The sequence below is a fragment of the Gavia stellata genome, chromosome 5, assembly GCF_030936135.1.
Source record: "Gavia stellata isolate bGavSte3 chromosome 5, bGavSte3.hap2, whole genome shotgun sequence".
Taxonomy (NCBI): Eukaryota; Metazoa; Chordata; class Aves; order Gaviiformes; family Gaviidae; genus Gavia; species Gavia stellata.
The window spans coordinates 36,696,004-36,766,966 of NC_082598.1; the positions used below are offsets into that span (position 1 = coordinate 36,696,004).

Here is a 70,963-nt window from a genome sequence, read left to right on the forward strand (position 1 = left end):
GGCAAATAGTAACCACAAGCATCTGAGTTGTGTTTTTCAAAATGGTCCCACTAATTTAATGTACTACTGAAGTCCCTTCAGGTTCAGGGGTCCAGGTGTCATGTCATGACTTACAGAGCTAAGGAAGCAAGCCTTTTCCTACCTTTAAATCACCTAAATAGCTGCTTCTGGTGGTTGTTGTTGTTTATTTCTTTGAGATTACTGAAAAAACAACTCCAAATAAAATGTACTACTGGAGAACCCCTGTACAGAGCAATATTCTTTCCTCTAGCACCGTACAAGAGCAGGGTTCCTGAGAAAGCGAGACATGTTTGCACCAGGCACTGTAAAACCGAGTAAGACGAGACAGCTGTTATCTCCAGGAGCTTGTCGTCCACGTGGACATAAAAGACAAAGTCTGAGAAAAGTAAGAGTAATGGGGAAACCTGACAGTAGGCAGGTAAGGCTGGGAAGGTAACTTAAATTTCCTGAGTCTGAGCTGGCACTGACTCCACTAGCCTACATTCAGAGACCATCTCTCTGAAGATCAAGGTTGATTGATCTTCTGGCTGTTTTTTAATTTGGGCATTTTAGCTCGGCCTATTTAAAACTCCCCTGCATGGCAATGGGTTTTTATCTGTCTGCCTCTCTCTGATCTGCGCTTGGGAAGTCAGCAGGTAGAGTGTATCATGAGCCTTGCTTCTGCATTGCATGTCACTAATTAAAGAAGCCATTCAAAATAAAGCTCCTACTCATATTCTCTATTAATAGCCAACAGCTTTCCTCCTCCCTCCCCTCCCACGACTTCTTTCTTTTAAAGTGATAAAGCAACCCTGCCCAGGGTTTTGAGATCCCTTGCACTCAAATACCGACTCATCACCTTCTCAGCTGCATTACAGCAGCATTCCCCAAGGCAGTTTCCCCATAAATATGCCTCACCAATACCCCAGTAGCCCCATCAACACCCCAGTAACGATGGCAGATTCTGGGAACAGATGACTTAAAATTGATGTCGGCTTTTACTGTGCCATGAAAGGTTTCTTGTTCAGCCTCTGACACTAATTGTCTGCTTGCCTCTGAAAGAATGTCTCCTCAGTTATGTGGGCTTAGCAAACCTGAGAGCGGGGCAACAGTCAGAGCGACAGAAATGACTTGTCAAAAGAGTCGTGCAGCGAGATGGGCTGCAGGAGAGTTGACTCATGGGTGAGCTGTGGTCCAGAAACAGCTCAGCAGGGCCAGCTGCTGCCTTTCGGAAAATGAACTTGCTGGACTTGATGGGCTAGCACCAAAGGTGCAACAGAGGAGCTCAGCCTCAGCTAGTTTAGTGCATTCAGAAGAAGCTGCATCTGCTCTTGCTTTGGGAGGATGGTCAGTTGGGTGTACAGAGGCCATGGAGAAGCTCTCTGGAGATCGGTGTGGCCAGGCCAAATACATGCAGGCAGTCAGCAGGCAGGACTTGTTATCCAAAAATTGCTCTTCTGTTAATAATTAAACAGTGATTAGGAAAGGCAAAAGAGCCAAAGCTTTAAAGAGGGTGCTGACTTGGAAATGGATTTGTAACTTGCAGTCACCATTTTAACTTAAGGTAGAAGAGTCTTAAATTAAATGTTTATAATTGGCACCTCTTTTTTTTTTTTTTTTTGGAGTCACATTGGGCTGTCACCCAGGCTGTGTTGCAGTATGAGCTGGGGAGTGCACCAAAGAGGAAAGGCTCAAGCTGTATTTAAGTAGCCCCCCAGACACATAGCGTCAGAGGCTGCTGCAGAGTCAGACGAGCTGGGGGACACACAGAGCACAGAATCACAGAATCACAGAATCACTAAGGTTGGAAAAGACCTGTAAGATCATCAAGTCCAACCTAAAAAAAAAAAACCAAAAAACCAAACCACCAACACCCAACCCACCCAACACCACACAGCACCATGCCCATCAAGCCACATCCCACAATGCCACATACACGCGCTCCTTGAATACCTCCAGGGAGGGTGACTCCACCACCTCCCTGGGCAGCCTGTTCCAATGTTTCACTACTCTTTCAGTAAAGAACTTTTTCTTAATACCCAGCCTGAACCTCCCCTGGCACAACTGGAGGCCATTTCCTCTTGTCCTGTCGCTCGTCACTTGGGAGAAGAGGCCAACACCCATCTCTCTGCAACCTCCTTTCAGGTAGTTGTAGAGAGCCATGAGGTCTCCCCTCAGCCTCCTCTTCTCCAGACTGAACAACCCCAGTTCCCTCAGCCGCTCCCCATCAGACTTGTGCTCCAGACCCCTCACCAGCTTCGTCGCCCTTCTCTGGACACGCTCCAGCACCTCAATGTCCTTCTTGTAGTGAGGGGCCCAAAACTGAACACAGGATTCGAGGTGCGGCCTCACCAGCACCGAGTACAGGGGCACGATCACCTCCCTGCTCCTGCTGGCCACACCATTTCTGATACAGGCCAGGATGCCGTTGGCCTTCTTGGCCACCTGGGCACACTGCTGGCTCATATTCAGCCGGCTGTTGGTCAACACCCCCAGGTCCTTTTCTGCCAGGCAGCTTTCCAGACACTCGTCCCCAAGCCTGTAGCGTTGCATGGGGTTGTTGTGGCCAAAGTGTAGAACCCGGCACTTGGCCTTATTGAACTTCATCCGGTTGGCCTCAGCCCATCGATCCAGCCTGTCCAGATCCCTCTGCAGAGCCTTCCTACCCTCAAGCAGATCAACACTCCCACCCAACTTGGTGTCATCTGCGAACTTGCTGAGGGAGCACTCAATCCCCTCATCCCGATCATCGATAAATACATTAAACAAGACCGGCCCCAAAACTGAGCCCTGGGGGACTCCGCTTGTGACCGGCTGCCAGCTGGATTTCACCCCATTCACCACAACTCTCTGGGCTCGGCCGTCCAGCCAGTTTTTAACCCAGCGAAGAGTGTACCTGTCTAAGCCATGAGTCGCCAGCTTCTCCAGGAGAATACTGTGGGGGACAGTATCGAAGGCTTTGCTGAAGTCCAGGTAGACAACACCCACAGCCTTCCCCTCATCCATTAGGCAGGTCACCCGGTCATAGAAGGAGATCAGGTTGGTCAAGCAGGACCTGCCTTTCATGAACCCGTGCTGGCTGGGCCTGATCCCTTGGTTATCCTGCACGTGTCCCGTGAGCGCCCTCACTGCCTGGTTTGACAGCAGGAGATCCCCGGAGCAGGAACCCCCCTTATTGGCACCTCTCTGCCTCTGCCACCCTCGAAGGGGTTGGTGAGGTGGCCACATCCCAGCACGTCCTGCCTCTCCTCCTGAGCTGGGCAACAGTCCCTGCCGACTGCCATTGCCCAGCACAGGGGAGCGCTGCCTTGGACCACGGGAGGCGGGGATGGGAGGTGGGATTGCTGGTTCACCCATGCGGGCGCATCCGCCGGGTGATGCCCAGAGCAGCCTGGGGAAGGTCCTATGGGTGGGTCGGCTCCCTCTGTCCTCCCATCCTCCAGCTCCAGAGGGGAGGAAAACAGCCCTAGCACAGGGTGGGACTTTTCTCCCCACCTAGGCCATGGGACCTTGGCAGGATTTGCAGAAGAGCATCGTCTGCTTCAGATGCTGATTGATGGGGGAATGTGCCTAGTGAGTATTTCTGCAACGAGTGTCCCTGGAAAGGATTCTTTATATGTGAAAATCCACTACAAACAGAAAGTGAAAAGAGAAAAAAGTCCCTTCTCCCTCAACAAAGAGAATTGACCTTATTTAAATAATAAATAAGTTTTGAATTAATAAATCAAAGCCTGTGTTTACACATGATGTGAAGCAAAGCTCTTAATACCTCATTATTATCCAGAAGAAAAAGTATTTGTTCTGCATTGTCAAGCCAATAGGTGATAAATCACTTATCTTTTTATTCCACCTCAGTTTCACTGGGAAAATTGCCATAAAAGCTTCCACTTCAGCGAAACACTCTATTAAAGCAGGACTAAGCAGGATCACTTTCAGGTAGGATCTGCTGAAGCAGCCTGGCTCCTGTCCAGGTTTTCTCTGCCAAGCTCCACTCCAGCCCTGAAATGTCAAGATGCTGTACATGTTTTTAAAGGACTGCTTTCCTCCCTAAAATTTGCTGTGAAGGCCAAGAGATGTGAGTAACTATAACCGTCTCACAATGCTGGTGTTAGGCAAATTTCTTGTTCCCTCTCTTTTCTCCTGCTAAAGAAAATGAACTGTGTACAGCAGCTGAACTGGCAGAGCGATGGGCTGAAGTACCGCAGCCAAATAAAAGCAGTGACAAGTAAAATGAATAGGCACTTTAGCCCTTAGTGGTGTTATGCTCTGTTGTACGTATGTTGTTGGCTCAGAAGACAGGCTCTCCCTACCTACCTGTCGTCCTGAAGCACCTGGGTGCAGCCAGACCAATACGATTGGGAAGGTATAAAATTCCTTAGTAGAAAAGATGTCTGTTGTGGGTTATTATTTTCTCTCTCAGCTCTTTCTGACCGAATTCGCTAAGGGCTGGATAAAGCAGCACCTTAATGAGGACACTTGCCTTTACTGAAAGTGTAAGAGGCTTTGAGTTGCGATGGAAAAGTTTTATTTTGCTGGCTGGAGAAGTTGCTGTTCAGAGATCTGGTCTGAGCAAATAGATTTTTCCATCCTGGAAGAGTTTTCTGTAATTATTACTTTAATTATTACCAATAAAAACAAAGCAACACTCCCACCATCTAAATTCTTAGCAATCAGAAGACCAGCACAGCTGGAGTATGAGAGCTTAGAAGTACTCGCTAATTTAGACACCCTGTTAAGCCTCTCAAGGGTAGGTCTCCCCGCTGGCATAACCCACGCGAAGACAAAGACATTATCCCAGGGACGGATTTGCTCTGAAATGCGTTGAGGAAATTCCCTCTTTGTGCTGTGAATAGCGTTGGGGTGGTGCTGCTGGCGTAGTATTGCTGTGGGTCCCTGTCGGGGCCGGACGGGAGTCCCTCGGGCCATGCTTCTGTCCCCTGAGATGATATGGCCGAACCCCACCAGGAACGGGCAGGGGTCCACATCCCATGGAAGCAGCCTGAGCAAGCTACACGCCACCCTGCAGGCATCAGAGCGGGAAAGAAAAGGAGGAAAGACCACAAAATGTTGAATTAAAGAACCTGGGCAAAACGAAGGCAAAGAGGGTGAGCCAGGAGGCTCTCCCCATCCGCGCTCCTGCGTGCACGTGTAACTTCAGGCGTGTGAAGACTCTGAACTCGAGAGGAATTGCTCATGTCCTTGCGTTTAAGAGCATATTTGCTCAATTGGGACTTAAGTGAGTTATTTTTTTCCCCTGGATGTTGGGTAAAGAAGAAGAGACCCAGCTGTATCTCCAGAGCTCCACCTGCGACGGCTTGCAGACGCTTCCTCATGGCCACTGCTCTGCCCGTCCCCTTTCCCATGCCAAGGCTGGGGTCACAGCAAAAGCAACAAAGGAGCAACAAGCTTTAGTTTCTATTCATTTTAACAGGACCATAAATACTTTTAGAACACTGCAGAAACACCAAAGACCAGACAGTCCTTTTATTTACAACACTATAAACACAAAATAAATCAAACAAAAAACCCCCTCCAACGAATAAAACTGATTTAAGAGGAGAAGCGAATTACGAGTTGTTAAAGTGTTAGCCAACATTTTTTCCATTATACTTAGGGTGATTATTTGTGTTACAGTAATATGCAAATACTTTAAGTTCTTAACTATAATCAGAAATCTCGTGTTTTGTTTGGGTTTTTTTTTGTAAGAAAGGTGCCGTTACTATGTAGTATCTAAAAACATCAGTGCTACAGATCACATCAGCATTAGAATGTTTTTTGCAGGACAAATGAAAATTGAAAATAAATTTCACCGTGCATCCTGATTACAAATGCGTGTAGGTACTCAGGAAGATGTGGGTAATACTGTTAAAGTAAGAATCACAGTACTCTTGCAACTGATTTATTTTCTTGATAAGCACTGGCCTGTAATGCAAATTACCAACATGGTTTCTGCTGGAGACCTTTCCTACTTTTAGCGTACCAGAAAAGTAAACAAGTCAGCTGTGTGTGAGTACGTAAGCTTGGGGCCCAAATCCGTGACAGAATTCAAGTACTCCAATTCTACAGATAAAAAGGCATGATGCCTGTAACAGTGGTTTTAAGAACCAAAATGATGGTATAGTCAAATCCACTTAAAGACAGTGTGAAGCCCCACAACAACAACGAAAAGAGAAAATTTCATAAATATTATTAAACTTTTCAAAAATATTATTAAACTTTAAAAATAAGCTGGATGGCTTATTTACCTTCTGGAACTTAAAGGGTTCCCATTTTCAAGTTTTTTCTCACAGAAATGAAGGCCAGGCCAGAATAGTGACTCTTTTGTGAAGGGAAGGTGGGATGCTAATGGAAACAACAGATTCCAGTAGCCGGATCTCTAAGGAAGGTGATTAAAAGAGTAAGTTGCAAACTTTGGCAATTTTGCAGAGAAAAGGCTGTGCATATTTGATGCTTCTGGGTTAAATTTTCTGATTTTAAAGCTGCCAGGTCTTACTGAAACAGCAAAGTCATGCAAGGTAAAAGTCTCTCGTTGGAGGGAATGAGTCACCACCGAAAGTTAAGTTTAGAAAACAAAAGCTGCTCATTCCCATTACCTTTCAACATCAGAAAAAGAATCACAACAGAAGATTTAACTTCTGGTATGTCCTGTGAACTTGTGATGCTAGCAGACCTGGAAGGAAATACCTTTATTAATGCCTTGAATGCTCCCCATCAAGATCCTCCAACGGCCCATTGAGATCAGCTGCAGGTGGTGGGAAGGAATGGCAAGAGCGAGTTGCAAATTCCGGTCAATGGTTTGGCTAGTGTTCCTCAAGGAAGCCAACTGTGTTTTATTTGACCAAAACCAATTAATGTCATTCACGGCATTGCCACTTTGTGAATAAGCAGTCCTCTGAGTGTGATATTAAATTATTGATGTGATGGTAAGCATTTTTTCCCCACAATATCTGCTGGTACATAAACTACAGTCTTTTTCACGGCTGGCTCATTCTGTAAACAAATTAAAAGCACATACTAGAAACGACAACAGCCACGGACCATTGCAAAAGCCAGCCCCAGATGCTCTTCCCTTTGCTCTCCAGGAGGTGTTGGCGTCTTTACATTTAATAGCACCTCATGGGGTTTTTTTCTTCTGTGAACGTGTATGGATGCTTTTTTGGATCTCCTGTGAACTTTCTCTACTCATGACTGTGTATTCTCTCTCCTCTGACTGTTTTCTGTTGGTTATCACTTCTCCACCCTAAATAATCCTGATCACTTGAATCCTCGAATCACTCTAACATCGAGGTCGCTCCATATTTTTAGTTATCTTTGTTGCTCTTCTCTGGATCTTTGCCATTTGTTACGCACGGGCCAGAGCGGCCAGCGGCAGGCATGCTGCAGCCCTCCCCGTGCTCTCCACTGTGCTCTGTCGTGGCACGTCCCACCAGCTTTGCGACAGTTTCCGAGGGCTGAACCGATCCTTCCATGGAGTTATTACGACTGCAAGATCTTATTTCTGAGTGGGAACAAGTCAGTTAGAAATTTCTCGCTTTCAATCACTTTACTGCTCTCTAATCACACCTGGCATAGTAACCGCCTCCATCCTGGTCAGACAGTCAGTAATACCATCTTAATACTACCGTTTTCCTAGTTAGACCCTAAGTCTATAAAAATTTGGCTTTAGTTGCTGGAGTTAGCTGATTTGACTCATTCTTTCGGCACGGAGTGTGTAGCCCCTGTCCCTCCAGCCACAGCCTAGTCTGACCCTCCTGTACAAGCTGTGTCCTGTCACTACCGTGTCCTGCTGATCATCTCGTCTCCCTGCACATCTACTCAGTCAACATGCCAGTTCAAAGCCAGGCGTCCCAGGTCCTTCATGCCGCTTCGGCTTCGTGGAAATCAGTCCCTCTGGTGTTTTCTCTTCTGGAAGTATCTGCCATGTGAACATGACCCTTCCTCGCTGCTTTCGCAGCTGCTCCGGGGACCTGTGTCCCTCCCCATCAGTGTGGACCTGTCCATCCTGCTGCGAGTGTTTCTGGAGAAGTTTTGCAGGAGATGCTTGATTTTGCCATCCTGCCTGCCACCCTAGATCTTGCTTCCAAAACCTCTCCCTTGCCCTTTCCTACTTCACCAGCGCACACATGGAACACAGCCGGCTAGGCCCCAGTGTTTTTTGGGAGGCAGTGGATTCCTGACATCCATGGGTCCCTTCCAACCTGAGTTACTCTGTGGTTATGTTCTCCCCAGCGCAAGGAGAGCACTTTCCAAAACAGGAGGACTTGCCACCCAGAGGGGCGGCCTCCCCACCCCGTCGCTAGGTCGGTGTCCTCTGCATGTCCAGGGCTGCCACCGCAGAGGGTCCTTGCAGCACCCGGCACTTGGGGATCGCCTCCCTCTTCATTTGCCGTCCTGCAGGAGAGCAGACCGCTCCTTAACCATCCCCCTGTGACACCCCCTGCACAACCCCTCGTGTCCCAGCATTCCTCCCACCGCCGGTGGCTGTGCACCACGTATCCACGCGTGTAGCTATACTGCTTGCTTACCTGAATGTATGTATGTATGTGCATACAGAGAACATACCTATGGATATGCGTGCACGTGAGAGAGATGTGTACACCTCTCTCTCTATATATATACAACCTTTTGTAATGACTACATTTCATATCTCCCCCAGTCCCCCGGCGCCTGGGGCCTTTCCTTCATCACCTACGGGTAAGGCTAGGAATGACACAGCGCAACCTCTCCTCAGTCAATTTTATACGCTGTGGTTTGCATAGGGATTATCTGAATTCTGCAGAACACCCTTGGTCTCCACAGGGACTCCACGGCCAACGGCAGGTTCCAAAAACTGTTGGAATCCAAGAGCTTTCTCTTGAAGTAACCCAGCTGCTTGAGACTCGTTGGGTTCAAAGGGCCTGGTCTGAAATTGTCCTCCTTGTAGGACTGTGACATAGTCCTTTTTCAAAGGCAGTGACAGTGCCAGCACGCGCATGTACCGGGCCGGGACCGCTACTCCCACCTCAGCAGAGGGGAAGATAAGCAGGGAGCGGTGCCGCTGGTGCTGGAGGAGCCGAGCTGCAGGGATGCCCCCAAGGTCTGGGGAGAGCCTGCTCTGAGCCATGGGCTTGCGCACCCCCGGAGTGGGGCTGACCTCCCCCCCACCTTATTTAGGGCCGGGCGTGGGAGTTATTTCAGTATCAAGTCAAGGTATAGAAGAAACTGTAAGATTTGCCCATGCGACTCAGACCTTGAATTAAAAATATTTAGAGATGCTGTAGGAGCCGACGGCCCTATAGCAGCACCCGAGAACCTTTCGTCCTGAAATCCCCCCCCCCGAAACGTTCGACCGGTTCCCCGGGATGAACGGGGCGCGGGGGTTCGGGGAGGAAGGGTCTAACCGGGACAACGGGCTGCGGGGGTCGGGGCGGGGGGAAGCGCCGTGCCGTGCCGTGCCGCGCCGTGCCGCGGCGGTGACGGGCGCAGCGCGCTTCCGCGCCCGCCGCCGCAGCCCTGCCCCCGCCGCCTGCGCGGCCGGCCCGGCCCGGCGGAGAGGCGGGGGGATTTCCAAGCGCCGGCGGCCTCGCCGCTTCCTCTCCTTGTTTTGCTTTCGGTCTGGACCTTTCCGCGCCCGGGCGGCGGCAGTTAACTTTTAGTTTTGCTCCCGCGATTATTCAGCGCCTGTTTTCATTTCCATTTCGCGTCCCCTGGCAACGGCGGTAACCTTCAGGAATTATATAAGGGCCGCGGAAACGGGCCGGCAAGGTAATTTTCTAATTCTTTCGATTTTTAAAAATGTTTGAAGTAATTTTCCCTTTTCAGCGATTTTTCGCACTGCCGCTGTTTTCGCGTGCGGGGCGGCGGGGCTGCCGGGGAGATGCGCAGCGGTTTAAAAACAAAAGGTCGGTCTGCAGCCGCCGGGGCCGAGCCCGGTTCCGCCGCTGCACTGGGAGGGGGCATGGCGGGGGGGAGGGCGGCGGGTTGCGGCGGAGATGGGGGGGGGGGACCCGCCGCCTCCCGGTGGGGAGCTCCGGCGCGCAGACAAAGGCGGGGGCGTTGGATCTGGAGGGCCAGGGCGCGGCGCGCGCCGGGCCGGGGGGCCCCCCGCACTTGTTGCGGGCTTGGTGGCTGCCGGTGGCCCCGGTGGGGAAGGGCGGGGAGTGGCGGTGGCGCGGGCGGGCGGAGGGGCTGCGGGCGGGGGTCGCGCTGGGGGGGGCCGGGGGGGGGGGCGCTGCCCCCGCGGGTGCCCGGGGCCGCGCGGGGCGGGGGAGGGGCGGGCGCGGGGGGGGGGGGCGGGGCCTCTCTCCGCGCCCGCCCCGCGCCGCGGACGGTCCGTTACACAAGCGGCGGGGCGGTGCCTTCGCGCCTCGCCCGCCGCGGCCTCCGCCCCTACCCGTCGCCGACCGATCGCGTTAAGGCCTCCGGTGGCGGCTGAGGCGCCCCGGGGGGGTCCTGCCCCTGTGAGGGGACGGCAGCAGCGGTGAGGAGGGGTTGGCGCGAGAAGATGGAGCGGGGCCTGCGGGGCCGTGGGGCCGCCGCGGGTGGGTTCTGTGGGACCAGCGGAAGGAGGAAGTCCTGTGAAGTGCTGCACAGGGCGGGCCGCTGGTGGGCGGCGGTGTCTCCTCGCTCCTGTGCAGCAGGCCCTTCCGCCTCTGTACCTTAAAGTAAACACACCTCTAGAAAGCAAGGCATGTCTGCTCCCCCCCCAATATGGTCTGCATGAATCCAGCGTTAACAGGTGCATCGCTGGACACTTAACAGCCCCGTTCCGGTTTTCTCAGGAGTAGCCTCTTCACTGTGGGCGCGGGCAGCGTTGCCGCGTCGCGGCGTCTCGTTGCATGGCGGTTTGCGGAGCGCTGTCCTGCTCCACGCCAGCGAGCGGAGGGCCAAGCCCTGGACCTCTTCCCCCGGAGGAAATTTGTGAACAGGGGTTTTGTTTGTGTGTAGCGCGGAGGGTCAAATTCCAAGCGTCCCGCAACGTCTGGGGTCCAAGCTGCAAGCGCTTGAACTGGATCCCTCAGCCCGGGTTCCCAGAGATTTTAGGTCTTCAATTCCCATTTTGATTAGCATGAGCACCTAAACAGCAGGGTATTTGAGGCTTATTTATTTAGACACGGGGCACAGGTAAAGGAATTTCAGAGCGCAGAACTTCGCTCCCAGTTAGTGTATGGTTATAGTTTATAGCCCAGCTTACCATGCTAAGATCTTGTAGACGGCACTTTCTTGAATGTAGGAGCAGTTGTAAACTACAGCCTCAGTTTTGGGAGATGAAGTGCTGCATGTTTATAGTTACTTTATTTAAGTCTTAATGGGTTTGCACATAATACCTTCGCAGAATGCCTGTGTTAGTACCATAAAAAGGGAGTTGAGCGGAGCAGCAACATTTAAATTCACCCTAATACGGAAACAGTGACATAATTATAAAAGTAGCAGAACTGATTTGTGAGGCGGGTGATTTCCATCTGAATCGCAATCTTTCCATGCCACCAGCCCCTTCAGAGACATCACTGTCCTTCTCTGGCCCCTGTTGGTAATGTCCCACAGGGGAATTACTTCATATGCCCCTTGTATGCAGCGATTCCTTTTCACTGATAAATGGTGGTGGAAGGTCTGAGAGCACGCATTCCTTTGACATGGTATTGCTTTGTCACAGTCACGTGCAGCCACGCTGCAGTTCTTCAGCTAGGTACAGGCATGGCGAGGTGGCGGTCCACAGGCACCGGTGGTATCCCTCTGAGGCTGGGGGTCCCAGCTAGTCGGCAGATGTAGTTAGAGCCATCAGCCATTATATTTGACATACGTGTCGTTGCAGTGCCACAGGGTTACTTGCTGACTACAAAAGTGGCACATCTCAGAAGATGTCAAATCAGTCTCTTGAGTTGTTCGTCACAGACCATGTTACATGGAAAGGGGTAGCTAAGAGGTTTGAGAAGTAACGTACAGGCTGTTAGGAGGGGGGTTAAAACCCCAGTCTTCACTGCGTGGACATCTTTACTCTGACATGTGGGACCAGGTGGAGTTAAAGAGCGGCAGAGTCTTAATGCACAGTTCAGAAAATGATGCGGAAGAAAAGGAGCTAAGATTCAAGAAGAAATGCAAATATTTTTGGAGTAGAAAGAACCTACATTAGAAGAATGGGCTTTATGTAAATAAATTTGCAGCCAGGCTATGTATGCCTTAAATGAAAACGTGTATTTATTTATATATACTCTATATATATTAATATAAGTTTAAAAACCAAACAGTGGGGAAAAGCTGACAGGTGAAGAACATAAAGTTTGCCATGACACATCCTCTCTTGAAGAGGAGCATCATCCCCATGGTATTAAAACATCTCCGTTATAAAATACTTGGAATATCAGAAACTTCGTGGAAGCTCAGATATTGTAGAGACAGACTACAGATGGCATAGAGGGGACACAGTGGCTTGCATGTGCATGAAGTGGAATACTTTTTGTTAAAGAGGAAATAACTGTTTTGGGAAGTCACACAGGATCTCATGAATGGATGTTCTAAGCCGATATAGGAAGGGTAGAGATTAGGGCTATATGACTGCCCAACCAAGATGTTGACAATGACTGTCCTATGTTAGGGGAGAGTAGAGGAGCTACGGAAGTAGGAAATACAATGATAATGGGAGGCTTCAGTTCCTTCTACATAGATTATGTCATGCTCGAACATGAAATTTGGCCAGGTACTAACTTTTTAGATGCCAAAAAACCCTGCTTCCTAGGTGTAGCTTGTAAGGGTGCTCTGTGGGTAGCAACTCTGGACAAGGTCCTGGCCAGCAAGAATTAAGTTCAGAATTTCACGTTAAAAATGCCAGCCAGCTATGATGTGACAGTGATCGTAATATACTTAGACTCAATGTTGCTTCAGGAGCAGTAAAGCCAAGGGTTGTTGTGGCAGTGTTTCATTTTCCAAAGTAAATCTTCATAAAGCAAGGAGAAAAATGAATAAAATGGTGAGAGACAACCAAAAGTGTAAAATACTTGCAGGTGGCCTGTAATTCTTCAAAGACACTATAGTAAAGGCTCAGAGCTATTGCATGGCACCTGTCAGAAATACCAAAAAAGCTGAGCAGGCTGACAAGCAAAGTGAAGATGCTCAGTAGAAGTAAAAAGACATCTTTCAAAAAACTAAAGCTCTGTCTCCAAATGGGAAAGGTGGAAAAGAACATAAAATCTGTGTTAAACACAGTAAGGTAGGCCAAAAAGAGTAATGGAAAAAGTTGCTAAAGGCATGAAAACAATAAATCCTCTTTGCAATGCATCAAAAGCAGGAAGCCTGCTGATAAGTGTTCCATGCATAGAAGGAGTTCCCAAGGAAGATAAGTCATAGCAGAAGAGTGAAACAAATTCTTTGAGCCTTGCTTCACCAAGGAAGAGTTTAAGGAGATTCCCTTGCTAGAAGCTTCTTTTTTTAAGGGGTGAGCACGGAGGATTTCTCCCAAATTGAAGTGTCTGTAAGAGGGTATCAGAACAAACTGTTGAGGAGAAGGATGAAGTAGATGGCAGAGGTGATACTCGTTCATGAGTTTTGAAGGAACTTAAAATATGAAATGGCTGACACATTGCCTGTTGTGTGTAACTTGTTGTGTAGTCCTGCCTTGATCCTCCAGGAACAGAAGGTGACAAATAAGCTGTCAGTTTTACAAGGTTTTCTGGGGATACTGAGAACTCCAGGGTGGTGGTTTTTATTTGCTTGTTTGCTAGGGTTTAGTGAATGGGATTAGTGAACATGGGTATAAATGCGACACATTGACAAAGACTAGGCTTGACTTTTGTTGAGGAGGAGTTGTACGTCACAAGTCTTCTGGAGTTCTCTAAAGGCATTGCTGAGCTGTTAGTGAGGTCTGTTTGATACAGCCCTTCTTAAAGCAGGGCCAGTTTCAAAGTAGGATCAGATTGCTCCGGGTCATATGGTGATGCTCAATGAAAGGAGGTTGCCAGTTGTGTGTGTCCCCCCCCTGCCCTCGCCGGAGTCTGTCCAGGGTCTATGCTGCTCAACGGGTGGAGGAAGGGATAGGTGGTGATGTGACAAGTTTGCTGGTTGTCTTAACTCATTCAAAGCAGTAAAATCCCGAAGGCTGAACCGCAAAGGCTGCAGAAGGATCTCATATTGAAAGTCCAGATGTAAGTTTGCAAATGAAATTCAGTACAGACCAATGCACGTGGAAGGGAATGCAATCTTAACTTTCTGTACACAAGGATGAAGTTTTAACTGACTTTTCACTCGGGAAAAGATCATACAACACAGATAATCCTATGAAAAAATAAGCTCTGTGCCCAGAAGCGGCTAAGAAAGGAGAGGGCAGGTTAGGAATTATTAGGAAGGAGTAAAAAAAGAAACAGAAAACACTGTCATGCCACTATAAATCCATATTGCTCCCCTATCCTGGATAGTGTTAACAATTTCTGTTCCCCCATCTCAAAAACCATGAAAGTTGATGAGCTACAGAGAAGGGAATCGAAGACACTCAACGGTATGAAACAGCTTTTGTGAAAGAGTTGAGTAGCTTGGAAAAGAAGTGACTGAAGAGGCTGTGGGGATGTTCTTTAAAATCATTAGTGTCATGAAGAAAGTGAATAGGTAAGGGTACAGATAAGATAAACGTGACCCAAATAAAACAATTGGGAGGCAGCTTCGAAACAACAGGAGCTGTTTGTTTTGCGATACATAAATTGTGATGCTCATGGCCACTGCGCGTATGTCAGGAGTTTACGTGGGTTCACGGTGAATAGGCAGTCTGTGGGAGAGAAACTTGCTGTGCAGCTTAGCAGTCAGAACAGTTCAATATCAAATTTTGGGCACTGACTGCCCACAAAGAATTACTGCAGATGCTGATGAAGAATTATTTCTGAAAACTGCAAATAGAAACCTTCTCCACTGAGAAGCATAAGCTACGGTCCATTTGTAGATAACATAGAGAAGCAAGATAGTGTATTGCCCCTTGTTAATGTGAATCTTGTGGCATAAGAACTTACAAAATGTCCAGCAAAAAATGTTTCCATGATGATCCCGTTTAATCTGTGCTTGTAACCCTTGGACTTGTTAACTTGACGCGAGTTACAGTCAGGTTCAGTGCATCCTGTATGCATTTAGCATTGCATAGGAGTGGTACCCCAACAAAATTCCTCTGGTGTTTGCAGGATTGGAACCTCAACTTACATTTTGTGGATCTTATATTGAAAGTCACGGTCCATTTGTAGGTGAAGAAGTAAAACTATTCACGTGTTACTCTTTTTGTGGGACTCTTACTTATCTCTGTGACTCGTTCGTAAAGATTGCCCTTTTGAAATTCGATTCTTCAAAGGCCTACAATGATTGTGATATTGAGGGCATAGACCATAAGGTAGTGTTTACAGAAGTTTTATTATAGCTTATGCTGCTATAAACTGTGATTAGTATAAAACATTTTCTGGTTTGTCCTTTGAGATAACAAGTTCAAAATCAGAACAAAAAATAAGCAAGCCAAAAAGATTCTGGGTACAGTGAATGAGAACACCACATTTATTAAGTTGCATATTCCTCCTGTATGAATAATATTATGGAAAAAATCATTCAGTGTAATTAAGTAATTTCCCCTTCTTTTTTCAGAAGTTTTGTTGGAAATGTATTAAGGTTCTTCCTTGTATTGACTATGTGTGAACTCTTGGGTTAAGTTTAAAATAGATTAAAATAGCCAGTAAGAAAAACTGGAATCAACAATTAACAGTTATTAACAGTTAGTGGAAGGGAATGCATGTTAACAGTTAAGAGTTTAATGTCTGCAAATATATATGCACACATACATATCTACATATATATAAAAATATAAAATTAGATGTTCTGTATGTAGCATAAATAATATATCATACAGCACACATTTCTTATTGGTAGACTGTAAAACAGTTTTAAAACTTGCTCTTCCACTTAGTGCTGGGTATGTTTTCAATTTCTTGGAAGTTGATGAAAAATTACTGGTTTGTTGAATGAGCTAGGGAGAAAAGAAAGAAATGGTAAGCAGTAAAGTAATGTTTCGTTTCTTAATGTGTAATATACTGCAAGCCCGGCTTTGTGTACATTGAAATCTTCTGACCCCTTTGTTTGCTTGGGGGCAGATTGCAACAAATGTACAGCAGTCTTTAGTACAAGGCAGACATTTTATCTTGTTGCAGCTTGGACATAGGCATCCAGGAGCAAATCCGCCTGCATGTGGCATGTGGTTTCATCCAAGGTGCAGAATTACATTCTAACTTTAAATTATTTTAACATTCAATGGTTGCTCGCTTTCAAGATGAGCTTGGAAGTAATAATTTCCATATTCTTGGCCCTTGAAGAGTAGAGCAGGTTATGGTTTGGTAGTTTTTCAGCTAACCTTTACAGGTTTGGTTTGTAGCTCCCAGCATATCTGGTGTTAGGAATGGAGTTAAGGTGCGCAAAAGCAAAAGTGTTTCAATTTGTCCTTTAGTTTGAACTGCATGTGACAGTGGATGTTGTCTAACCATTTCCCTTTTGCTGTAAAATTATTTTAAGTACTTTTTGAAGACTTACATATAGCACAAAAGAAGGAAGGATTGCTTACAGGTTTTGTTTTAAAAAGTCTGAAGTGTGGTTAAGTTCTGCTTTTTGATGTGTATGGAGGGATAAATGTGACTTGAAGGGCTTGATGTGTGCACGGAAGACAAAGTCTGCACTGTAATATTCCTATTGATATTGGACATTGCTTGACAGCATTACAGGCAAACCTCTTACAGCTTCAGCTAAGCAAGATAATGCCTTAATTCTTTAATAAATTAAGGTAGCAGAAAGTTTAGGTCTTTATGTGCATTTCATGCATATGTATAACATGCATTTGGTGCATGATGTGGGCTTTTGTGCATTTGGTGCACTGGCTGCTCTTTTAAGGTGTTTTGTTGAATCGTGTAAATGTACTTTATAGGCAACTGAGAGATGAATCCAGTGGGAAATACTGAACTACTGAATTTAATTGGATGTGGCGTATAAATTTGTAAAATCAAAATCAAACAATCCCTCCACCAAAAGCATTCCAAAATTGTGACAGCTTCTTATGAAGCTTACCTAAAATAAAAATAATTCCACAGTAGGAAAAAAGGTGGGCTAGGAGACAAATAATTTTAAAACCACTGAAAGCTTTCCTGCAGGATCTCAAATCCCAACAGTGTTACATAAAAAAGATGAAAGCAAAACTTGAGGATAAAATTGAAACCAAATATAAACAAAAGCGAAACCGACTCCATTTGTTTTCATTTCCCAGTTGGCAAAAATGAAAGAATAAACACAGAGCAAAGAAGCATGAGAGCTGAACTTGAAAAAATATTTCAGTTTAATTATTTATATCATCTGTTGGTGAATTTGACTTCTTTATGACATCACTCCTTTAGCAGACTACACAGTAGGGAGCAGGAGTTGCTCTCCCTGGTTTATCCAGGTACCACTTTTCCCACCCAGTGGTCTGGGCGACAGCCCCGCAGTATGGGAAGCGGCATCTTCTTCAGTCACGGAAGTAACGTTTTGAAATGCTGTGGCAAACGCGTACAGAAAGTATAGTGGTGGTGATGACATCCAGTATGATGAAAACGAGTCATTCGGCTGGTAGGTGCGCATGAAACTTATTCATGTTGAGATGTGAATTGCTAATCGGATCAGGTATAAAATATGCAGTGGGGTTTTTTTGCCCCCCACCTTTGGGATCGTCCACTTAGATCTGGGTCAGATCAACAGTACCCAAAGATGTTATCTGATACCAGCTTTGCTGATGACATGAAATGACTGCAAATGGTTGCATTCCATTTCCACAGATCAGTCAGCAGCTAGAAGGTCATTTTTGACCTTGAGAACAAGCTGGTGAATTAGTCAAAAGATGGCCAAACACTGGGTGGCCGCAGAAGCTCAAATGAGTATCCTTCTGACACATAGAGACGCATGCTCCTGGGCTATATGGACAAAAAGGTTGGGTGCTGAGGAGAAGCTTGGACAATCATTGCTCTGGTGAAGCTGTACTAGGGTGAAATGAAATACTTTAATTCCAGAGGTCTCATTCTCACACCTTTGCAAACATTTGAGCATATCAAAACTAAATTCTTTGGATGCCGAAACCATTCTGGAGATTTGAGATTGGTGAGGAAAGCTGATGAAGACTAGCTCTGTTTAGTTTAATAATATTTATCCGGCTTAGATGAAAGATGAAGATGAGTTCAGCGGTCTCACTGTAGCTCAGTAGTATTTTAGGAAACTTCCAAGATAGAAATAGCTGCTGCAGGTCAGAAAATGAGTCTGTCTTATTGCTGTTGGTCTGTGGTCAACACAAAAACTTAAAACCGATCCTATTAACTATTCATATCTCAACATGAAAATGAGTTAAGAAGTCTGTGTATGTCCTGTGGCAGTGGAAAGAGTAGCATTTTTATAAAAAGGAGAATTACATCATACCATTTCAACAAGAGTCAGTATTAAGCATTTAATACTTAGCATTCTTTAAGTGCAAGTATTTAATGTGTATGTACAAAAGAAAGAGAATTCTCACTTAAATTCTCCAGTGTCAAGCAATATCTCTGTAACAACTAATTCAATTTATTTTTTGTGTTCAACACATCTGCTTCTTTCATGGTGCTATTTTTGTAACCGTAAATAAGTTCATGTGACAGACATGTTTCCAGCTTGCAGTGTGGATGATTCAGAGGATCCCAGCCCCCAAGTCTGTGCCTGCTGTGGTCTGTCTGTAAAGCAAGCATCTAAGTAAGCGGGAGAGTGTTTTTTACAAATCCGAAACAGCGTATACTTTTCTTTAATACCTTCTCTTGGAAATAAAGGAGAAACTGCTTTCTTGAAAGGGCTGGTTTTGGTGCTCGCTGTGAGGTTAAGCAGAGGTAGTTTATGTCTTTTGCTCTCGGTTCTGGGTGCTGTGCTAGCGATAAGAAGTTCGGGTAGCAAAAGTGTAGGTGTGGGTTAGCTATTAACTTCAGTGGTAGAAACTGCCCTTGCCCAGACAATAAAATGAAAGCTTTAAGCAAATATTAAATCGCACATTAGTGTAGTGTGCAAATAGTTTTTGCTGTGTGTTGCAGAACAGTATGTTATACAAACAAAGGTAGCTGTGAGAAACAAGCCCAATCTGAGCAAGGTGGATTACATCAGGTGCAGGTCATGGCCGGTGAGTGTGAAAACTCTTCCTTGAACACATTTCTCAGTGTTAGCTATCTGGAATAATTTTTCTGCCTCTCTGAGTGCCTTTAAAATGTCATTGTTTTCTGTGCAATCCTGCCTGAGCCTCAAGCCACCAGTGTGGGAGCATTGAGATTAAGGACTTTTGTTTTACAATGGCTGCTTTTCTTATATATAGCAGCCTATAAAGGACTGACCCTGTACTTAGGCAGAAGAATGCTAGACAAGACACGGAGATGAAGTCTGCCCAGGCTTTAAAAAGTATTTTTACAATTTAAGATCCTGATCTTGCAGATACTTGCATGTGTGATTTTCCACTGCTTTCTGAGGCACACGTGTAGGAAACATGTTGTGCTTTTTGAAAGTTTTAGGGATGTCTCCTGTAAACCTAGTCACAGAGCACGTAAGAGTGTGTCGGTCTAACAGAGCCATGGAGAGACTTAGAAAAATACTGCTGAATTGCATCAGTGTGATAAAAGAAATGATTCTTGATAATTGGTTGAGCCTTAATAGCCTTCTAGTTTTCACCAGGCTGTAAAATTCTTCATGAATCAGATGCCAAATGCTGAGTTTTCCTGACAGCTTTCAAGAACGCACAGGGTTTGGCTTCCGTGGATACCGACTGACACAGCAGCAGCTATTACGTGTGGATATTCAGGATTGGATTCATGTGTGAGCACTTAATTCCAGAATAAAATTGATTTATTAGGGGATAACTGCTCCCCAATGCAAGGAATTAATTATTCCCTGACAACCATGCTAGCAATTTTCTTGTTGTAAACCAGCCCTCCCCAAACTTGTCTGAGTGAAGTACATCTCTACTACTGAAAAGTCACCACCTCTCTTCTAGGCAGCTTTTGGGGGAAAAACAGTTAGACATCCCAGATACTGAAGACAAATCTTGATCAATCATCAGATGTAACACAAAGCTTAAGAAGGATATAAATCAGGTAAAAGTTATGGCTGCTTTTGAGACTCTGGGAGAGGTGGCAGGGGGAGAGTTGTCTGTAATCACATGCTGTTGACTATCACTTGCATAGACCCCTTGTCATCCTGATGCCACCAGAATCTGGCATCTCCATCTTTCCTCCAGGCAAGGCCTGGGAAACAAATGAAAGAAACCCCAGGAAACAAAGTATCCTTTAAAGCTGAAAGTAAAGCAATTATTTTGTATTGTCACCAGACTTGCAGACATTGATGTGTGTGTGCAGATGATTGCAGCGGCAAGGATACTGCGGAGATGATCTTTAACAATCTGTTTGTTAGAAGCCTGGGTCAAGTTCCCAGCTGATACAAGTCACTGCAATGCCAGAGAAGTGAATGAGCTCAGCCACAGACATGTTGTTCAAGTGTCATCATAATGTTCAACATAGGAGCCAGTGCAAGGGAAATTTTATTGTAGGTATTGAGAGGTTGAAGGGTTGTTTCATTATGGCTAAGTCCAGAAGCAAAAAACCAGCCTTCTGGTTCTGTTGTATTAAAATAAGAGGGCTTTTCTTTGTTGTGCTTCTAGTCTGCAAATCCAAAGGCTACCTTTAATGATGCCTGACATCACTGCAAAATAACAACTCACGTCTTTGCTGCTGAGGGAGAATGAGCTTTGCGTGGAAACCAAAGGAAAGACTCTGTTTTGATGTGTAACGTCTGAATCCCAGCCAGGGCATGTTAACACCCTTTGGGTGGAACAGAAATGCTATAGGGCTGATGAAACACACTCTATATACAGAATGAGTTCCCATTGTACGTTTTCCTGGGCATGTTTATTATGCAGTCTGTAATGCTGATTTCAATATATGTTTGAGGTATTTGCTGCCTTTGTTTTGTTTGGGTTTTTATTTTGTTTTTTCAGGGAATGTTGGGTTGGTTGGGGTGCTTTTTGCCCTCTGTGCCTTGAGGATGCAAGGGCTTTTCTTCCTTCTACCTTTATGTATCTTTCTTGGGTACAGCAGCACGAGAGGAAGGCATGCTGAATGCTTCCCTCCTCCTCCGTCTACCTTGCACCTCCCTACAGCCCGAGATGGGCACAACCTGGCCCCTGTGAAGCAGGGGCTTGGGAAGTTGGGTAGCTGTTGCTAGCCTGAATCCATCGTGCAGCAGCCTGGGTTCCCAGGTCTTTCACCACCCCACAGAGCTTGCCCCTCACCAGCCATCATCCTGTTATAGCCCTGCCACATTTGGTTTGGGAGCCTAGGGAAGCAGGTGAAATATTGCTTATTGGTTGCCCATGCAGATTCTTCCTAATGGCCAAGTCGTGCCTTACACCGGTCTGCCCAGGATCTGTGCCCTCCCACTGTGCCTACTCTCCAGTTCTTGGCTTTCCAACCTGTTTTGATGGAGTCTCCTCCTTCCTGCAGGCACCTGAGCAAACAAGATACCACCTTTCCTGCCCATGGTGAGTTATTTTTCTTGGTGATGGACCGGAAGGATGTAGCATGCTTATGGTTTCTTTGCTGCTGCCACCAAAGTGTTAGGAAAGAGCAGGAAAAATACTGCCATAGCTACAGTGTGGATCAGGGGTAGAGCCAACAGGGGAGCTGGATCTGTGAAGCAGTCGGCCATGGGGTATGCTTTAAGGGAGCGCAAGGCAAGGGGTGCTTAGTGATAAGCACATCTGTCAGCAGAGCCGTGATGTTTCTTTCCCCCATCTTTCCCTGTTCAACAGGGCATCACTGACAGAGTATTCCTAGGGAACGAAAGAGGCACCATAAATACCTGTAGTTAAAAGACCAGAGAGGGTAGGTTTTGCTGTCTAGCTGTCCATGAATAGAAAAAGTATTTTATGGGGTTTTATGTGTTTTCTTGCTTCATATATGTTTTTCAACGCCAAGAGCTTCAGGATTGTATTTTGAGCCCTTAACCCTTGCACCTCTGAGAAGGGCGATGCCTACTTTTCCTTGTTTACTGATGCTACTTTAATTACGTGTTTTGCTGTTTCCAAAAAAGATACGGATATCTGCATAATCTGGGGTTATCAGAAAGAAGGCATGTTAAGTCTGCTTCTGCAGCATCAATGGCGAGATTCTCCTTCTCCTCGTGGCAGATGGGACATGCACCAGGCAGAGGACTGTCTCCCTGCGGGCTGCAGGCAGTAGGATTTCAGGTGTCAGCAGTCAGAGCAGCTGAGTAAAGTGCAGTTCAGTTGTCTGTGTTTCAGTGTCAATCTCACATTTCTGAAGTATTTCTGAGCAGGTGAGGCTAGGAGGTTTTCTTAGCCAGGAACGGTCTGTATCGCTCTGACTAGCTTGACTTCCAAGCAGGGCTTTGCTCAGAGTCCATGTGGTTAAACAGGTACTTTGACATGGGCATCCACAGTGGAATAGTTGGAAAAGGTGGTCCTGTATGCAAAATCCTGTATGAAAAAAGAGCCTGAGCTGTGACCAAGGGACAGAATTTTGCTCCAAGTACTGTTCCTTAAAATAAGATCATGTTTCCTTGTATCCTGGAACAGTCTTGGCACAGGCACAAATGCAGAACCCAGTTCTCTGAATCCTAAAATTAGCATATGGTCTCATTTCAGCATATCTGTTTGGTCACACAGGGTGATTGATGCTTTTCTGAACTGCATCAGCATTAACAAACAAAGGAAATACTTTAAAAGATTATCAGCAAAGCATAAGTACAAGATAATTTTTTTTTAAAAAATACTGTCAGTTCTGTATTTACAGAGAAAAGAGAAATAGATACAATGCAATACTCTGCACAAGTCCTCTGGGGAGCAGATGCTTTTTCACAGCTCTGGAGAAGGCTGTGACCTACTTCACAAATGCACCTCGAAGTATCTTATCCCACCTTACCTTCTCACAGCCATTAGTAATGTTTCCATATACTGGCAAATCTTTTAACTGGGTACTTTGTGATGGGGAAAGAAGAATTGCCTTTTTGGATATTTTTTTTTTTTTGCTTCAATAGAAATACATTTTAAAAAAAATACCTGTAGGCATAGAGTAGCTTGTGTTTTTGGGATAACCTTTGTGCCTTTTCAGTTATTCAGACGCTGTCAGAGGGAGCGAAACTGAAGGGAAGAGAACATCTCCTACTGCTCAGATTTAATGCCTGCCATGCCATTGCTTTCACTTTCTGTCTACAGCTGCCATAATTCTAGTGAAGAGCTCTTCATTCTCAAAGGTTACACTTTCTGTATGGCAGGAATGTTATCTCCGTCAGGAAAAAAACAAAAGTCAGACTTACTAGAATGTTTTAGCAGACAGTAGGGAGGACTACAAGCTCTTTATTGAACATTATAGAGTGAAAATATTTATATGTACATATAGATTGCAGCCACCACTTACATCTTTTCTAGTGTCTCTTTAAAGATGCATAGCTCTTGAAAATAACTAATGTTTTTCTAATATCTCTTTAAAAATAAGTGAGTGCTGTGAGTTTCCTTCTGAAGAGTCTTGCATAAAGAATCTCAGAAAAATACGTCTTGCAAAGTAGTATAGAGCTGAAATTCAGTATGATTTATTGCGTCTCAAGGATGCTGTGGTGACAGCTCAATGCCCTTTGCGTGACTACTCCTAAAAACATTGTTATACCCGTCCTTCCCTCTCTTATGCCGTGGTGACTCTTCTTTCAGCTGTGTCTATCCTAGGAAGTTGGCTTGTATGCTTCGCCCCAGGCTGCTGGTGTGATTCCTGGGTAGAAAGCTCATTTTCAAGTGCACCGTGTGGTAGCAGGAGCGGTGTTATTGACTGGCCTCTTCGTGGTTTCCATGTTCCTAACTGGGTTATGCTGGTCCGGCTTTAGCAGATCCTGTGCTGTCTGCCCTCCGTAGCACTTTTCCTCCAAGTCACGTCTGCAGGGTTAGGACAGTTTATAGCTTGTCGGGAGGTAACCTCCACCATGTTTTTGCGGTATCTAGTTGCAATAAAAAGGCTGAACTGGCTGCAGGACTAGCACAAATAGTACAGTAAATAAACCTTTGAAAAAGGTCAAAACCATGGTGTCAGCGCATCTGTGGGCCGCGCTTCTCACGTGGAGCTTGGCTCCGCACAGGCTCCCAGTGGCCTCCCCTTCCAGGCAAATGCCTTTTAGTTGGGCTTAGTGTCTCAGACACTTGGTGGCTGTTTGGGAAAAATTTTATTGATGTCTTAATGTCTGTTGATACATTTAAGCTCCCACCACCGAAAAGGCAACCACCCCTGATGACAGCCCCCTTTAAGAAAGAGGCAGGTGATAAAAATGGAGCAAAAAAAGGGAAATTATATTCACGGAACTACCAGCCTTAATACATTTGTAGGAGGTATGGTTAAAAATTGTGTCCCTTGAAGGTTGGCTGCCGTGTTAAGAATGGCAAGCATTCATAAAATGAGTTCCCAGCAGGTAGCCCTACTTCCGTGTCTAAATGAGCTCCCCTTTTCTTGTAGGGTAGAAAACGGCTTTCTAGGTTCTGGTCTGCATTAGCAGTTGACTGTGTTTCTTAGCGGTTATTCTTCCCTTCCCTCACCATGGGACAGTGCTAAACCAAACAATTATTTTTGATGTAATGCCAGAAAGTTTGACTCCAACATGGGTCTCTGGGAGTGTTAAGCATTTTCGTGTGCTCTCCCCAAAGAGATGCTGGGGTTCAATAGAGTCCAAGTTTGAAGCTGTGGTTTAAAAGCAGAGGGGCTTCATTAGCGGTTTTGAATTAAGGGGTTCCTCCCTGTCCTCCCCAGCCGCTCATCCCCACTCACATGCTGGAGTGCCCTCCCCTCTTGGTTGTGCTGTCACGCACGTCCTTGAGCAGGATGAGAGCCATGATCTGGGTTGAAACAGACAAAAAAAGCCTTACGGTAAGACGCGTTGCTTGTAAGCCTGCTGAGTTCCCTGGTCTTCTTGTTCACAAAGCTGCTTATGCAAAGAGTAGTGTTAGCGTGTGACAAAATTGGGATGGGACTGAAGGGTGGGGGGGTCATGGAGTGAGAGGTGCTCCTGCTGGTGGTGGAGCTGGAGCCGCTCCTTCCCCCTGCAGCCCCAGCCAGCTCCACTCCTCTTCCCTGCCAGCCCAGCCATCTCTGGCCATGGTCTCTCCAAGGCGGAGAAAGATGGTGCCAAGTGACCCAAGGCAGGCATTAAGACATTTTTTCCCGAGTGTGAAGGTTCAGGCTGGCAAAGGTAACTGGGCTTCTGGAGAGGTTTGTTTAGGGCAGCAGATGGGTGCCCACAGCTCAGGAGCTGACGGTGGTGGTGAAGGCGGTGGGAGCTGGATGCCTTGGCAGCTCTGAAAATACTGGTAGGAGTCTATTTGTCCCAGTACAAAAAATACAGACACCTACATAGCTTCTTCTATGTGTAAATGTGGAGGGGAAGTGCAATGTTAACGTTGACCAGGAATGGGAGCTCGGTGCATAGGTGCTCCTGGTTTTACAGCCTGCTTCAGATTATAAATGTTGGATGTTTCATTCTCCTTACAAGGATTGACTGTTTCTGCTTTTTCCTTTCCGCTGGGTACACTGGAGAGAGACTGGAGCAAAGGAAGTTGGCATGCCTGCTGTTTTGTATGGCTCACCTTAGTTTCTGGCTTTGTAGGTTTGCTTTATAATTAATGTATTCTGATGGAAGGTGTAGCTGGCTTGGTGTTAGGTGATGGCCGCTGAAACTTTACATGCTTTTGCTGCCTATTTTGGAAATTTCAGAGGTCTTTACAAACTTGAATGGCTTTTAATGGCAGAAGGTGATTGTCCCGCTAGTCACTGATGGATGGACTTCACGTTCTCCCACCTGGAGCCATCAAAATAAGACTCCCAAGTGCACCCCATTAACCCCGCTTAAGGACAGACAGAGGCTACTTTTAAGGCACTGCAGCAGTTGATGTTTTTTTCTGTACAAGTAAATCATGTGTTTGATAGTTCCGGAGGGGAGATGTGGCACCTCCATTTCCCACAGGCAATTACTCGGAAGAGTTGACTTGGTATTTTCATCACAAGGATGTTGATGTGCAACTGCCAAGAAACCCACTACATTTTAGCACTGTTGTGGTCAGCGCTGCCCTGAGGCAGACAGGTCTGGGGGTGTCTTCTGAAGACATCAGGCTTTATTTTCTAAGTGCAGCACGTGCCCTTAGAGGAACATGGGGTGTGTTTTGATGAGCAGAAGCATGCTGTGCTTGCCCCCCTGTGAAAGACATTCCCCTAGAAGATGGCCACCGTTTCCTCCAGCTGGACATCATTGCAGGTTATTTTTAGCTGGGTTTGGGTTTACTTTCAGATAAACAGATCTTGGGAGCCATTCCTCCCTTCTCGCAAGCCAAACCTCTTTTCTGATTACTTTGGATTAATTTGCCTTGGTATGGGTGATGAATGTGAAGGTGTGTGCTGACAGCTGCAGGTGCTAATCCCAGAGGATTCCCAGGGCACCAAAAAGGAGATGAGCACTGCAGCATCTGTGGGGGAGCAGCTGGGGAAGCCCCCGAGGATGTGGGAGGGAAGGGATGACTGGCTCGACAGTGCCGTTTTAGGCAAGACCGGCTTCCTTGTAGTAATGATGTTGGCAGCTTTCTCGTCTCCTGAAACATGTTGCTTTTGCACAAAGGCAGCTTCTGTTTCTTCCGTGTTGCCTGTCCCAAATGGGATTCGTTGCTGTTGCCTTCAAGATGACTTTTCTGCCTTCTGTCTAATTTGTTCATTCAGATGGGCTTGAAATTTGTTTTAGGGGCTCATTACCCAGAAGACAAGACAAGTCCCACTGCTAAATGGGAGCACTCATCGAATGCTGAAGATGATGTCCAGTGTTGCCAGGAATTGTCTCAAAGTGCATGCATACTTAAAGATATCTTACAAAGAAATGCATCTAAGATGATCGTTGCAACTACTTGTTTCTTCCTTGACAGATGAATCGAAATTTGCTCATGTTTTTAGTACATTGCCATTTGCATATTTCAGCTTTGACCCAACGTGTAGTAGGGGAAGGAGGTACAGATCTCCCATACACACTCTGCAGCCTGGTTGGGAATTGTTGGTGCCAAGCCGGGGCGGGGGGCAGCGGCGTGGCCAGCTGCTCGCCACCATCCCGGGGTCCGAAAAAGCTGCACCCGCGTGGCCCTCACCCAGAAAACAGCTTCCCTCTTGCACAGAGAGGGGATTTGCACAAAGGCTGGGCTGCTGTCAGGTTCTGGGGTTGGCTGTTTTTTTCGTGTCTGACGTGAACCTGAAAGGGAGCTGAGCAGTTGCAACCGTTTGCTGAGCTATTTTAGAAATTTGTAGTCACTGGAAAAGGCTGTGGCTGAAGCACCAGTGACCAGCTCCACACAGTAGCAAATAAAATGCCAGTATGTTTGCTAAGAGATTAGTGTGAGCATGGCTGCTGGTAAATTCTCTGAACACATCAAAGAGCCTTATTGTTGCACTCAGGTTTTAATTCCTTACTAGTTTCAGGAAATACATGTCCTCAGAGCAATGAGAGGAAACTTTGAACGTTTTTCTTCCTCTTGTGCTGGGTGTGGGCTTGGTGCTGCCTAATTGTTAGTCTGTCTGATGCCTGTACTCCCATAGGAAGCAAGAACAAACCCATTTATATTTGTCATTGCTGTGTGCTTTCAAATACGTGGCCTACTCATTTTTTTCTCTTTTTTATTTTCTTTTTTTTAAGATCAAAGGTGACAAAAATAGCAGAACAGAGAAGTTAAGAATGATGGCGAGAACACAGATGTGAAGAACAAAGGAGAGAGGCAGGAGCTGAGCTCGGTGCAGAGGGGGAGAGGAGAAGAAGCAGCCTAAATGCAAGTACTTGAACATGGAAATGATGGGTGGCAGGCTGCTTAACACAACTTTAATGCAGTGCTTTAATCTGCATCTAGTGCCTGTTGGTGCTTTCAGAGCGGTGCCTGAGATAGGTTAATGTTTTTAAAATTTTCTGCCTTGGGTTCAAGACTTTGGACTCTTATGTCAATAATTTACAGCTCTAAACAGGGAAGTGGCATCAGGGTCACGTGTGTGTGAGAGAGAGAGAGAGAGAGAAAAAAAGTCAGTTTGAGTCTTAACTGAATAATGTAATGTGGCTTGGTGCAGCTGAGGGGGCTGTAAGGCACTCACTTCCTAGCTAAGCAGTATCAAAATGTAAAATAGCAGCTAAAAAATCAGTGACTGGGTTGATCAGAGAAAGATCGAGGGAGGGGGTCAAACTACTCAGCCAGAACCAAAGTGGCTTAATAAATTGCTGTGATGTAAAATGTATTTTTCATAATTTTAGTCAAGTTTATGGGACAGAAACAGCCATTTGAAAGCACTCTTCTTAGCAGGTGCGTCATTTTAGCTAGCACAGTGATGCCTCCTGCATGTTAATTTTTTTGGTTATTTTTTTTTCTTGGCAAAAAGAGGTCTTGGGCAAACACAGGTACGTGGGCCAAAAAGAGGACTCTTCAGGAGTGTAATTGTTTTTCTTTGCGGTCTCTGGTATCCCTCCTGTATCAGCAGACAAGCTTTTGCCAATATGACGTGTCTTCTTCAGGTGAAGGTTTTCCTAATCTGGGTGTACCAGAAGAGTGTTTTCTGCCATAGAGAAGGCTTCATCATCTCCATTGCTCTTAGGGGAGGCTTCCGCACAGATCCGAAGTCACTATTGTATTTATAATTGTTCGATGCCTGCAAAGCTTTAATAAGGCTGTACTGTGCAGAGATGGGGAAGCTGCGTGGGACTTCTGCCTGGAAAACAAGTAACCTTGCCCCTTGTTCCCTGCAGCTCCTTCCTAGGTGGGTGACAATGCCTGTCGAAAGGATGCGGATGCGCCCCTGGCTGGAAGAGCAAATCAACTCTAACATGATACCGGGGCTGAAATGGCTAAATAAGGTAAGGGGGGTGCGTGCACGTGCACGTGTACGTGTGCTGAAGAGGGACTTTATAGCAGTGCCTGAGGTTTGGATAGGTAAAGCAGCTCATTCCTGGTTTTCAAAGGGGTGACATGGGGAGGAAGGGCAAAGATGAATGCTTCCTGCTGAACCTGTTCCTCCGGCCTCGCCTGCCAGATCTGAGGCGCCCTGCTTTGGCCTGGTGGATTTGTGGCTCCTTTGAAAGCATTTTCCAACTCTTTGTTGTTGGAGCAAGAGTTTCTGGAGACTCCGCTAGGTTTTTTTTTAAGCTGGGAACAGATTGCTCACCAAGTAGTGTCAGAGGGATGTGAACAAAATGCTCTCCTGAGGTGGAAGGCTATATTCTGTGTTAGACTCTGGGTTGAAGCAACGATCTGTTTCAGGCTTGTGTGACTTCTTTGATACTTGTCGACCTGCGAGAAAATGGGGTAACTTTTCCCCTTCCAGACCCAAACCTAATATTCCTTGTACTGAGCTCTTACGGAGAGCTCTAGATGCTTCGAGAGCACAAGTGTTGGCTCCAAAATGTCAGTGCCCAATTTGAATTTTTTGTAATTGGCTCAATAAAACCAAGGAGTGTATTTGAGACTTTGAACAGTAATAAACCCTGGAAGTATTGCACGCATTCTGCAGTATGCAGGAGAGTAATTCACCACACTGAAAAGCATGAAGCGGTTTTGGCTACAGAGGCTACTTTATTATCAAAATGGGTGGAAATGCACAAAATCAGGTACAGAAACATAGGAGCTGCCACTCTGGTTAAGACAGTAACCCAGTTAGTCTGGTATCCACCCTATGGTGCTCAGGTGTTCATTTTTAGAGCTGAAGAATGGCAATTAAGATTACTACTTTTTATTTTAGCTTTCAAAGCTAGAAATGCTCGTGACTATAAAATGATCAGGAGCCCTTTAAATTTCAGCTACGAATTTTGTTTCTCAGGAGCTTCCTGCATCAGTGACTCTCACATGCTGTGGCTGGGTAAATAAATATTGCTTTATCCATTCCCTAGTTAGCTGCCCTGTGAATTTAAGTAGGTCCTTGTTCTTGCATAATGGGGTCACAGCTGAAGAAGAGGAAGAGACCGGTTTTTACTGTTGTCTTTGTAATTTGAGTCCCCTGTTCAGGTCCCTAGTGGGGGGGTTCTCCTTGAGTATCTCTATTTCGGTGTTAGGTCTCTCCTGCTGACAGTCCATCTCTGCCATCCTTTGCTGGGCATTCCTGCCCAATCCTGAAATAATTCCTCTGCGATTAGTTAGGGCATAGTATTTCAGATTTGAGCATATTACTCTTAAATATAATGTTGTCATCTGTAGGTTATGTTCACATTAACCTTTTTTGGTACACCCTAGAATTGTACTTACCTCCTTTGCTCTGCAGTGGGAAAATGCTGCCACTGTGCTAAGGGCTTCATTCTTCTAAGTTCAGTCCACCAGCCCATAAAGGCAGTTTGCGAGGCCTGTCATGTTGTTTAATGCTTGCAGCCCTCTGATCGTGTTGTTACAGCGGTTTCTGCCTCATGCTTCTGGCATAAACTGTTTGCATGCAAGAGTTGGTAGGAGATTTTGTCCTTAGTTAGCATATTCTATATTGACCAAGGCTTGTCTCACAAATAAAGTATTTTGAAATGTTGGGTTTTTTTCTAAAACAAAGCCCTGGCTCCTACCAGAAAGAGGATACCAGGCTAAGTGGCCTGCCTTGAGGTTTATTAAAAAATTTATTCCTCACTTCTACCCTCTGATTTGGCACCATTCTGGGTTGCCTTTGTTGTGCTCAACAAGCTAATTGCACTTCTGAGCAGTTATGATTAAAAATGTTTAAACATTCATTCCAACAATGAATCATTAAACCAAAATATTTCTGTTTTTACTGTAAATCCTGACGATAAACAAAGCCATGCATGGAATCAATGATACAGTGTCGTGTATTACAGCCCATTCTGTATCCACAGAATCGACTCTGGAGGCTGTAGGATTTTGGGATTTGTGTATTTTAATAAGAGTCTGGCAAAGGACAGTTCACAGTACAAAAAAGAAGGTGGGTCAGATTAGCAAGAGAATGGCACTTATGTGTGTGCACAGCTTTTAAGGAAATAAGATTTAAATACTAAAGAAATGATCATCATTCTGGGTTTGTCATTGGCTGTCTCTTCTTGGGGAATTTTTCCAGACTGAGAAAGGAATTAAACCTCTCTCAGTTAAAAATGACAAATCAGGTACAGCTGACTTTCCTAATTCCTTCCCCTACTGTCAGTTGATCACATTATACCTCCGGCTTCATGTTCCCCTCCAGAACAGACCCCTCTCTATAGGGTTTAAAAAATAAATCCTTGTGTACGTCCCTGGTGAAAATGTTATCCTGCTGAATGGCATGAGGGAGGAAGAGAATTTATTTACCTTCCCAGAGAGACAAAACTGGGAGGTGTGAAGGAAATTACAGTTTAGTAGAGAGCAGAGGTAGTGTGAGGAGGGGAATAATGAGAGGTCAGTGTCCCTCATGGATCTGGAAAAGGAAATTAGAGTGGAAACATTCAGAGTAGCTGTAACAGGAGTTGAGAGGCAACCTGCCGCTTTGATTGATGCTTGGAGTATTACCCTCCAGATGGATGCCGCTATTTAAAATTTGTGCTGTGACTTTCTAGCTGGTATGTGATCTCATGCTCATTCACTTGCTTGGAGCTAGGGTTGCAAGTGTTCGATACTATTTTCCTCTTCCTGCCTATTTCTAAGAATGTGACACCTTTTCCCTTTTGGTGTCCCCACTGGAGTTTAGTAGCAATTCCAGTTACACTCCAAAAGTTTTGTGGGTTGTGCTTTTGACTTTAGGTGAGGCTAATTTTTTAATAGAAATACAAGACTCCTACACAAATGTCCAGTGATGGAGTGCTGTACCAGACAGCACATGGTTTTCCAAGTCTAAGAGAAAGCATTGATGAACCTTTTCCTATTAAGGTCATTATGAGGAAGCATCGACTGAAGAAGGATATAGGTAAATGTTTGATGATGTGTGAAATAAAAAATTAGTATTTAATTAGAAAGCATCTAGGTAAACTAGAGCAGAACACACAACCACATGGTATTGCTGCAGTCAGCAGTCTTGCGGGATTTCAGAGAAGATTAGGTATTTGATACTTGATGAGAAAATCTATAGTTTCTGTATAGGTATGTAAAATTATATATGTATTACAGGATTATAATACACGTGGATTCTATGATTTTGTTATTTATATTATAATTTGCTCTAAGTCCATGTGCTTCAAGACATCTGAGATTGGGAAGAACTTTCTGTAATGAACAGAAACACTGTAATGAACACTTAGACTGTTGTTGAGAGCGTTCTGGCACCTTCTGTTGAAGCAGTGAGTACGGTTGACAATGACAGGATGCTATGTCTGGAGTCTTGTTTGGTCTGCTAGTTTCTATAGAACTTTGTGAATTCTCATACGGAACATGAAATCCATGGTATAACCTCCAGCATATAATCCCCATCACCAAGCATGAGAAGACTTTTTAATCCTGTCAATTCTTAAAGTTCTTGTTGATAGAAATTGTTTTCTATGGAAGTATGAATTGTTTTCCATGCTCATTATAGTCTGTGGGAGAGTAAAGGCAAGGAAGCTTATTCTAGCTCTGATGAATACAGTAGTGCTGTGGACCATGGGATAGTGGGGTTGAGACTTTCTTTAGACCACTTCTACTTGGGGAAAGAGGAGAGCATCTCTGTAGGTTGATTTAACGATATAGAGAGGGAAGAGTAAGGAGGCAAAAGGCACATGAGAGAGGTGATGAAGAGGAAGAATGAGAGTGTGAGAGCTTGAAGGGGAATGAGGAACGTGTTAAATCTGTGCTTTCACCAAATAAAGAAAAGATGAAGCCAAGCAAGAAGGGAAGAATGCAGTTCCGAACAAGTGAATGTAAATGAGAGAAAGGATTGAAGACAAGAGTTGAAGGACAATACAAAACACAGGCTCAAAAAAGAAAAGGTCACATGGAAAGGAAGGGAAATAAACCTAACCTTGACGTTAGTGAAATATTAACCAGACAGACAAGGACAGACAGTGGTTGTTAAAGGAAGGGGAAAGGGCAAAGGATTCATCTCACCCAACCACAGACATCTACAATGCAGTCATTTAAATGAGAGCTGCCTGTCTAGAGTTGTTTGTAGTCCACGGAGAGAAATAGGCTCTTTTATGGTGCAGTTCATTTGGCGTAGCTCAGGTGGCCACCTCAGGAGGAGGGTGCATTTTGCCCTGAAAATGTTTTTCTCTTCACAGACTGAGAAGTGGATCTAAACCTGTAGTGGCAGTGTTTATAGTGCAAGATGTCTGCATGTAAAGCCAGATAAGATGTATTCCCTCCAACAGGGGAGAAAAAACAAGTGATGTGGAACAAACTCCTTTTGTATGGCTTTGCAGAAATGAGTGTGAAGAGTTTTGAAGCAGCCCTGTAGGTCAGCACATAGGAATTCGTTCCCATGTTGTATGACATAAAAGCACATCTGACCCAGCATCCATCTGGCTCAGTATCCTCTGTGCTAAGTGCTTGTGGAAGGAGTACAGGAAACATGCTGTTAAAGCTCTGAAAGCCATTGGGCTCCCAGAGCTAGAGCTGCATACCAAAACTATCATCTTTAATAGTCACCAGTGTACTGTCTTCTGTGATTTTTTCTGATCCCTTTGGGAATCGGTTTATACTTCCACCACGTAAGGCATGCCCTGATTTAACTACATGTTGTGTGTTAAAAAAAAAATAAAACCCGCCATCCTTTGGATTGCTTTAAATGCACTTCTCTTTGGCCTAAGGTTTCTAAACTAAATTACGTTCAGCTATCTTCAATGCCACCCCTTCACATGGGTGTCTTGTATTTTTTATCCCCACTGGAGAGATGTCTACAGTTCATATATGTCCACTTGCTTGGCATATAAATTTGAGAGATCCCTTTCCTTCACCATGCTACTATTTTACTGGCTGAATTCTAAATCCCTTGAATTTGCTCTGTTCCTATGGCTGTTTAGTTTCATATCTAATTTTTCTAGTCATAAAAGTGTCTGTGCTGCCAAAACTAGCCTTCGTTTGAATGTTTAGAAACGTGTAGCACTGCATGTTTTATCCATGTGTCAGCTTGGAAAGCTGCCAGGCTCATCATCCCTGAAGGGGCTTCTGAGTATTTCATATACTTAGGGCTGTATTCTGCTTTTGGTGATGCCAGTGGATATTTTCCTATTGAGTTCAGTGACAGCGGCACTGGGTTGGAAGGAAGCAAAACACTTACAGATGCTGGAACTGTGCTTTTAAATAAGTAAGTGTCTTAAAGTCATCAGAAGATCCCTCAAGTCAGTCAGTGTTGGCATTTCCTGTTTGTTTTCCCTTCTAGGAGAAGAAGATTTTTCAGATTCCCTGGATGCATGCCGCAAGACATGGGTGGGATGTTGAAAAAGATGCTCCCTTATTTAGAAACTGGGCCATTCACACAGGTATTGGAACTCTCTTTCTACAGGACAGATTTTCACATTGTTTTCCCTTTTAAAGTTACATTTTCCTTCTTTCTTGTCTTTGCTTTTACTAACACAGGGAATGAATGTAAATTTCTAGATTTGTGGGAGGCTGAGTGCTTTTTTCAAGGCCTGCAATACTCTCCAGCTTTATTGAAGTGCCATGACTCATTTGCATTGAGGAACACAGTAAAACTTAATTGATTTAAACGTTAACAAGATTGGGTTCAAAATTGTTGGGAGTAGAGCACACTCAGCACTTTGTAGACTTGGGCCCTTAGGCTTTTTATGCCCTTCTGTGGATTTGAGCCAGACATAATAAAGGTAAATGCTGTGCAAGCTTTTCCACATTGTTGTGGAGTCACATCTGATCTGCAGTGCCCTGGGTCTTTCTTGAGCAGAAACTGTTCATCATGTGTTCTAGAAATGTGCATGGGAATGAGATCACAACGCTCTCTTGCAACCTCAGCTATTGTTTGAATGCTTGTCATGGGAACGGAAGGCTGATACCTTGAAGTTAACCTACACTGTTAGTAATTCGCCTTAGGTTCTCAATTGCACGTTGTGTGGTGTGTGCCTAACTTTCTTTTCTTGCTTAGGAAAATACCAGTCAGGAGTAGATAAACCTGATCCAAAGACGTGGAAGGCAAACTTCCGTTGTGCTATGAACTCTCTGCCTGACATAGAAGAAGTGAAGGACAAAAGTATAAAGAAAGGAAACAATGCCTTCAGGGTGTACCGGATGCTGCCATTATCTGAAAGACCTTCCAAAAAAGGTAGAGGGGAGAGCTTGTCAGCATGAAAATGGTGTTGGGGGCATTGTTATTATTTTGGGGCCTGCAAAATGTGCTGGTTCTACTTCTGCTGTGAAGCTGGATGTTTTTATCCAGATGTTCCCCAGAACTTAGGAACAGCTGTATGAAAAATGGGCTGCATTCACTTAAGAGAACAAGCCGCTTGGAGAGAGGATCAACCCCCAAGCTCGTGATGCATGTAAATTGTGTTAGTTCTGTTAAAGCTGATGGAGTTGTGTTCAGATGCTAGTCCCAGGTCTCCTTCAGTCAAGGAAGATGATTAGAAGGATCAATGTATTTAACTCAGTGGGGCTCATTCAGAATACAGTGGCAGACATTTTGGCATCTTTTTTCAAGCAAGCGTAGAAATAAACTGGCGCTCTGATGAGCTGAGTGGGAGCAGTACACTCTCTGCTCAGAACATTAAACCGTGAAACCACTTTGTTAGTTATGTAGCTACACCAGGCCATGAAAAACCAGCCCCCACAGCATGATAATGGTGAAATGGGAAACTGTGTTTGAATTCCCAAATTTAAGGATTAGGTCTCACACCTGCCAGGAGAGGACCTAACCGCCAGGTCTGTCTCATGAGTATTTGGTTTCTTAGGAGTAGAAACATTGGCTTCTTTATGGCTCATCAGCTTCCTTAAGGCTTCGTTACTGGTTTATTGAGTAGAACGATGGCTTCCTTAGTCCTCTGGTATTCTCTGGTGTCTAGGATTTTTGGATAAAAAGAACCTGCAAACCAAACACACGGTGTTCCTCTAAAATCCAATTCAGTTCACTGGTAGCTCAGTTTGCTATTTTCTTAAATTGAGAAGTGAAAGGCACATCTTCAGTTTAAGATCAGTGTGATTGGAAATTATGAACTCTGGCACTTTTGGGACAGAATCATACTATGAAAGGGAGATCAATCTGCAAAAGGTAGAACATTTGCTTTGAAACTGTTTCCAGTCTCTTGTCAGTGGTGTATTTTGTATGTTCAGGTATATTTCCCTGAACCATAACCTGTCCCAGTGTGGTAGATTCCTCTCATAGCTGTAAGAACTAGAAAAGTTCATCATGAAAGCTGAGATTCTGGAGATGGGGGCTGTAGCAAGAGAGGATTCTGCAACTAGTCCAGTTACTATAAAACTCTGACGTATTTTGAGCCCTGTATATATTCTCACATGCCCTTTCTACGTGGCTAAATTTATGTATGAGTGAGAGCAAAAGAATTTGGCTGCAAACATTCCTAATTCTCAGTGCTATCTTGTAGAAGAGATGGGAGAAATCCCTGGGACACGTCTGTGCAAACAGTGGGCTAGAGCTGAGCTTGCATCAGCAGGTCTGAGCTACACATCAGGGTCTTGTCAGGTCAGAGCAGGGGCAGCAGTGCTGAGGTCTGCCAAGGCACACGACATTTTGTGAGGGTCATATGCTGTGTGGTTTTCTGGATTCTCAAGTCCAACATGATTGCATAAACCACTTTTGCATGAATTACAATATATATTCCCCCTCCCCGCCCCCCAGGTTGCTACTATTTACAAAAATATTTGTTGAAGTTTATTGTGATCTCTTTTCACATTAAATCAACGAACAATCTCTCTTTTCCTATAGCTACAGCTACAGTGATGAGACATATATTTTGATTTTTTTTCCCTTTAAGAATATTTTTGTCCCCCCTTCCTTAATTTTTTTAACAGGCCTCGTTACTTAGTTTGTTGCTCTTCCGTATTTTTTGCCTTGATTTTTTGACTGCAGTTGCTTTCCTCAGTCTCATCGTGGTTCTTTTTTGTAGCCCTCTAAAAATGAAACAAAGCCAGAGTGTTCAAGATGAATTTTTGACTGCCCAGGCCTTAAGGGGGATTTAAAATTAAGCAAAATGTGTTCTCCCTTTCCTAGGAGGTGCTGCCATTTTGAGGCATGTTTTGAGGCTATTTGTTGGTGAATATAGAAAAGTGTGAAGGATAACTCATGGCACACAGAACCTTAAGAAATCTTCCTTCTGTTGTTGCAGGAAAAAAAACAAAGTCTGAGAAGGATGACAAATTCAAACAAATTAAGGTAAGAAGTGACTGTTTAATAGTGCGAGAGCCTGTGAAAACAATCTGTTGCAAATTTTTTTAATAGCCACAGTAGTATATTGTGGTGGATATTTGCTAATCTCTTTCGCTTGTGGTTTGGTTAAGTAGCTACAGTTACATGGGATGTTTGGGTGTTTTTTTTAAAAACGTGAAGGCTGTTAGAACCGTGACTGACGTCATCGGTTGACACAGCCCTTGTGTTACAACGCCTGGAGGTTGGAAAACTGGCAGCCTCAGCAATACATTTGCCATTTGTTTGTCTGTGTAAGTAGAAATACAGTAATTATGGAAGGAATGCTTCTGAACAATAGAGCTACCTTTTGGAGCAATTAATTTCTGTGCGTAAGGCATTGGAAATTCATTTTCGTTTAGGCAAGGGTGTGAAGTTCTGTCAGAGTTGCACCTTCTGCTCATGTTTTGTCAGTTAGAAGACCTCAGTTGTAAAGCTTCTCAGTCACTGCCTGAGATTTCTGCTCGTTCAGAGCATGGACCCAGACTGACGTTAGCTTTCTCTGCAAAGCGTGGTGTTTCCTAGCTTTCGCACTTCTGCCAGGCGCCTCTGTGAGGTGGTCAGTATTACACACTGGCAGGATTTGGTCCACCTTCGATTTTTTCAAAAAGCAAATCACAAAGGTTTCAGACTTTCAGCCTTCAGTAAAGTTGGTGTTCTTGGCTTGCATGTAGCAGCCGTGTCTGCAGCAGGAGGGCAGCTTGGTCCTCTGCTGCTCGCTTGTAAAGGGCTGTGCCACCCATGCCTGGGTGCAGGTTCTGCACCTGCTGGCCAGGAGATGCTCTGGGCCAGGTGAACACGGAGGCCTGGGAAAACTCCTGCATTGAAATCAGGTTTGGAAGGCAGACGCTGTCCCAGCAGTTGTGACTTGTGGAGTTACTTGTCAGAACACTGTGATTTTTAAATTGTCTTAAAGGAACCCCTTTTTAATCATCCTATCTGGATCACGCAGCCATGTGTGCTTGTTATAATGTGACTCTGATGGTAGCCTGTCTTCAGAAGGAGCCAGTAAATTCCTTCGGTCAGAGCAGAGCAGCATGTGATGCCTGCCAAAGCTGGCAGCAGCACTTTGCCATTCCCCTCCTTCGTAATCTTTCTTTTAGTCAAAATACTACATGCCTGAAAAGCTGTAGAGGCGCTTGAACAATCTTGTCCTCTCCATTAAGATTAATCTCACAAATAGTCATTGCTGAGGGAGTCCCAGTGATGCCTGGGAGATTAGTACATGTGGTGTTAGGCCTGGGAGTAGATGACAGTGGGGCGATGCTCGCAGCTTTTGGGAGCACTTTCCTCCAGCTCGCTTGCCCTGAGCTGCACAGAAGCATTAGGCCAGGCAACGCAGGAGCAGTGAGCTGAGTTGGCCGTGCCTCTAGCATGTACACCTACCAGCGATACCTACTACAGGTATACGGCTCACCAGCCACCAACTATGATATGGCTACTTAGCTCTTGTAGGCTTTGAGCTGGGGCCAGATAGTATTCCTGTCTGTTCCCCCTTATTCTGACAAATGCATACAAGAGCTGGCCTCCTGGTACTCCTGGATTTTAAAATAGATGCTCCTTCCATGCTCAGCTACTGTTAGACTGACTATTGAATGTTGAAGGCTATAATAGTGGAGAAGGGTGGTGGATGAATTAATGCAAATGCACATTTCTGAGCATTGAAAGCTGCTTATAATTGCTTTGCTTGGTGATGTGAATTCCTGAGATCTGAGTTGTGTGTTTTGCATTGAACGTCTTGCAGTTACCCTGAAAACCTCTTTTCAGTGGAGGTGAGTGGGAGGCTGCTCCACGATCTGCCTGGTAACTGCAATGGGGTAAATATCAGCAGAGGGAGAAGCTGAGGATCCGAGTGCAGATCTGCAAAGGGACTTCAGCATAGCAAGAGTCTCGCATTGAGCTCTCTGCTGTTGCCACTACTGGACCCTGTGGGCACCCACAGCAGGTGCTGGTGGGGGTGAAGAGCCCTGCCAGGCCTTTCTGAGCTTGAGCAGGGTGCTCAGGGCACTTCCCTACTTGTCCCCCTGGATGTGAGAGACCTGGTCCTTACCAAATTCCTGCTCTGCATTAGGCCAGGGGGGCTGCCAGCAGGTCTCCCACCTCACAGGTAGATCTCTGACCACTGGGCTTTGGGGCAAACAGTGTCTCTCCATTAAAACGTGAATTCTCAGCAATGGGAGAAGGATGTAAGTGTCTGAGTAGCCTAGATAAAAACAGGCTCTTCCCTTTGAAACAAAATTAAGGGCTAAACTGCCTGCCTGAGGCTTAATTTCTGCCTTATCATAGATGTATCCTTTTGACAGTGCATGCAGCTCCCTGTTGAGACGTTTGTTAAATTCTAAGTGATGCCTTTCCCCATGCATTTAGCTTAGGCTTCCAGCAGGCATCTGGACACTGAAAATTTAGGTGATTTAACACCAGCTGTGCCAGTGTCCAAGTCCCTTCGTTGATCTGGCACCATCACCCGAGTTCCAGGATGCATATTGGTTTCTGCAGCTTGAAAGCAGCTACTAAATAAATTTCCCTGTAACCAAGCCTCAGTAAAGCTGAGCAAGGTGCTGCGTTCCCAGCGTTCCCATGGGGGCTGCTGTGTTTGCTGGGGCATTGCACAACACCAGAGGCTCAGGGCTCCAGTGTGCAGCCCTAACCTGTTTCTGTAGTCATTGATCCTCAGTGGATCAATAGCAGCTAATTTTATCTTTTCTGGCTTTCCAACTCTGACCTGCAGGTCGACACAACCGGTGCAGCTCATCAAAGCCCTAGTTGCCATTAGCACTAACTTTGCACTCTTCTGATGTGCAGAGGGGTCTTGGGACAGAGTGTGCATTTGCCTTGCTTAATGGCTGGGAAGGTGCAGACTTGTGTCGAAGTGACAGGTCTTTTTGAGTGGATCACAATCACAACATGAGTCATCCAGGAAAGACCTGTGATGCTGTCCCCAGTTTTTTGTCCCCATGATGACTGTTCATATGGTTAGGACTATGAAGGGCTGGCACCACAAGTCTTGAGGTTCACCGTTGTCCTGCCCTTGCGGAAATGCTTTGGAGCAGTGAAAATGGGCATGGCGTGGCATCAGATCCAACTGGTAGCTTTGCACCTCTCTGCAGATGTCTCTGGGTCAGCAGCAAGGCAGAACATCCCTTGCAGGGCTGGCACTGCCAGCCCAGAGTAAGAGCAGAAGACTTCAGACTTTGTCACCGATAACCCCGTAAGGGAGCCAATACCAAGGAGGAGGTGGGACCTCTAGATAATCCTTTAAATGTGTTTATAGCTTTTTAAAGAAATCCTGAGTTTATGGAATTAAACTTTTTGGTGTCTGTTCTGAAGGGAGTTTTTTAGATTCCCACGCGAGTATACCAGACCTACAGAGATGCATCCTGTGGAAAGCTCAGTCTGTGTAGAACAGGTGGTGTTTTCCCAACGGTATTGCCCTGTGGTAATGTTTATGATGTGATCTAAAAGGCTATATTTAGTGTAAACACTTCGGTTTGCTTTCAGGCTTGCTGCAGAGAAAAATTAAGGCTAGAATTTAGTAATTGCTGTACAGAAGCTAAGGCTTCCTTTCAGAGAGCTCTAAGAGGTACAGCATGTTTGGAGGGGAATGAGGATGAATATTAAAGAGTACTGTTTTAAAGCAGTGTTTCTTCCTTATTTGTTCCAAATGTTAATCTCTTGTAGTAAATAGCACACTAATTTCTTGCTCTCTGAAGGCTCACTCTAAATCTGAAAATTAAAAAAAGCTTTTGTTTCAAAGCAGAAGATTTGGAAATGGAGTAGACTCTGGCTTCTTCTCAGACACCCGAAATACTCATTCTAAGACTGTGTCTAGCAGAGAACAGGGAGTATATGGCAGGCAGAAGTGATACGCGTTATTACCATCTCAGAACAAAGAGATTAACTGAGTCCAGGCTCCTAAAATAAATCAAACCTGACCCAACTGTACTGTTTTCATTCTAGCAAGAGCCAGTTGAATCATCTTTTGGGATTAATGGGCTAAATGATGTCACTTCTGACTATTTCCTGTCCTCCAGTATAAAAAATGAAGTTGACAGTACAGTGAACTTTGTAGGTAAGTACTCCTATGCTTTTCTTATATGCTAAGCATACAGGTGACTTCAAAAACTCCTTTGACTCTGCCAAACTCAATTTTCCATCAGCATTTTGCACTTTGGATAACACCATGGTTACAGTCAGGTCAACACATTTTTCACTAGCCTAAGTCACACGAGGTTGCAGGTCAGCCCCACCACCTTGCAGAGACAGTGAGCAGCACTGTGGCAGTGTGGTGGTTCCTCTTAGAGAGAGCAGAGCACTTACAGACATGCTCAGGTGGCTTTTCCTGACATGAACTTACTCCACAGGATAGTCCTCAGCTATGAGGAAACTGTAGCCAGTGTCACACGGGAGTTAAACTGCAGTTGGATGGCAGTTTCCCATTGCTCAAAGCAGACGTTTGTATAGGGTACTGTTTTATTTGGGAGTTTAAGGCTGCAGATGAAATGGAGGAACTTGGTTCTTTCTACTGGTACCTCAGCAGCAGAGTTAGTTCTTAACATCGCTGAGCTAACAACAAGGATCAGCGAAGACTGCGTTTAGAAACTGGTACATTAGGAATTAGCTGTCATCTCAGCATGTGAATAATTGGTTCTCAGTAGAATAACTGGGCTGTTTTTTGACAGCTCTTTTTTGGCTGAGGTTGCCACTGCAGCGGGAGCTCCTAGAAGTGTGACCCATATACCATTTTCTCTAGAATTCCGCTTCTATATATGTTGGAAAAGTGTTTGAAAAATATGTTAGTCTTCTGTTTGGAGAGATGGCAGAAATTATGTGCAGTGACTATTTTTGATGCCCATTAGGTTGCAGGGCTTTGCATAGTCATTCCCCTCAAGTACGTCTGTGACTGAGGAGTTTGTGAGTAGTTTTCCTCTCTTTATGGCAGTTCATTTAATCAGCTGTTGCTTTGTAAGAGTGTTAGAACATGATTGTTGCTCCTACTATTACAGAGGGTTTTATAACTTGAAGGAATAGCACTGTAGTGCTATTAGTGCTTCCTATTTACTAACTGACTGTCGTGGTTTAACCCCAGCCAGCAATTAAGCACCACATGGCCGCTTGCTCACTCCCCCCAGTGGGATGGGGAAGAGAATGGGCGAAAAGGTAAAACTCATGGGTTGAGATAAAAACAATTTAATAGGACAGAAAAGGAAGATAATAGTAACAGTGATAAAAAAATATATACAACAAGTGATGCACAATGCAGTTGCTCACCACCTGCTGACTGATGCCCAGCCAGTTCCCGAGCAGCAGCCCCACCCCAGGTTTTTTTGTTGAGCGTGACATCATATGGTATGGAATATCCCTTTGGTCAGTTGGGGTCAGCTGTCCCGGCTGTGTCCCCTCCCAGCTTCTTGTGCACTTGGCAGGGCAGTGTGGGAAGCTGAAAAGTCTTTGACTTTGTGTAAGCGCAGCTCTGCAACAACTAAAACATCAGTGTGTTATCAACATTACTCTCATCCTAAATCCAAAACACAGTACTATACCAGCTACTAGGAAGAAAATTAACTCTATCCCAGCCGAAACTGGGACACTGACTCATAAACAAATCTGAAACACGCAAAAGCCAATATGCAGTCCCAAGGAAGAAGCTTCATACACTTTTGCTTTATTTTACAGTCTTAAAGTCAAACAGAGATCAGTTAACAGCAGTCTTTGGAATGTACCTGGTGTTCCCCAAAATCCACTAACATCAGAGAGAGTAATTTTGCTGCAGACATCTCAGTTTTCTACAGTACAGTGTGTCCTGAACTCCTGCTCGATTTTATGATGAGATCAATGCATGTTGCACCCTAGAAGATCTCAGTAATTTACAGGACAGGACACATAGTGGAAACATCAACATCTAAGAATGGTCAAAGGTCTGTGGTGGAAACCAAGCAAGATGTTCAGAGGAACAGGACTGAATTTGCACCTTAAGGGCTTTCATTTTTCTCTGGACTCACAGAATCCATTTTCAGGGGTAGGACAGCAAGGCTCAGGTGGGTAGCTGTCATCCAGTGTTGTTTAATTAATGTCTTGTGAATTGTGCTGCTTATCCAGACTGGAGAGAGAAGTCCTTATTTAGGACTGCAAGCAGGATTTAAATGTAAATGGGGAAAAAAGGGTAAACTAGATCTGTTCTGCAGAAAGGAGGGAAGTCAGCTGGAGGGGAAGAAAGATGAAGAGCACTTGCAGTGTTTCTGACATACGTGCAGCTCACAGGAAAGTGGTGGCATATTGCCCAAGTGAGCAGTAATTTTCACTGTGCAAGTTATCTCTTGGGGTGGGTAAGAATTCATCAGGTACTGAGGAGGAAGATAAAACAGTGCAGATGGCCTTCTCATACCCTGACGAGGTTGCACAACATTGGTTTCTCCTAGATAAAAATTAACTCTGTGTGTGTGTGCTCTTGGCCCCCGCACCCCACTCAATAAAAATCAGATTGTTTCAGAACCAGCAAAGGTGGAAATACAGTGGAAACAAAATATCTGGAACAAAATCATAGTGATTGTAGTGATTCAACTTCTAAAAAAACCACTATCCACTATTTATGTAATTTTCTTTATGCTGGAGTTGTCTCATAAAATATACATCCAGCTTTGGGGGACTTTACAGAGGTTACCTGGCACGTCACAAAGCAAAATGATACGCAGCTTTTCTCTGGGAGAAAAACGTGTCACTTTTTCAGAAAGTCATGTTCTTCTAGCCTTGTCTAAAGATAGAAGGCAGGAATGGATTGTGTGTATGTACATGTGCATTCATGCATATTTGTCTTAGTTCATCCAGGAACAGAGGCTGTCTTTTGCCTTTTTTAAAATTAATGATTAGAGTGCTTAGGTCACTTAAAAGAATTTCAAGATCTACTGTGTTTCATTGCCTAATTTTTTTTCCCATCATGGGTCTAGAAAAAAATGTACTGTCTGAATTTCTAACAACACAGCACTGTGTTTGTACAGAATTCGCCTGTATTAAGATTGTTCCTTTTGAAGCTTTATGTTTCAGTGAAAGAATATCTGTAGTCCTTCCCTTTCTCTTGGACAACTGTGGATTCAGGTTAACCATCTTCTGAGACAGCTCCATCCCTGTGTGCTCTTCAAATCTATTTAGTGGCTTTCAGCTCTGTGCTGGATTAATGCAGTTGTCATGTATTCGTACTGCTGGAATCGATAGGGGAGTTGTACAAGACAGAGGGGATTGTCTCAAGCAGCTCCAGAGAAGTGAGATTCTGGCTTTCACTGTAGTTTTGCTTTGCTCAGTAGCTTCTTGGTACCTTGGTTTATTCCCCTGTTTCAAAAGGATGTTGTGTAGCACAGTTAATATCTGCAAAGCATTTCAGGTCACTTGCAAAGCGTTCATGGTGCCTTCACTTTGTAGAAATAAATAATGTTCCTTTGGTATTAAATATCATGTGCCTGGAGGAATAGGAAAACCCTCTGTTAGTTACTAACCAGACTGTAGCTTTTAGTCACAGACATTGCAAGGATCAGTGAGAATAAGCATCTAACTGAAGGAGACATTTTTCACAGATTTGTGACATGTATAAATCAGAGTCCCACCGTGTTTTACATGACTACGTGGCCAGTTTTTTGCATGCCAGTTCTGATCTTCTGGTGCATAATTTACACAAGAGCATCCAGAGGCAATGGGATGTTGGCAGCTTGCTGGGTGAGGATGCTTTCCCAGCTGAGGAGAGATTGCTGGTGTCCTGGTGAGACCATGTTTCTGGGCGGAGGAGGAGTGTGGCTGTGGTCTTCCCTGGGAAAGCCTCTGGACAGCTGGTATGTCAAGGAGGGCTCAAGGACGTTATGTGTGAGAGCCAGGGGAGCATTAGGCGTTTTCAGTCATCACAAGTGGGGAAAAAAAAATCTCTGAAGGTGATGAAAACTAAATAAATCACACAGGTTTCCTTTAGAAGTCCCATTGAAAGGAGGTGGTGCACATGGAAGAAAGTGCTGAGAGAAAGTATTGAAAACTCACTCAAATACCAAGCAAGCTCCAAGGACAGGCTCTTATAGATCCAGCGGGGTTGAGGTGTTATGAGTAATCAATTTTTTATTTCTAAACCCAAGTTGTAGGACAGCCGCACCTTGATGGCAGCAGCGAGGAGCAGGTGATAGTTGCCAATCCTCCTGATGTTTGCCAGGTAGTAGAGGTGACAACAGAAAGTGACGAACAGCCCCTCAGTATGAGCCAGCTGTACCCCCTACAGATCTCCCCCGTCTCGTCCTATGCAGGTAAGCATTCTGGCATTTCTTTACGCTCTTTTTTTTGGAAATGTTTGGAAGACACTGTGGGAAAGGGGGCTCTTCAGGGTAGCTGGCAAAGATCCAGAACTGGTTATTCGTCTGTCTTCTGCATTTTTAATGAAACTCAAAAACTCACAGTCCTCTACTCATTTCACCTTGGGAAACAACTCGCCAGATCTGAGGTTGAAATGTAAGCTGCAGATTTTAGCCTGTGACTGATGGAAAAAGAACCTTTTTAGGTGTAATGCAGAGATGTTTTTTTCATCTTTTATTAGAGGGGCATTTTCAGTGGTACAAATGATGTGCTGCAAATTTGATGTGTCCCCCTTGTCCCCTGACTTACTAAGGATTAAAGGTCTTCTCTGCTGTATGTTTCCTCAGTGTCTAGCACAATAGGCAGAGAGTGCTAAGGGCTGTAGTCATGGCATATAATGCAGACGTGGAGCTGAAGGCCCTGGGGGAGTGGATCTGTCTTGTTACAAATAGCCTGCAGACTAGAAGAGCCATGTAGTGACTGATAACAAGTGGTCGGTCCTGCAAGCAGCAGAGCTGTGGACGTCTGGCTTCCAACGTCTGCCTCCCATCTGGATTCTCTGATATCTAAGAAGGGGTGAGATAACAAGCTTTTCCCCGAGTCAGGGTGCTAATGGTTTCTCTTTTTTGTCTGGCCCCTTATTTTCATAAAACTGGTAGGAAGTTAAAGAGTCTTTGGCGCTCATTTATCCCTTATCCAAGTCTGACAGCGTGTTCAGAAGTTGTTAGGGGAGAACAGACGGAAGTGCAACGTGGGCACGCTATATAGAGCCCCTGCAGTCATATAAGGCTTATTTCCATAGGAAGCAGGGCAAAACCACATTGGAAAGTAGAAAGAGTTTCAGATCCAACCTGTCCTTCCTTTTTTAATGTGTTGCTAACTTGCAAGCCTCAGGAGACTGGGTAGAAACACAAATGTCTTATTTTTAGGCAAACTTGAGTATTAATTGTTCCCCATGCAATTTATTATTTTACACATGGTTTTGCCTTTGACTCATTAGACTGAAATTACTTCCAGACACATTTTATAAAATATGTATTTAGTAATTTTTATCTTTAGGTCAGGGTGAATAGTATGATGTTCTTTTGAATAGCCTCCAGTGTTAGTCTCACACATGTTGATAAATGATTATGCTTCCTAATGTGTTTAGTCTGTAATGGCCAAAGCATTTAGAAGGACTTTGCAAAATCTAAGGCAGGGGGATGAGGGTGCTTTAACTTAGTAGCAGCTGGGAGATGGGGCCTTTGAAACATTTGTCCTCTTTCTATATGCTTCTTGCAAAACTTTTCCAGTCTGCGTGAACACAGTGATGCTTTCTTTTAACCTCAGCTACAGGATCTAAGTTCTTGGAATGCAAACAAAAGTAACTGTCTTGGTCTGAAAGTCATGGTGGTTGCTTAGGCTGGGATGATGAGGGGGGTGGTCTGGTGACAGGAGAACCACCCTGACACAAGCAAGTTGTGAGCTACCTCCCCTAAAGTCAATGCAACAAGCCTGCATAAGGAAAATGAGGCATGACTGAAGTAGTTCTGCTATCCCCTTATGTTGTCGTAGGATCCCGGTGGCCTTCAGCTGTCCTAACTTATACCAGGACCTGCTAGCCCATTATTCAGATAATGCAGAGATGATTTCATGCCACTGACATGCTTTTGAATGCATCTCAAGGTGGCTCTTGATGATCCTGGTTACTCTAGCTAGAGGCCAGCAAGAAGTGGAGTACTGCAAGGGTCTGTCCTGGGACAAGTCCTATTTAATATATTAATGAGCAGAAGAGGTGTTGGAGTACACACTTGTGAAGTTTACAGGTGAGACCAAATAGGGGACACCAGTTGATATGCTTGAGGGCGGGACCACCATCCAGAGAGACCTGGAGAGTCTGCAGGAATTGGCCAGCAGAAACCTTAGGAAATTCAGCAAGGACAGATGCCAAGTCCTGTGCCTGGGAAGGAAGAGCCCTTTGCAGCAATAGAGGCTGGGGCTGATGGGGTGGGGAGCAGCTCTGCAGAAATGCAGGTGGGCCGTGAACTGAACATGAGACAGCAGAGCACCCTAGCTACAGAGAAGGCTGCCAGCTTTCAGGAGCATGGCCAGTAAGTGATTATCCCCCTCTACTCAGCACTAGTTACACTACCTCTGGAGTATTGGGTCCAGTCTTGAGCCCCCCCAGTCCAAAAAAGATACAAACAAATGGGAGCAAATTCAGGGAAAGGCTACCAGGATGGTCAAGGGGTGGAGCAGTCACTCTGTGAGGAGATACTGAGGGACTGGGGCTTGTTCAGCCTGGAGAAGAGATCGTTTTGAGGACCTCATAGCAGCCTTCCCCTACCTGCAGGAATGTTATTGAGAAGGCAGAGCCAGGCTCTTCACAGTGATGCATGGTGGGAGGCATAAACTGCAACAAGAGAACTTGGTCCAGCTGGATGTAAGAAAAAATGTCACCTTTTTCACCACAAGGACAGTCAGGCAGGATGCCCAGAAAGGTTGTGCTGCCTCCATCCTCAGAGGTTTTCAAGACCTGACTGGGTAATGCCATGGGCAACCTCATCCAGTCCTGTAGCTGGCCCTGTTTAAGCAAGAGGTTGGGCTATAGACCCTCTGAGGTCCGTTCCAGCCCAAATTGTTCTATGAACCTCTGTATTTTGAAGCATGCATTTGCTCTTGAGGCAGGAGTGAGGACAGGGGTCTATGGTTTGTTAGAATCCCACAACTTGTAGGACACTCTTCTGACTATTTCTGGCTTTGTCTTGCTCCACACAGGCCTGTAAAGGAGAACCACAGGAGCCCTGGCCTTGTGCTCCATGGGTTTGCTGGGTAGAGCTGCCTGCTCTGTCAGGTGCTACCGCTGAATGGCAGGAAAGAGTATAACTGTAACAGCTGTGCAGGAACAGTTAGTTTTGCTCTTCTGAAACAACAACAACAACAACAAAAAGTAGCCTGAGGTATCAGCTGTCCTACATAAATCTGTTTTATTTCAAAGACACCTCTGGTTCCTTTCTGAGGTTACTCAGGCAAGTGATATGAGTGGCCCTTGTGAGTTTTCTCATATTTCCACTGATGTCTATTAAATCCATTTTTTTTAGTACCGAGGCTGTTGTCAGCCTCCTCTTGTGTTTGACACTGATTCAAATAACCTGTGGATTGAAATAACCTCTCTAACTTTCCATGCCTCAGTGGCTAGCTTCCCTGGCTTTGCTAACTATAGTGCTATCTCTTGCTCAGCATTTTGCTATGTATAAACACCAAGGATGGATTCCTTTTCAGCTGCATCACTCTTTTTTTGTTGCCACATGTTTCTTCATGTCAAGGAATATCTGTTTCTTGTCTCTATGTGGATTCCTCCTATTGATTCTATCTCCAGGGCCATTTCTCCTTTGCACACATTAATTTCTGCCTCTCCTCCCCCCCAGTATGGCTTAATTAGCCAGCTTAATCACCTTGGCACATCTCTCTTTACCTGGGCCAGTGAATGAGAAGCCCTGCAGAGCGTTAACTTCACAAGGCTTCGCAATTAGATTTAACCTTTCGGACTGCTCCTCTGCTTACTGCAGGCTGCAGCGGAGACTCTGGAGTAGGGGAGGTGCTGGCTTTGGAAGTAGTAGTCTGGAGTAGCTGAGCTGCCCACTTCCTTGCTTCAGAGGGACTTTGGGTGCACTGAGACGAGGCACAGTCCATGCACCCTTAGCACTCATGTTATGACCAGTGCAGAGCATGAGGTTGCTCTCTGGGAAGGCAGGATCATGGTTTATGGTTGCAGGGGTGCGGGGCCTGTGCAAAGCAGTCTGCATGGGCTAAAATGTGTAACACAGAGCGGAGAGTGGAAATTGGGACTTGAGAGTTCTCTTGCCTGCTACAGTTACTCATCATGTTGTTCCTTCAACCTTGTGATTTCTGGGCTCCTGCTGGCTCAAGGAGTGGATGAACCCTGTCTGCTCAGCCCTGGTTGGGGGGGTTGGAGGAAGACCTCTTCCTGTCGGTAGCCTGATAGATGCCTAGTGTTATCCTCCCAGGAAACAGGAAGGCACAGACCGGTCCTGAAAAGAGGCATTTGTGCCCCATCTTGGATGTATCTGAGGCACGGCACTCTCAACCAGCCCATGGGCCAGGAGCCTGACTCTCAGATGCTGGGAGACCTGCATTCAGATACACTTGCTTGAAAATACAGTCAACATTCCTGGATTTCCGGCTCTTCTGCAAGGGAAGGATACAGCTGCAGGAGGATGGCTGTCCTGCTGGAGCTGCGCCCCTGTGTTTGCAGTCTGGTTGAAGTGATGAGGGTGAGGGAGGCCATGTGTGGCAGGAGGAGGTGATGGGGCTGGAGATAGTAGTGTTTCTACATGCTTGAGTGGTGGGTGAAGGGTTGAGAAATAGGCTGGGGGGGGCTGGGCATGGGTGGCAAAAGCGAAACGAGAACAAAGTATAACAACAGTAATAAAGCGCCAGAAGTGACAACAAGCCCTTGAGGCGGCAGGCTGAGATAAGAGTTCATGAAACAAAAACACACTTATCTCCTCTGGGGTGGAGTGGTTGCTCGTTTTGCAGGGAGATAAAAATAAGGATTTGGACAGAACTTTGCTCTTTGCCAGGCCTGGAGCTGCCAAGAGAGGGCGAGGAAGAGGGGGCATCCCCCTCTTGCAGGAGGCTTTTCCCTCTGCCCAGAAAGCACAGACCTACTTCTTCCTTCTCCATTGCTGTCTTTTCCAGGGTATAGCCATGTTAACTGTGATAACCATGTGAATTTACTCCAGTTCAATGCAGCTGTGCTGTCTAGCCTTTGGATTGATTGCTGTGGCAGGGGTTCCATGGTTCTCTGTTGTTCTCTGGCTGTTTGGCATGACTCTGTCTACTTCCACTTGTTGGAAGTGGATCAGGCCTCTTGAGCTGGATTTTGCTGCTGTAGACAGAATAACGTGATTTTCATTTTTGTTTCTGTTTTGTTTGACAGAAAGTGAAACTACCGATAGTGTTCCAAGTGATGAAGAAAATGCAGAGGTAAGTGTTTTCTGGATTTTTCGCACTTCAGAGCAAGGTCTCAAGAACAATGTCTTGAGTTATTCTTCACACTTCTCTGTTTGCAACTCTGTCTACCAGTGGAGTATTCATTTTAATAATAGCTGGGGGAGAAAAACAAACCAGGAAGGTTCAAGGGAGGCAGACATTTGGATGATTGTCTGGCAGAGTGGCTGACTCTACAAGTTCTTTCTTCCTCATCTGTCCAAACTACAAGGAGATTAATTTGCATGAGAAAATACTCTGGAGAGCCATCAACAGTGCTAGCTAGTTTGTTGATATGGAGTAAACCAGTGGACTTACGTGAATATAAGCGTGTATATGTGTGTGTATGGACTATGCAATGACATTGCTGGGCAGTGAGTATTTTGTCTTGGTTGAAAGCATGCTCGCTTTGTTTTCTTTAAATGGCACCTGAACTCATACAACTGGAGGAAGTGCTTATTACATGTATGATAGAAATGCAACTTGAATGTTTGAGGTATGTGAGGCAGAAAGCTTTCCTGAGCAGTCAGGTGGGTATTGCTGGATGAAAGGAATCCGTGGAGAAAATACCCACCCCATGAACATTTCCTGAGCTGCACCTGTGCCAAACCAGCACTCGTCTTTTCTTTTGGGGCTGCCATCAGGTGACCAGACATACCGATCTCCATGAGTACTTAGAGGCCGGGGGAAGCTCACTGAAAGCACTCAGATGCCCTGTGCTCCAGCTGCATTTTTGCAGAAGGCCTCTTGCAAATCCCTCTCCTGCTGTCCCCCCCTGAAAGCCCTCTGTATTCTCCTTCTTGGAGACCTGCAGGTTGTGCAGCTGTATAGCAGCACGGCTAACCCGCTTGGGTTTGTCTCTCATGCCTTGGTTAGGGTGGAGCCTGTACGTAGACTGCCAGTAATGATTCCCCAAACCTCCTTTGACAGAACATGCCATTGCGGCATGTGTGATGGGGAAGGGACTGAATGCTCATCTTTCCTTGGCAAACCTCGTCCCTGTGATGATGGACACACTGTCAAGTGACAATGGTTTTCCTGGCAGCCTTACCTGTTTGGGTGGTGCTGTTAGAGAGGTCTTGGGTTTCTGTGCCTGCCTGTTGGCAGGAGGATGCTCTCTCTGGTAACTTCCGTTTTGGAGCTTTCAGTGTTTGGTCATCCATGTCCAATTTTGTCTCTGGCATACTGGGAATAAGGCCTTTATTCTCCATCAGAAGAGTGGGCAGAGCTTCTTGAGTGCTGGAGAGTCACCAAGGTTTAGGCACACAACTTCAGAAAGGGAGAAGTGCCTGAGAGCAAAGACATTCAAAGTCAGCAGCTAGAGGCTTTTAGAGATGGGGTAATTCCTGTGTAATTTGTGGATGTTTCTGTCTTCATCTTGTTACTCGGAGCGCTCCACAAAGTCACATTTGCTCATATAGTCTTCCCTCCTTTCCCGCCGCCCTTTTCTAGGGACGACTTCATTGGCAGAAGAAAAACATTGAAGGCAAACAGTATCTCAGCAATCTGGGCATGAGGAACACTTCTCATATGCTTCCCAGCATGGCAACTTTTGTATCCAACAAGCCTGACCTCCAAGTCACCATCAAAGAAGAAAGCTGCCCACTGCCTTACAACAGCTCCTGGCCCCCTTTCCCAGACATCCCTCTGCCACAAGTAGTGTCCACAGCCTCCACGAGCAGCAGCCGGCCAGACCGTGAGACACGGGCCAGCGTCATCAAGAAAACGTCAGACATCACCCAGTCGAGAGTCAAGAGCTGCTAAGCCATTGGCGGTGTGGTTTTTTAGCTTTGTTTTGGTTGGTTTTGTATTTTACGTTTCTCTAGGAGAGGTTCATCCCTTGACGCACACGAGACAAATCTAAGGTAAAGCCTTGGCAATATAAAACATTGCTGTGTCCGACTCCAGTGCCGGAGTGTTTTTAACTCAGGACTCCAGCCGTCAGTATGTACACCTGAACCCAGGCGGACTTCCAAGGTTGCTACATAGGAAAAAAGCCCAAGAGCTTTGGCCCACTCGCAGGTTCCAGTGTTTCATAAGAGGACCAACTGACCACAAGGGAAGTGGTGCTGCTGCGCTTCTTGCTGTCAAGGCTGTGATGGAACTGAAAGCCTCAGAATGGAAGAGAAAATGTGAACTAGCTGGAATATTTTTAAATAAAGAAAAATCTATTGTGAATATTGTACATAGTGCAGTACTAGCAACGTTGCAGTCTGCTTCTGCACCTTATTAAGAAAGCACTTACGAAAGGCCTTTTATTACCTTGCTCTACTTAATGGCACATTGAAGGTCCCTCCCCACCTGTATTCTTTTCCACGGCTATTCTTGCTAAAGTGTCTTTAAAGAATAGAGGAAAGGAAAGGAAGTTAAAACTTCCCATGTGGGTTTCATACATTTTAAGACTGCTTTTCTCATGTTTGTTTCTAATCTGCTATGCTTGAATGCCGCGTGGTACAATAGGAAAAAAAAAAAAGAAACCTATTACAGAGATATTATGCAAATTCCCAGATTTAAAAAAAAGAAAAATACTCTAATTCTAACCAGAGCAAGCTTTTTTATTTTTTATACAGGGGAATATTTTATTCAAAGTAAAATTCTAAAGTGAATATAATTTTTTTTAATCTTTTCTACAGCAAATTTATAATTTTAAGATTCAGTCCTTGGTTATCAGCAGTTATTACATCCTTGTGGCACATTTTTTTTTTAATTTTGTAAAGGTGAAATAGCTTTTATGAGCTCATGTAGCAATCAGATTATCCTGTGGATTGATAATAAATATGGTATATAGTTAAATTTTTAATAATCATCTTGTTTGTCTCTCTTTTTTAATCTTTCAGAAGCCCCAGATGGCATGGGTTTGATAGATGAATGTGCCCTCTTGGAGTGAGCAATTAGCGTGAACTGCCTTTAAAATTTCTGGAGTACTCATCTAACAGGATGGGAAGTACTCTGCTTGAGGCAGCTCAAGGCGGAAAGAGGAACTAGAGTTTAAAGGTGGCGTACTCAAGTTTGGCCTCATGTGCAGAGATTGGGAGTTGGGGCATCTCCTTTGCTGTTGTTCTGTGGTTGGGCTTTGAGCAAGTCACCTCATGGAAGGGATCTTGTGAAAGTCCATCCCCCGCCCAACACAGGCTCAGCTGTGCTTGCCCCATTCCTCATAGATCTCTGTTTAGCTTGCTTGCAGTTTCCTTGTCCGGAAAAATCTCTTTGTTTACAGACTTTCAAGCAATAACTCCTTATTAGTGGAATGAATCAGAAGTCAAATAAACATTCCCCAAGGCTTTCAACATCTACCACGTGATGGCAAGTTCTGATTCTGCTGGGTCTTTGAGCGAAGCTGTTGAGTATCTGATAAAGGGTGTGCCGTGGCTTGCAGGGTTGCGTGGTGGTGGTGGACGGGCTGTGCCATAGACTCTGTGAAGTGCTGTACGCTTTGGGCTGTCACTGGAATGGGCAGAAGTTGAGAGCACTTACCCTCTTGTGGTTTTTTAAGCTGTTGGAAGTTGCACAGGTTGATTCAGGTATGTAAAATATGTTGGCACAGTGTCCTTCAGGTGTGATTACTATTCTGATACCAACCCAACAGATTGCTGAGCTGAGTGCTGTGTATATTGGGCTGATGAGCAGTAACATGCACCAAAATGGCTGTATCACAGGGAGATGTACTAACTGGCTATTGAAAAGGGAAAGCAAACAGTAGGATTTTGCTGTGTTCTTAACCTGATGCCACAATTCCAAATTTCATCACAAGTCTGTGTGAAAATCGCAATTTAGTCTTCCCAACCCACTGCCCAGTGGCCTGGGAAGGCAACGTTAGAGCTTTGGTTAGGGTTGGGAGGAGGGGGAAGCCCCGAGTAGCATTTGAAGTGAGGCTGAAAACTCGTAATGGTTAAAATCATTGTATGTAAACTTTCTGGTCTCTGTCCCTGTCATTTGGTTGTGCATTTACCCTTCCAGTGGCCCTCTGGGTCCAGAGGCCACAAGGTTTGGTCTTCCTCAAGGAGGTTGTGTCTACGCGCGTGTGTGTGCAGGGGTGTTACAGTGAGTCTCTGGCATCCCGAGACCTTTGCCAGCAGGGTTATGAGGCTCATGGCAGGTTTCGTTTTCTTAGTTTTGGGGGTCACTTGGGATTATTTTTATATTTTCTTAACACGGTCTGTTTTGGTTTTTGGAAGTTTTTCCAGACCTCCCAGCTAACGTTTGGAAGTTGCTCTGTTGCATCTCCTAGCCCCTTTTAAGATGACAGGCTCTTGTTTGTTAGGGAGGGACCTCATAGGGTCACAGACAAGCCGGGGCTTGGAAGGGACACCTGGGGCACATTGGGTCCAACCTTCTGTTGAAAGCAGGATCTTAGAGTAGGTTATCCAGGGCCCTATCAAACCAAGTCTTGAGTATTTCCAGCAAGAAAATTCTCTTCTAGGCTTCATGAATCCCTTTCTTCAGCCCTTCTTTGTGTGGCAAGTTCCCTGCCCTGCAGCTGGCCCTCCGGGTAGTGGTGTGGTTGGGGCTGGGAGCTGCAGGTGGAGAGAGGCTGGAAAGGGGCTGACCAGGGAAACTTGGCGCTGGGAGAAGAGCCATCATCTGATGAATTTTTAGTGTGGGGAAAGAAGAGTTGGGTTAGGCAGAAGAGAAGGCCAGAGCTGCTGTTGTGCTGGGGCTGGGAAGGGGCTGCCAAACTCAACAGAGGGCTGGTTCTCTAACCCTCCTCTTGGAAAGGCTTGTTTTTGGAAAGGAAGGGCTGCAGCACCAGGGCTGAGGCTGATCCTAGGGCGAGGGTCAGGGCTGAGGGAAAGAGAAGGCTCAGTTGCATGGGGCTGGAAAGCATCATGCAGTGTAAACTAAGCACTGGCGCTCATCTTCTCCGAGGAGTATTTAGTCTGTGGATGGAGAGAGGCTCTTGCCTCTGGCGCAGTCTCGGTTTAGCGTTAAGAGCTAAGGCCGAGAGAAAGCCCAGAGGTAGGTTTATGAGGGGGCTGGAAAGCATCTTCTGAAGTAAACAGAGCTGACTCAAGGTTTTTGCTTTTCTGAAAGCGGGGCTGCTGTTTACCTCCGCGATCGCCTGCTCTCTCCTCACCATTCAGATTGGCGGTGTTAAATGTTGGCACGTCTCTGCAGGCCTTCAGGCAAGCGGCCGTGTCCTGTGCATCATATACTGCAAGAGGCAGTGGGCTTTCCTCGTTTGTAGCAGCAGTTTGAGCTCCCTGCCCCTCACCGACGGCACTGAGGAACCATCTCTGAGGCTTTGTACCTTCCTGCAAAGGCCCTTCTTATGTCTGACCTTCTTGCACAAGTGTTCCCTGACCTCAGTCCTGTGTGTCCAGCTGAGAAAGGGAACACATTTGCCCTTTATGGCAAAACATTTCGACTGTCTCAGTCCCCAAGGCTCACTCAGGTGCCTACACGGAGCCTGGCCTCCAACAGGGCTGCCGAAGAGGAGTGAGGACTGAGCTGCCTTCTCTGTGTGTCCTGCGTGACTTTGGGGAAGAGCCTGCCTTCAGCAAGCCCTGCTGGTCACTGGGGTAAGGAGATGGTTGGCCAAGGGCTGCCCAAGTGTTTCTAGGTATATAAATGCTTGTCTGCAAAGTAAACTGTCACTTGCCAGGAGAAGGACTTGCTACTCTTAGCATTAGCCATCTGAAACTTAGGAGTAGTCGATGGGGAAAGGCAGGCACCTCCAGTTTCACCCATGCGTTAACCTTCACGTAGCTAAAGCAAGTTACGTGGTCACATCTCGCCTCTGGTTGTTCCATGCGAGAGTTGGCGCCAGCGTGCTGATGGCTGGGTAACTTGGCTCACTCTCCCCTTGGTGCTGCGAGGAGGGCAGCTGAGCTGCAAAACCACTAACTCTCACCCTGCTCTGGGAGCCGCACACACACGTACCTCTGGGAACAGCGTCCATACTTGGTAAATTCCCCTCTTCCCAGGGTTTATATGTTTGAAGCTCTTCCAAGAGGTATCCAAGCACGGGAGTTAGAGTACGTATCCATAACACTGTTCCATCAAAGAGAATATCCACCACACAAAGGTGGTGACGCCTCTGCATCTTGCTCAGACCAAAAACAGTTAGCCAACCGCAGGGTGATGTAAATGCAAAGGAGGATTTTTTCCGGCTGGGACGTCAGACGTTTATTCTGAAATGCAACGTTCGATTGCGTTTGTTATCTGTGCTTGCAAAACTGCGCAAAGTCATGAAAAACCATCCAGCTTTTAATTGTGCAACAGCCAATTCAGTTCTGAAACACTGGAAACCAGATGCCCGTCCGTTACCACTACGAGTAATACCAAGTTAATCTCGTCGTGCAATTTTGTGATGTGGTCAGCTGGCGAGCATGCAGAAACCTCCCTGAGTGGAGGCTGGGAGGGAGGTGAGGGCCAGGGTCTCCCTGTGCAGCACCCACACGACTTGTGGCCGGGGCGCTGCCCGTGTTCTTACAGCTCAAGCAGTCCTCTTTGGGGGAGCTCTGCTAGCAAGGAGCCATGATACCAAGGTCTCTGGCAAAGTCTGATCCCCTCAAAAGGGCGGTCCATGGGGCTCAGGTAGGAGAAGAGTCATCTGGGGAGTAGCAGAACTGGAGAAGATGGATTTGCTGGGGATCAGGGCTGTGTTCAGAGGTGTTTCCTGCAGTGGGGCATATTGCTGAAGCTCCCCTGTTGGTTACGGCACTCACACAGCCTCCCTCCCACCCACTGCCTGGTCTCCTTACAAACTTCCTAGTGAAGGGTTAACCTGCACCGCATCCTCTTGCTCCACAGAGGACCTAGTGAGAGCTGTCTCTTCTATCCAGGCACCTGTTTTCTGAAACTTGTCGGAACTTCTAATCTGTAGGACATGTCCCCTTCTTTCAGAGCTGATGGACAGTAACTGCAGAGTTGCAGAATAGTTTGGGTCAGGAGGGACCTCTGGAGGTCACCTGGCCCAGCCCCTGCTCCAAAACTTCAAAGGTAGGTCAGGTTGCTCAGAGCCTTGTTCGGTCCAATTTTGACTATCCCCACAGATGGAGACTCTGCTGCCTCTCTGGGCCCCTGCTCAGCAGTTTCACCGTGAGGAGAACACAGGCTGATGGGGTTCAGCATGACGACACGTGCCTCAGATCCTTGGGAAATCAGGGTTTTAGTCTGTGGAGTTGAAGGCTCCCTGTGGTATCAGCTGGGGACGTGGCTGCATGAGATACTGCAACCGTGGAGAGAGCTGCTTTGAAGTCTGAGAAAAAGTGAGGAGTGGTGGTATTTAGCGGAAAGGAGATTACAGAGCACAGGCTCCTCCTGTATTTGCAGATTTACCACAAGGGGAATCACCCCCCTTTTACTACGGGTGCCTTTGCCCTCGGCTATCGCTGAAACCCATTGCCTGGGCTTGTGTTCCTTGCATTTTTCAAAATCGACTGGAGTCAGCCTACCCTCACTCAGAGAAGGCACCAAAGTATAAATATTTCTGTAGCACAGGAGAAAAAAAAGAGGTCAAGTACAGGGTCTTGGGGATTCAAAGGTACAAGTCCGACACATGCTGTGAGGGTAATTTTACACACTCTTTTGCTCCCATAGCAAACGTGAGTTTACTGAGCGGATAGTGCCTCGAGGTAGATGGTATTTCCACAGGGGGAATATATATGCCTGTGTGTAGGAGATGAATTTACAGACAAAGCAGTTAAGGGAAGCTGGGTTAGATCTGTTTGGAGGGGATCTGTTCCCTTGCCCGGGAAAGCTAAGCCCAGGCATGTCCATTTTTTGCAGGAGAGTTAATAAATGAACGTAAATGATTTTTTTTCTTGGGTTTGGAAGGGGCCAAGAGAGCTGCTGGAGGACTCCTGTGAAGGCAAGATCATCCTTTCTGTAACTCAACTGAAATAATGGAAAAAATGAGGGAGAACATGAAAAAAATGAGGTAATGGCTCCAAGCATCAATTTATCCAGGTGTGCTTATGAGTCACATAATGTTACAACCCAGGTTCCCGCTGGTGTCTGGGGCTGCCACTCCTGACGTCCTCCTGGAGCCTGGCAAGACCCTCGCACACAAAGATACTAAAACCCCGCTCAAAAAGATGGTAGGTGAGTCAGCTCAAAACTCCCCAGGATCAGGCCCTTATTTTTTCCCTCAGCGTGTAGTGATGGCCTCGGTTCCTGGTTGTCTGTAAGCACCTGGCCATCCCCCTCCTTCCCTCCCTCTCGTGCACGTGCTCCCTTGGTGGGATCAGCGTCGGGGCAGGCGGTGAAGTTTGGTTTATGTCCCAACACACCGTGCCTGTGTTGGAAGTAACCGGGAGGCGGTAGTTGTACATCACCTGCGCGCCTCTTTGCCACAGGACTGCAAAATACCTTCACTCTGCACTTGGATAAACGGGAGAAAGACGCATCTGTAGGAAGCGTGAAAACTGCCCGTGCCTGTCCACGCTTTGGGTTTCCTCAGGGCTCCTTGGAGTCACCGGTTTGCTGCAGAGCTGCAGCCTGGGCCAGCAGAAACCAGCTTCGCCTTTAAGTCGTTTCCCTCTCACCCAGGATGCGTCTCTTTCTCTTTTCTTTCTCTCCCTCCCCGCTTGCAGCTGGGGCTTCCCCCAAAGGCAGAGAACCGGCGCTGCCATATGCCCTTTGCTCCGGCCTCTCCCCCCCACTGCTGCCTCTGGTCGGCCGCCTGGTAGGGGAGCCTGGAGGTGGCCACAGCATGGGTCTGTGCGATGGCGGCCTTGGAAGGCTGTACGTGTGGCCCAGGGCCCGGGACCCCCGGCTCGCATCCTCAGATCCCTGGGGGGAAGCGCTCCCTGCCCCTGCACCCCTTAGGGCAGCATCCCGCTCGGTATCACAGGCAACAGGCCGCATTAGCTTCGTCCCCGCTGCCTCACATTAGTTGTTTCTGCTGTCTGTCTCTTAATTACTTTTGCTGACAGGATTTCACGAGGAGGGGCCGGTGGCGGGGGCTTGCCGGCACGCGTGCGAGCATTTCTCCTGCCGGAGGGGCTGCAGTGCCTCCCTGCCGATGCCGTGCAGAAGAAACAGCCCGGTGACCTCTCAGCGAGTGCTTGGAGGAGGGTTTCCTCCTCTGTGGTAAGAGCAGCAGGTGCAGGATTTTTCTGTCAACAATAATGAAAATAGTGGTGGGGAGGAAGGAAACCGCGGGGGCCAACAGCGACCGCTGCCGCAGCCGGCGCTCTGTCGGGACCCTGGGCTTCTTGAGGAGGTGAAGGTGATTGCAGTAAGGCTTGGGATGCATGAAATTCAGCTACTGGACGTTGCGGCTCCTTGAGTGAGCTTTTCTCTGTGTGTGGCAGCTTTAAATAAATCAGCAAAGGCAGAGGAAGCCCTCTCCGAGTTCAGTTTGTTATTTTTTGATGAGTAGCTGATGGTAGGTAGCTCCCCTGGGCCGACTCTGCTCTCAATTACACGCCTTACTATTAGACTAAATAATTCAGCAGCAGCTAAAAGGTGTGCTGCCGAGCCGCCCGCAGCTGCAGCTCCGAGCACTGCCCGGCCTCCTCGATGAATTTTGCGCGGAGCTAATTTTGGACTGGCGTAAGGAGGTGAAACGTCAATGGAAAGAGTTCCTTATTTTATACAAGCTAATGCTGGTGTAGGGGTGGTGGGGAGGAATCAGAGTTACTGGCTTTATTTTAGTTTCGTAAGGACCGCCACGTCCAGACCGTAGCGCTGCAGCTGCTCTCCGGGGGATGCCTGGTAGCGCTGCCTTCATCCCCTCCGCTCATTTGATGTATGGTTCCTCAGCTGATCTATACACCTCATCCTGCCCTTTAAACTTAGTACCTTTGCGTATGTTTTTCCGGACTGCTGCTTAGGAGAAGGGGAACTTTTAAGGCGCCCAAACCCAGGCAGAAGGCTGGGGATTTGCTGGGGTGCTGAGTTATTAACCCCTCACAGTTTCTGCCCTGAAACGGGGTGGGGGGGGTGGGGGGGGAGCAGCAGCAGGAAACCGAGTGGGTGCTGAGGATGATTACTGTAGCGCTTACTTTTGCATGTGCCCGTTTAAAGATGTTATCTCTCACAGTCAATGTTGTAAAGTTTCAGTTTTCGGTGGTATTTTTACTCTCAGGCAAATTTGGTTGGTTTTTTTTCCTTTTTTCAAAGAACTGAAAAAAAATAATACCACCTGACCCACTGTAACATTTTAAAGGCCATTTTTTGTTCCCGTCGCATGTGACAAGGCACAGGTCTGTGGGGTGCAGCAGCTGGGATGCCTTTCTGAATGCAGTTCTCTTAAGGGCAAGAAAATACGGACACGTAAATAGGGGTGTGGGCTTGTTTCTGGTGCAAGCCCCCAGGAGCTAATGGATGTTAAAACCTGGTTAATGCCTGTGGCGGTGGGGTCAGTCTCGCTGCCTGGAGCAGGCTGTGCCGATCTCCCCTCTTGGCCGCTTTGCCCGGCCTTAGAAATAAAGGCAGGCAGGAACGACTGGCCAAGCTTGCAGGAGGCAGCGGCGTCCACATTTGGCCGCCCGGGTGTCCACGGGGCCGCTGCAGCGCTGGCCCCGGCTCCTCCCGCATTCGTTTTTGTTTTCCATTTCACTTCCCCTCGCTGTTTGCTTTCTTTGGCTGGGTTTTAACCGTTTCACACGTGCACGATGTGACTCCAGCAGCTGGAGCCTGCTTCATACCCCTTTCGGTCTGGTCCTCCTTTATCCCTCCCTGGTCGCCTTCCCCTGCCCGCTCCCCCACCAGATCGCACAGACCGGCAGTTGCCCCGGCACAGGCGGCCTGACTCGCCCTTGTGTTTGCACTTTTTGCAGTGTCCGTACTTTGCTGGAGAAAATGAGATGATTCCTCTTTTGCTGGAAGGCCTTACAGTGCCATGGCATGGTGCATTTTGGGAGAATATCGCTATGTCTCCGGCGACTGCTGTTTGGAGACACAAGTTTCTTGGTGCTACACAGAGACTTTATGAGCATTTTGTGTTTGGTTGGTGGAGGAAAATTTATGGGGGAAATGTAAATGATGAGCATGAGCAACGCTGATACAAGACCTCTTCATGAGCGTTTCAAAGGGCTCTTCGAAAATTAATCGAATGTCAATGCAAACTTCCTGCAAAAAACCCAAAAGACCAATTCAGGATCAGTTACCTAGAGATCAACAACCTGCTGTGCCCTGCCCGGCCCCCTCCGCTCCCCTGGGGAGGCTGCCCAGGCACCCACACGCCCTGTGCCAGGCTGAGCACAACCTCCCTTGGGGCTGGGATGCAGCCGAGCATCCCAATGGGCTCCAGCTGCAGCTGGAGAGCAGCAGCATGGTGCTCCCTGCTGGCACAGCAACTGGTAAGCGGGAGCTGGGGAGTTCACGATGCTGTAACAGCAAGTCTTCCTTCGCACAGCCGTGTGGCCACCTCTGCTGAAGTTACCCTCACCAGAGCCTGTTCATTTTATGGTTTTACACAGTTTCAGGTTCCAGGTGGGATGGAAGAGAAACAAAACCAGAGCAGCACAATAGATAGCAAGGAATTACATTTGCGGCAAGTCCACATTTATTCATGGAAATCTGGTTAACTGGGTTATAAATAGGTTTACTTAAGTCTCTTAATTTTCCATTTGAATAAGGTCTTTAAAAGCAGACAGATGATACTAAATCAAGTTCACTGCGGGCTTAGCTGCGGGAACAAGTTCCCCCATCCCACTGATCTGCTCTGTCTGTAGCAAATGCTAATTTGAGGTAACGTAGCCTTGATGAAAGGGAAAAAAAGGGAATCAGCTAAAGGAGCATCCGTCCCAGTGGGTCAAGGTGATGATATTTTTATTTAGATGCTTTAATTAACCAAACACGATCTCCTTGTGTAAGCAGCTTCTCGCTGCTCCAGGGGTGGAGGGCGTTCAGGCATAGGACGGCCGTATCCGTGGCCACTTCGTTAGGATCATTACCCCTCCCGCTCTCCGCACACGTAAACACCGCAGACCGGCCAAGCTAAAACAACGTCCCGGCTGGGTCACTTCAGGTAAAGCCAACAGGATGCGCAGTGACTTCCCTTCCCTTGGCAGCAGCACAAACAGCCCCAGCGCCCCGCCGGGAGCCGGTACCCGTGGCCAGATGCAGGCTGTCCGTCAGCGGCGGCGGCTGGCACCCTCCAAACAAGAGTCTTACTTTTTTTTCCTGTGCTAAATGACGCACGACGCCAGGCCGCTCGATTGCCTTACAAAGGAAAGCCTGGGCTCGGCAGGGGTGCAGCTGGCTGGTTTATTTTTGTCATCCTTTGGATGCTTCTTCGTGTGCTGACTTCAAGGAAGTTGTTAGGAAGATAGGCTTCAGTTTTAAAGAGCAGCTTGAGGAAAAGCAAGCTGCCTGCCCCGAGCCGGTTGCCTCCAGTGGAAGGGGGAAGGCTGTCAGGGACGGGGTTGGGCTCCAAAGCCTGGAAGTGGACTTGGACACTGCTGGAGACCAAGGATGGAGGAAAGGGGGGTTGAGGGTTTCTAGAGAAGTGCTGCTGTGGGGCCTGGGGAGAGACGTCCTGCCCAGCACCTCCTCTGCTTTTTTGGATGGCTTTGGTTGATCTGGAGAATAAGGTGGCTTGTTCCTTAAAGCTACAACAGCTCTCATGGTATATCCCTAAAGCCTGCACTAAGTGACCCCCAAAGCTCCTCGTTAGGACAGAGCTAGTTAGCAACACTATCCTCCAGGACCGCTACCCACACCAGCTGGGATGCTGCTGCCCGTGGTACCTCTGCATCAGGGGTGCAGGTCCTATACGGCCGTACCCTGACGTCCAGAGGGCTCAGGCTGGTGGGAACCGCTGTAGCTCACAAGCCAGTTGCATTTTGCCCGGACACCTCTCCCTGTGGCAAACCAGCTGTGTTTGGCCTGAGCCTGGGTCCCCTTTCTGAATGCTATGTCTTGGTTTGAAGAGAGTGGGGACCCTCTTTCTTGGAAGGGTAAATCATGCTCTTGGGTAAAAATTTGTGCCCAATTTGTGCCCAGGATTTTATCTGCATGATAAAATTTATCTGCGTTGGCTGAGGCCAGATCTTCTGGATTTTTGGCAGGGACAACGCTGGTGAAGACCTTACTCTTAGGAGTGTCCTCTGGCCTTCAGCTTGGTTTGAAGATCTTTCACATGCCCCTTATTGTAGCAGCAGCACCTTTCACAAAGTTAAGAGTCATTCGTTCAGTCAGCTCTGTCCTTCACCTGGCAGCGTGCACACCTCCTTACGCATCAAAAAACACCAGTAGCTGGTTTTGCTGCTGTGCTGCCCCGGCAACTCACACTTGATACTTTCTCCACCGGGAACCCCACACCGTACATCATCGCTGCTTTCCAGGATCCAGGGCAGAGCCTGACCGCCTTGTTGCCAAGCTGCCTACCCTCATGCTTACAAATAAAACGGTATAAACCATTTATAAACTTTTTTTAAAATTAAAGATCATTCCTCTCTGGCCCCATTTCTATTTAAAATCCTGCTAAACTGAGTGTCTCCTGCAAGTATGAGTGCATTTACTATCAGACGGGCAACACTGCCTGAGGGCATTGGGCTCAGCTCCATTTTCATCACGACGGGGCGGCAGTTTTGGGGAAGTCCGACCGTATCTTCCGTAGGGACTGCACTCTCACTCCGCTTTTGTATAGCTCTGGTAGGTGTTTCTGCTCTGCTTGGAGTGAAACTCCTTTTCTCATTGCTTCCCCTGACGGAGTAAATACGTGCTCAGTGCTGTAGCATTGTTCTTTGGGTTTGGGCTGTTTCCAGCTGATTAATTATTACAGCCACACGACAGTTTTACAACAGGAGGACGGGGATGTGCGTCAGATCACTGGCCTGACTGGACCAGTATCCTGTCTCCAGGATTTTGGGCAAGTATTTTGGACAAGATTATTGGAGCCAGGGCAAGTTTAGAGTGAATTTTTCCTTGGTAAATCCTCCCAGCGTTTACTAGTCAGCATTTTGAAGAGTTTATGAGCTGGAGGTTGCATCTGAATGACTGTATTTAATAGTCCCGACGGACCCACCTTGCACAAATGTGTCTGGTTCCTTTTTGACCCTGTTCATGCCTTTAGACACTCTAATATCCCCTGGCAATGAGTTTCTCCATCCAGCTACATGTTGCGTGAAAAAGTACTGCTCTTCAACTGCTTCAGAGCAATTGCCTGATAATTTAACCATAAAACAAGCATTCTGATTTTGTCAGATATACAGGCTAGGAAAGTGAAGACATGCCATATGTGCTCAGCTTTCCCAGAACCGTGCACATGGTTTGGGCACACATTAAATCTCAGTTACCTGGAGAAATGCATTAGCAAGAGACAGTCTTCAGTGACACTCCGTGGGCACACATCACTGGTCCCACCTCTGCAGGAGCCTAGCTGAGACCTACAAAAACTAGGTTTACCAGGTCACTGGGGCACCAAATGGAGACAAACGAGAGCGGCTGTTCATTGGCGGGTGCTGCCAGGCGAAAGGCAGTGGGGTGGATGTGCAGGGGTCCTGCAGCGCTGCAGCAGCGGCCGCGATGACTTCCCAGGGCACCTGAACCAGGGCCGACCTTTGCTGGAGCAGTATAATCCTACCGAAGGACTAAAAATAGCAGCTAGCTAATTGGTGCTGCGCTAAGTGCATGGGGGTTTGTGTGAAAGGTGGGTTGGAAGAAGCACTGCCGATGCTGGGAGGCCTCCTGGCATGAGCACTGCTTTCATGCATCAGCAGCTGAGCGTGAGAAGGGGCATCACCGGTCCCCACTGCTACGGAAAGTGCTCCGGGGCTGCCTGCCGTCGCGCTACCTGCCTGACTGCGAGGGGTACAGCACCTCCCACAGAGGCCGCGTATGCAAATGTCTTGCACATCTGTACTGACCGTGCAAAGAAAAAAGCCTGGCGTGTGCAATGAACAAACCTGTTTTTCAGAGTTTTTTAAAAGCTCTTCTTTCACGCCGTTGTCTGGTTTTCACTGAAGAGTGTTACTTTCTTTCAAAGAGGAAGCAGGTGCTTAGAAAGGATTTGTTTTTGCAGCCGGGGGAAATGGCAGGACGCGTTGCCTTAGCTCGGCCCCACTTTGCCTGGTTCAGAAAGCCCCGCTCTCAGCGGAGCCGCTTGCGCTGAGCGTCCCTCCAAAGCCAGCCTGCGGGGTGGCCTTACCTTCCCGGGGCAGCCCGGGGTGCACGCACGCTCACGCGTGTGCACACGTGTGCCTGCACACACAGGCACCGGCTGTCCCCGCAGCGTGAAGGGCAGCAAGCTGTGTTTACTTCTTCTATCTGGTAAAAAGCAGAGATAAAAGACAAGTTTCTAAGGTGACAAAAAGGAGCCGAAAACAAGCGTTGCTGTCAGTCCGGGGCCATATACAGTACTCTGTACCTTCGGGAGTCTTGCAAACTTTAGCTCCAAAGCCTAGACTTGAAAGGGAAGGGAAGGGAGAGGAGAGAAAGGCAATACCAGCTGTTCCTCTGTCCTTCTCTCTGCCTGCAGACTTCTTCTACCCTTTCTTTCCAACTTAGGTGAAAGTGGCCACCAGGCTGAGAAGTTTTTGAGCAGGATTTACTAGATGGAGAAACAGCCATGCCAGCTGCTCCTCCAGAAATCAAGCTGAAATGAAAATTTTTTTCTCCTAATTCACAGGCTTTTCAAAGAAATAAGCACAGGTAATCAGTTTTAACCAGAGATTTATTTTATCTCATTGCTTCACCAATACTTCACCAATACAAATCACTCATTGCACACCAATACTTGACCATTTCATAGCAGCTGTGGATGAAATGTTGTTTCATTATGCAGGACTTACAAACCCGGGGAGAGTTCCCGCTAGCCACCCTCACTTTCCTTCTCTGATAGCGGTTTGCACGCATGCCGAGCTGGGGTAGCTTTTCTGCATGCGGCTGCGGCATCAGATGTATGCTCCGTGTGGCCTTGGAGACAGGCAGAGAGAAGGAGCACGCTAGAGTCGGACTGATTTCCCGGCTGTCCGCATACAAGTGACCCTCGGGGCAAGGCCAGCGGGGAGCTGAGGAGCAGGGGTTGGCTCCCTCTTGACACCCCACATGAAAGCACCTGTCCCCTGCATAAAGCTGAGCCAGGGGAGAACCGAGCTCCGTGTCGTGCTGGGGATGCACTCTCCATACCCTGAGCTAGTCCCTTATTTCTGCTTCACTGTGCCATGACTCCAGAGTCCATAAGCGTATGCTGAGACCCGAATTGATTTTTTTTTCCTAGGAGCAGTGAGGCAATTTCCAAATGCAACAGAACGTGAGATATGATGCACGCATCAGATGTCATCCCCACTTTACCGGGACAGTGCTAAGACAGGAGTCTGGCACACAGCAGTCTCTGATCCATGTTAAGCACGCAGTCACCTGTTTTAAGCCTGGTTTACCTATCTGAGGGAGAAGCATGCGTTTTCTTCATGCTTCAGGAGTGGGTAACTGCACTCCATGAGGGCTTATCACTTCCCTTAAGCCCCATGCAATGAATAGTCATGCAAGTTTTTGGGAATCTTGCTTATTCACGATGGTACGCTTGCTCTGTTCACGGGCAGGAGGTGCGCTAGCGCACTGGAACAAGAATCTGTTTTGCTTTGCAAAACCTGCGTATTACCTGTGCGTTCAGCAGAGAACTGCCAGTCTGCAATATTTCGGTGTGTAATCCGTGAAGGCTTTTCTCTTTACAATTGCCGCTGCGTTGCGTTAGCTGTTTGCGGCAGCTGCCTCCGTTCCCCCAGATGTCTGGTATTGCTCAACCCAGGGGCTGCCTGGGCATGAGCCGGGGAGGGGGGCAGCGTGCTCGACACCCCCCCCAGCCGTGCTTTGCACCGGCCCCGCTAAACAGGGGGAGAAAAAAGAAACGGGAACTTCTTTTTGGAATCGTATCATCCCAAAACTGAGAGGAGAAGCGAAATTTAAATAAAAAGGACTGTTTTTAGTGAAGGGTGGTGAACTTGCTAACCTTGCAGTGAGCAGTTCCCATGCTGCGGTCTGTGGAGGAATGGCTGGATTCTGTACAACAGTTTCAACTCCTTGTTCCCAGTCACTAGTCTGTATTAAATATCAGCTGGCATTACATGAAACATTCCCTTGGTATCTTCCAATGCGCAGGGAAATCTCAGACTACCTCTGGAGTGAAATTTAGCCAGAGAAAACTGCTTAAGCCTCAGTTTCTGAGTTATTAGTAAAGCGTTACATGAGAGAAGGTGCAGCTTTGTACATCCACCGTGGTTAGTATGACAAGTCACATACTTCTCCTAGCCTAAAAAGAAATAGCACTTTGACTATTTTTCTGCATCTGCATTAGAGGTCAGAAAAAGAAATGATACCAAAAGAGAAAGAAAGAAAGAAGTAAAAGAATAAATGCCAAATTTATGGTTGTGAAATCACACTTTGCAACTGAAATTTCCCTCAAAGACACCTAACACAATAGCAACATGGGCCTGATTTTCATATGAATAGTTCATATGATTTTCACTTATGAAGGCTGATAGCAGCACAGTGGGAACTCACACCCAGCAGGACTTTCAGAAGTGGGTGGATGGTAGAGACCGAATGGCAAGTCAGGAAGTTTTTGGCATCAACTGTAGTGCAAATCTGGCCTGAAAACCTTACTAAAGCTCTAGGAAAAGAACCTGCTGGCAGGTTACCTGTGGTCTTGCAGGTATTGCTGGGCACTCACTGACTGCTCCAGTGGGAATAGGGCCCTGAGGTTTCCTCTGGTTTCATCACTGCATCTCGGGCATGGTCAAAGGCATTTTTTATCAAAAAAGGAAACCCTGTTTGCAGATTGTAAATGGGGAAAAATGGGATAAACCCAAGTGTTCTGTAGTGTGTATGACTAATCCATAAAAAGATGCACTGAGTTACAATTTCTTTAGGAAAACAAATAAAACTATGGCATGCTCCCCCTTAGCTTCCATAAGGTAAAACTTCAGGGTGATCGTCAGAAAGCAGCGTCTCCTCTCAAAGAAATGCAGGACAAAGCATTTCTTGAAATATCAGTGAAAAGTATTGTATTGGGCATTTGATAAGCTTCCCATCCTCAGGATGATATTTGCATCTGTTGCTCTGGGAATAAGACACCATTTCATATTCCTTGGACAAAACTAGGCTAAGATGGAATTACAGCTGGGAGCAGATTAATAAACTCCAAGTAAAACATATTATGGAACTGTAGCAATTATCCATCAAAACCAAGCATGCTAAAATTCTGGAAAGATCAGACTTGCAGGTAAATTTAAATGGAAATGTAAACACAGGAAGACGGGGAGACATGAGGTCCGGTGGCAGGGGTGATGGTGCCTCTGTGCGTGCGATGGCAGTCCTGCCCCCCTGTTTGGGGCAGTGCCTCACAGGATGCCCCCCCTTCATCTGCATAGAAAATGACTGTATGGAGGAGGCCCATGATCTTTCCAGCCAAATCCTTCCAAAATTATTACTCTGCAGTCAAAAGTGTCACAGAATAAGGAGTACGAGAAAGACTGAAATCTCATGCATTCAATATTAGGCTTGTTAAATGCAAGGTGATGGTGATGTGTCCGGGGTGATATTTCAGAGAACTAAAGACTAGGTCTACTTTCCTGTTCTTGAACTAGAAGTTATTTGTGAAAAGATGCAAGTTAAAACTGAGTGAAAAATGATCAACCAAAAAGTGCAAAGATTGAGGTTGGTTTAAATAGACATATATAAACATAAGTATTTTTACAAATTCAAATTATAGAAATATATATAAATTCAAATTTTCTTCATGTTTAAATGAAAGTATGTGTGAAAAATGGTGTTAATTTATTTTTATCGGGGCTAGATGTTATCCTGGAGCTCTTTCATCTTAGCCGGTATTGACACTAGAGTATGTCCATCCAAATCCTCTGATTTATGATTAGTTCTATATTAAGCAAGGTCAGCTACAGCATCTTTATACAGGAATTAAAACCACTTAAATCTTCTCTCCATTTATGTAGTCCAGTGTAAAAAAAGAAACTGAAAAACAGAGCAAAGCTTTAAAATTAGCTACCCACTAGTGAAAGAGGTATTAAGCCACAATATATAACTGCCAAGCTGCCTATTAAAAAAGTCCATCTATTAAACTAAAGCATTTTATATGCCTTCCACCAAACTTTGTCCCAGTCCACCAAATCACTTCAGCACATCCTCAGACTGATGGAAATTCTCTTGTGTTGAGCAGTAAATATGTACCTTTGTGCTTGGAAGGATATTGGCTTGTCAGAACAAGCACCACTATGGCAAGTGGGCCGGTGATGGTGGCACTGGTGTTAAATAGCGAGCACTGCAAGACTTGGAGGCTGCCGGTTCAGATGAGGACATCACATGCTGTTCTTTTCCGGAGACGGTTATAAGTTTAATTCCCTACCAGATGTTGTATTTTGCCATACGCTGTAAAAGGTTCCTGTATAACTTGTTCTAAAATCCCTGAGTTACCTGCTATGTGCTGAAATAAGGATTGGAATACATCCGAATCATAGTAAACCAACTCATTAGCTATATTTGCATTATACTGAGCATTTAGTAAATGGGGGAAAAAAATACAGGATTTGCCGCATAATACAACTCTGGAAATTTCATCATTAGGAGGACTAATTGGCCTTGTTGAAGGTGAAATTATTTCCAGGACCCTAACTGGAAAGGCACTTGCTCGTATTCAGATGTTTCTACCCGACTGGACAACTGGTCCATTTGCAATACAAAATTGGGTTGTGTGGCCAATAGTACTGGTATATGGCTGTCACAGTAAATTGCAGTCCTGGCCACAGCCACCTCGGAGGGAAACCACACAGAAGTGCCCGGAGGACGGCCTGGGGGTCCAGGCACTGCTGCGTGGGGAGGCTTTACCTCCCCGTACGGTATGTAGCACTATATGTAACTATCTTGCAGAGAAAGATGCAATCTTACAGGTCATGGTGGCCTATTAAATGAATTCTCTGATCACTATCACAATTATTTCTTTACATTTGACGAGGACAGGGACCCCACGTCCTGATGTATTTCAGAGCATGGCAGTACCTGGCAATGAGTTGCCAAAGCCTTTCTGTAATGAAAGCAGTGGTGGTGGGGAAACACTGTGCAGAAGGGGGAAATCTAACTTTGGAGGCTGCTGTTATGGATGAGTACCACTGCTTGCCTGTGGGTGACAGGTTTTACAAGAAGCATTTAAAAAACCACCACCAACAAGGTTGTACTATGGCACTCCAGCCTCCATCATAGATTTCTTCTTCCCATGGAAATAATTTGTGGTGCCTTGAATTCGGAGCCGTGCTTCAGTTTGCAGAGGGTAAGGCCGATACCCCTTGCAGAGCGCAGCTTTCTGAGCACGGCTGGACTGAAGATAACCACAGATAGCCATGTCTCAGCAAGTGTCACCACGGTGCCATGGCGCAGCAAAGCACATGGCAGAAATTAAATCGAAGTGCTTTATCCAGCTATAGAAGTGACAGGCTGAGGCTGGACAATCTTTCTTTCAT

At 46.2% G+C, this 70,963-nt stretch overlaps 1 protein-coding gene across 2 annotated transcripts; it reads left to right on the plus strand.

Moving 5' to 3' along the window:
• The first annotated feature begins 9,543 nt into the window (after positions 1-9,543).
• Positions 9,544-53,081, plus strand: IRF2 (interferon regulatory factor 2). 2 transcript variants are annotated; one of them, XM_059817802.1, is made up of 9 exons: positions 9,544-9,744; positions 28,804-28,911; positions 34,302-34,401; positions 35,019-35,195; positions 37,213-37,259; positions 41,247-41,358; positions 45,395-45,559; positions 50,548-50,594; positions 52,050-53,081. In XM_059817802.1, exons 2-9 carry the CDS (start codon positions 28,825-28,827, stop codon positions 52,359-52,361), a joined length of 1,047 nt encoding a protein of 348 aa, XP_059673785.1. In that variant the 5' UTR covers positions 9,544-9,744; positions 28,804-28,824; the 3' UTR covers positions 52,362-53,081. The 2 variants fall into 2 exon arrangements, with proteins under 2 accessions (XP_059673785.1, XP_009807188.1); XM_009808886.2 differs by lacking the exon at positions 9,544-9,744 and adding an exon at positions 27,776-27,844.
• The last annotated feature ends 17,882 nt before the right edge of the window (positions 53,082-70,963 follow it).

Excerpts from the sequence above, each read along its gene's own strand:
- IRF2 (XM_059817802.1), top strand. The coding sequence starts at position 28,825 with ATGCCTGTCGAAAGGATGCGGATGCGCCCCTGGCTGGAAGAGCAAATC. Across the intron at positions 35,196-37,212 it reads TGAAAGACCTTCCAAAAAAG|GAAAAAAAACAAAGTCTGAG; the intron begins GTAGAGGGGAGA and ends CTGTTGTTGCAG. Across the intron at positions 41,359-45,394 it reads CAGTACAGTGAACTTTGTAG|TTGTAGGACAGCCGCACCTT; the intron begins GTAAGTACTCCT and ends TCTAAACCCAAG.